Source organism: Corylus avellana, chromosome 9 (genome assembly GCF_965113065.1).
Source record: "Corylus avellana chromosome 9, dhCorAvel1.hap1.2, whole genome shotgun sequence".
NCBI lineage: Eukaryota > Viridiplantae > Streptophyta > Magnoliopsida > Fagales > Betulaceae > Corylus > Corylus avellana.
The window spans coordinates 7,767,544-7,838,484 of NC_142498.1; the positions used below are offsets into that span (position 1 = coordinate 7,767,544).

At 35.4% G+C, this 70,941-nt stretch overlaps 8 protein-coding genes across 11 annotated transcripts in view; 6 read left to right on the plus strand and 2 right to left on the minus strand.

Annotated features, from left to right (window-relative positions):
• The first annotated feature begins 6,390 nt into the window (after positions 1–6,390).
• LOC132189688 (tRNA (guanine-N-7) methyltransferase) lies at positions 6,391–11,099 on the plus strand. 4 transcript variants are annotated; one of them, XR_009441054.2, is made up of 4 exons: positions 6,391–6,480; positions 9,366–9,412; positions 9,850–10,687; positions 10,829–11,099. XR_009441054.2 is itself a non-coding variant. In XM_059604457.2 (4 exons), exon 3 carries the CDS (start codon positions 9,867–9,869, stop codon positions 10,623–10,625), a length of 759 nt encoding a protein of 252 aa, XP_059460440.2. In that variant the 5' UTR covers positions 6,391–6,480; positions 9,366–9,412; positions 9,850–9,866; the 3' UTR covers positions 10,626–10,670; positions 10,829–11,099. The 4 variants fall into 4 exon arrangements, 3 of the variants coding, with proteins under 3 accessions (XP_059460440.2, XP_088366666.1, XP_059460438.2); XM_059604457.2 differs by having other exon boundaries at positions 9,850–10,670; XM_088510540.1 differs by having other exon boundaries at positions 9,850–11,099.
• A 1,476-nt stretch (positions 11,100–12,575) lies between these two features.
• On the minus strand, positions 12,576–13,205 carry LOC132190862 (transcription repressor OFP13-like). The gene has a single exon (XM_059605894.2). The coding sequence runs from the start codon at positions 13,203–13,205 to the stop codon at positions 12,576–12,578; it is 630 nt and encodes a 209-aa protein (XP_059461877.2).
• A 1,847-nt stretch (positions 13,206–15,052) lies between these two features.
• On the plus strand, positions 15,053–23,340 carry LOC132189033 (WAT1-related protein At5g64700-like). The gene is made up of 6 exons (XM_088510705.1): positions 15,053–15,252; positions 15,379–15,441; positions 16,137–16,467; positions 17,884–18,045; positions 22,001–22,152; positions 23,217–23,340. The coding sequence occupies exons 1-6, from the start codon at positions 15,053–15,055 to the stop codon at positions 23,338–23,340; spliced, it is 1,032 nt and encodes a 343-aa protein (XP_088366831.1).
• A 1,783-nt stretch (positions 23,341–25,123) lies between these two features.
• Positions 25,124–30,446, plus strand: LOC148583658 (WAT1-related protein At5g64700-like). Its single transcript, XM_088510679.1, has 6 exons — positions 25,124–25,317; positions 27,689–27,751; positions 27,848–28,181; positions 28,594–28,755; positions 29,480–29,631; positions 30,252–30,446. The coding sequence occupies exons 1-6, from the start codon at positions 25,124–25,126 to the stop codon at positions 30,373–30,375; spliced, it is 1,029 nt and encodes a 342-aa protein (XP_088366805.1). The 3' UTR covers positions 30,376–30,446.
• An 11,600-nt stretch (positions 30,447–42,046) lies between these two features.
• LOC132190630 (WAT1-related protein At5g64700-like) lies at positions 42,047–46,537 on the plus strand. The gene is made up of 6 exons (XM_088510674.1): positions 42,047–42,300; positions 43,816–43,878; positions 43,974–44,307; positions 44,721–44,882; positions 45,636–45,787; positions 46,414–46,537. Exons 1-6 carry the CDS (start codon positions 42,107–42,109, stop codon positions 46,535–46,537), a joined length of 1,029 nt encoding a protein of 342 aa, XP_088366800.1. The 5' UTR covers positions 42,047–42,106.
• An 18,986-nt stretch (positions 46,538–65,523) lies between these two features.
• LOC132189840 (uncharacterized) lies at positions 65,524–67,946 on the plus strand. Its single transcript, XM_059604651.2, has 2 exons — positions 65,524–65,970; positions 67,127–67,946. Exons 1-2 carry the CDS (start codon positions 65,769–65,771, stop codon positions 67,819–67,821), a joined length of 897 nt encoding a protein of 298 aa, XP_059460634.2. The 5' UTR covers positions 65,524–65,768; the 3' UTR covers positions 67,822–67,946.
• Positions 67,947–68,905: 959 nt separating this feature from the next.
• Positions 68,906–70,576, minus strand: MEF21 (mitochondrial editing factor 21). The gene has a single exon (XM_059604486.2). It carries the CDS (start codon positions 70,574–70,576, stop codon positions 68,906–68,908), a length of 1,671 nt encoding a protein of 556 aa, XP_059460469.2.
• Positions 70,577–70,693: 117 nt separating this feature from the next.
• LOC132189709 (Tetratricopeptide repeat (TPR)-like superfamily protein) overlaps positions 70,694–70,941 on the plus strand; it is a 2,276-nt gene continuing 2,028 nt past the window's right edge. The window contains exon 1 of the mRNA XM_059604485.2: positions 70,694–70,941. This exon is cut by the window's right edge and continues 2,028 nt beyond it. Within this exon, the coding sequence (XP_059460468.2) occupies positions 70,718–70,941 (224 nt within the window). The 5' untranslated portion in view covers positions 70,694–70,717.

Genomic DNA, 70,941 nt, shown 5'->3' on the forward strand with positions numbered 1-70,941 from the left:
CACCTAATTATTTTTCCTCCCTCATGAGGGCAAATCTAGAGAGAAGAAACCTATGGTGGAAGATGAACGGACACATAGCGGAGATGCCGAAGTTGCTGATATGGTTGGAGAACACCTACAAACATAAAGAAAAAAGAAAAAACTAGAAGGGGAGAGGGAGGGTAGGAGCAGGGAGTAGAAGGGGAATGGGAGAGGAGGAGGGAGCAGATCTCCTCCCTCTTCCTTTCAAAACTGTTTTCTAACTTCAGCTTATGCTTTAATGGACTCACTTCTCTACCTTTTAAGCCTCACTAATAGTTTGTAATGCAAATCATAGCCTTCAATAAAATTCTTTATTAATAAAAACAAGACCTATAAATTAAATTCCATCAATCAAAATATATTCTGATAAATATCCACATTCTTAAGACACCTCCAAGATTATTATTCTATCTAGCTATAAAATATTCTTAAAATTACTTCTTTAATCATAGATTAAAAATTTGGATCATTAGTCCCCAAGAGGTAGCTTAATCGGCTGGGACCACGCCTAATAAAGCGGAGGTCACTAGTTCGAATCCCCTCCCCCTCTTGTGTGTACATGTCAAAACAAAAAAAAAAAAAAAAAAAAAAGAAAAAAAAAAAGAAGAGAAATTCGGGTCATTACAAAATTGGACGACAGTACTCAGTTAGCAGCTTTCTTTGCCATTTTGTTTCTCTATTCTTACACGTCTTCACATCACACCTACTTAATTACAAAGAAAAGAGTTTTCACATCTGCTTCGTGAGTGATCTTTTCTTGCACTTGAAAACTAAAATAAACACTCTTGGAGAGGAGAAATTGAAATTGAACATAACTCACTAAAAAGAATATAGAAGAGATCTAGTATATATATACATGGGTAATTAGGTAAACAGCATTCACTGAGTCAATAAACAAAAGGTGCAAATTGAAGGTAATTCAATCTGCATTCTTGCCATTGTTGTAAGGTAATTCAGGAAGAGAAAGAAAGTTACCAACAATGGCAAGAAAATGGAATCAAAACAAGTATTCTACCAAAAAATCTAGTGAAATCCAAAGATAAAATCCTTCATAAATTATTCATGGAAATATTATCTAAAATGGCCAAAAAAAAAATAAAACAGAGAAGGAATTAAAACACTGACTTGGAAGGGAAAACAAACCTCACTGTTGTTCACAATTACCTACCTAAATTAATAGGCAAATAATTGGATGTTTTACCCGCAAGTGCACGAGGTCAACATAGTAGTATAGAGTGCAAATACGGGGTCATTTCCATGAGAATTGCTGAATTTTTGTTTAAAATTAATTCCAAAAGTAAAATAAAACAAAGATTGGATTTGAGTTGATAATGATAAAAAGGTAAGGTTTTGATATCCATCACTAATTATATTTAGCTAATATATCAATATGCCAATGTTTTGATTATGTTATGAATATCTAATGTTTATCAACCTAAGGGCATTGGTGTCTACTCCTTAAGCTATTGATTTCTCTAAGCAACGAATTAGGCATGTGTGTCTACTCTAATTATTTTCTTTCTTAAAGGATTTAGCATAGGTGTCTACTAAGTTGTTCTTTACGAAAGCATAGAACTGTGGAAATCGACAAACATATGAGGCTAGGGCATGGGTGTTTACTCCCGGTTCCCCATATTGATTAACCCAAGAATCCGATGTGGATATCTTTTGTTATTTATGTTAAACCCATGACTCGGTCATTCAAATTGATTTAACTAGCTAGTCCATACCATATGTATATGTTGATCAGGCACACATATGAGGAATTCACGAAAACATGAATTAATTAATTTAGATATCACAACAAGATCATTACAAGGGCGCCAATATTGAATATCAACTAAACATAACTAGGGCTTCAATCTAGCCCTACTAAATAAATTAGTTACACATGAAGTTGATGTTAAACATCTTCATAAAATAAAATAAAATAAAGAAAAAGAATAAACCCGAAACTTGAACTTGAAGAGCTCCAATTCTTCTCCTTTGAAAGTATATCTATTCTAGAGGCTTAAGGGTCTATTTATAAGCCTTTAGGAATACTCTAGAAACCCTAAAAATCGTAGGATTTGAGCCCTAGTTCGCACTAAGCTACAAAACCCTAAAAGTTGCTTTTTCCTTATTAAGGTTGGCGGCTGACTTGGCCATCACGCATGGGTACGCTTGATCGCAGCTCGTGTGCGATCGATCGTAGGTTTGCGATCGATCCTCCTTGTGCTTGCGCTCGATCGTGGTTGCCTTGCTTGTTGCAGTCCTCGCCTGTAGTGCGCTCGATCGCAGCTCCCCTGCGATCGATCACTTTACCAGAGCCTTCCAAAATCCAAAATAGCTCTTTTTAAGTCCAAAACTTCTGAGATTGTTTCTTTTTCTTTTAATGACCTACAAAATAAAGGAAAACACAATAAAGAGCTAAAATGACATAATTAACTAAAACTAAATGATTAAAACATGTAAGTTAAGGGCTAAAAATATGAATATTTTAATACTTAACACTCACTAGGGCTGTGTTTGTTAAACTACACGGAACTGTTCATGGACCACGGCACTGTTCATGAATAAAAAGAAGAAAAAAATAATAATAATTGGTATGGGAAAATGAAAAAGTGGTATTGGGAAGTAAGAAATTTTGTTTTGTAGTGATTTTTTTATTTGAATAGTAATAAAAAGTAAATGATGTGATATAAAAAGTGAATAATTTGATATAATAGTAAGAATGTTTTTTTGAGAAAAAAATGAAGTGAATAGTGTGGTGGATGTGGGGGAATGTGAGGGGGTTTAACAAACACCCCCTAAGTTATGAACGGTGGCCTCGATCTGCTCATTTTATTGTATAGTACTACACTATTAATTAAGCATCATTTGTGACTCTGCATCAAGTATTTATGAATGCTAAATTTGTTCTTATTTGTAAATTGTTAAAGCCACATCACATGACATGTCAAATGATCCTCATGACATGTCATGTGCTTCACAAGATAGCATAGCTGGCCCTCAATCCCAGCTATGCTAAACCTCTAGCCAGAGACGGAGGGAGCAGGGGACCGGGGTAGGCCATGGTCCCCCCCAAAATAAGGAAAAAAAAAAAAAAAAAAAAAGTAAAGTAATATTTTAATTTTAGTCATTTGGCCCCCCTCAAAAAAAAAAAAAAAAAAAAATTGGCCCTATTTTTAGATTTTTTGGCCATATCCAATAAAAAATTTTGGCGCTATTCTTAATTTTTTTGGGCCATACCCATTAAGTTTTTTTATTTTTGGTTCTTACTTTCAAATGTCCGTTTTTTTGCCCTTACTTTCAAATGGTCACTTTTTTTTTTGCCCTTACGGTAGTCTTTAGTTCATAAAAAACAACCAAAATAATTTTTTTTAATAAAAAAATTCAAAAGAACCGAAAAAAAAAATTTTGGTTGGCTCTGTCCCTAGCTCTATCTCAGTCTCTTTTCCTGGTTTCCTGCTGCTGGGTGTGCTCCTGGTTTCCTGCAGCACCTACATGGCTGCTACGGCTGCGTCTCAGCCTAAGTTAGAAGTCCCACACTTTCCTATCTTAGTTTGTTCTCTAATATATGTATATTTTATACTGCTTTTGTTCATAGCTCTTGACCTTCTCCTTGTACACCTTCATTTCTGATTTCCTTTGTAAATCCTTCATTATAAATAAGATGTTCGTGCCTCTGTTTTGGTTAAGTAACCAAAACAGTTTTCCTCCAAACTTACATAAATGTTAAACATTATATATATCCAGATTACATATTAACTGAACACTTTGTAATCAATATGCTTACACAATCTACATTTCTAAGATATTCCTCCGAACTTACGAATATCTTAATGTAGATTGTGTAAGCATACTGGTCACAAAGTGTTCAGTTAATATGTAATCTGGATATATATTTTTTTATTTTTTGTTATAAGCCTCATTGATCCTACGGTTGATTTTCACCGCCACATCATCATAGTTGTATGACGGAAGTATGAGAGTCTACAATATATCATTTCTCACGTGCAATATTGTTTCCTCCCTATGATGTATCCGAGTTGCCTCATTATAATATCTTTGTATATTCTAGCAGTGTCGGCAGTGCTGATTGGTAACATGAACCAATTCTTCCATTTTTTTTATTGTTTAGTTTCTAAATCAATCACATATCATCATCTTCATCGTTTCAATCAAGTTGCAACATTGAAGTTTGTCAGTAAAGATGATCAATAGGGGTCTCTCTGAGAAACGGTAAGAATAATAATATGATATTTGAAGTGTTCAACAAGGAAAAACGAAAGATTGTGATCCATCGATGGCTACTAATTATGCTTTTGTTTATATTTTCGTTACACCTATTCTTCAATAATTCGTTTCCAAACCTCTCAACTCTTTCCAAAATCATAACTAACCTACGTTCCAAAAAGATTAACAAAACCCGAAAGACAACGATTAGGGCAAAATTTTCCTACAAATTTACTTGAAGAATACGTAAAGTGGCTTGTATATATGCATGACCTAGACACAAAAGTAGTTATTAAGCATATTAATCTTCTTAATTTGTTTTGCCTTTAGCTGATGATCCTGCAGTGAGAAATTATAATTTAATAAACCACACACATCTGTGTTGATCAGTCTTTTCACGTAGATTGATGCAAGGTCCTTCTATGGCATAAGCCTTGTGAAACTGCTCATGAAGAAAACACATGCAGAATATATATATATATATATATAACTATTGCTGAAAAGCAGGAAAATATGATATTGTCTCTGGATGCATCATCATGAACATGATTAATTATGTAGTTTATGTAAGTGTCTTTATTCAAGGAATAATATGAATCAGAAGATAAAGTCTATATATATGTTGAAGGCTAATTAATTGCCACACGTCACTTTAAGCCTTGTTTGATAAGTTTTTCATTGGATACCTAACAAAGAGAAATATGTCCAACAAGTGGTATTTTGAACAGCTTTTTATATATATGATCCAATGAGAGCTGTTTCCAGATTCCTAATTTTTCTCAGTACTTCATCGTCCAATTATTTCCTACAACCAAGTCAAAAGGATTCATAACATATATTGTTAATCACTTCCATGCCCAGCCCGTCTTCATCTCCATAATACCACCCACTACAATAAAAAACACAGCTCACACCTTTAAAGACGCGTGAATAGTGTCAAGTTAACCACGTCACTCATTGTTGAAATGACGCCACTTAAGTGGCATCCTTTCAACTGCAATGACACAATCTGTAGTGTCGTTGCACTGTTCAAATTGCACCACTTATAAAGTGGTATCATTTGAACATTTAAAGGATATAGTCTTTAATTCTGTTATAAGGAGAAGTGTCTTCCTCTTTTGATAATGATTCAATAAGCCTTCTATTTTACATTACAGTAGCCTATTTATAGAAGAGAAATACTGGTTTAGAAGGTAATCATAATCATAGTAATAATAATAAACCTAATCCTAATAAAGAAATAAAATAATTAAAGCAAATCTAATCTTATTAAGGAAATAAAATAAAGTCATAATAAAATAAAATCTTCTACAAATAAAATCCTAATATAAAGTTGATAATCAACAGGAATCATGACAATTTTTTATTTTTTATTTTTTATTTTTTATGTACTTACACTGTTTGAGAACGAGTAAAATTGTGATCAAACGGCGCTGCTCCAAGCCTCCAATATTATTTTTGATAATTTTATTATTTTCGTTTTCACCGAAAATATTGGTAAATGTTTTCCTACATCAATTTTATACCATTATATTTAGACAAACATGACGTCGTACAGGTATGAAGGCTTGCATTTAACTAAAAGGTAAAAATTGAAAATCAATCCCTATGGTTTACCTGATTTGCAAGTAATTTCATGTGATATCAAAATGAACTAAAAATTCACTGAGGCATGTCGAAAAAACAAGTTAGTCTCTAGAGTTAAATTCTGTTTACTAGCTTAACAGATTCTGATAGCGTAAAACATTAGAGTTAATAAAATTGTGATACCTGTCCTATTTAAATCAGTATCACACTAATATAATCTGTTAAATTAGTGAATGAAATTTGACTGTAGGGACTAAATTATTTTTTTAGTACTCACGGACCTTTGAATTCATTTTAATACCACAATGACCTCAATAAACCACAACTATTAATTTTACACTTTTCCCTAACCAACTGTCTCATACAGTCATACTCTTTACCCATGCAGTTTTTCTTTTGTCAAAGCGTTGAGATATTATACAAACAAAAGCTCAGCCCTTCCAAGGGGCCCGTATGAGTGACGTTACCCAACCGTAAATGGACCAGATTTGGGTCCAGCAAGCAGATGGGCTCAACTATGAAGCAAGCCCATATTCAAATCTCTTTCAATCGCCCTATTATTAAATTTATCTTCCAAAAACTTTCTTCGTCTGTCAGAGCAACCATCTGAAGGGGGCTTCATTCTTCTTCCGTCCGTCCGTCCACCTCCATCAGGCATGCCTTTCTTTTTTCTCTCTTTTTATTTATTTATTTATTTTGATAATAATGTTGAAAATATCAGAAAAGCTCTGTCATTGATGGCTATGCTCACTGGTTTTTAGTAGGTTAAGCCGCTTGTGTTTGTGTATATTTTTGTTCTTCGTCTTCTTCTTTTCCCTTTTATGTTTTCTGAAAAGAGAGTAGGGCTAGATAGGCATGAATTTACAGTATATTTTCTGCTTGTTGTTTTCATTAATACTCTCTCAGGTGGGTCGCCGTAATCTCTTAGGAATTTTTTGTTTCAAAAAAGAAAAAAAAAAAAAATTGAAACGTAATGATTAATACTGTTTGGGCTTCTGGTTGTACAACATTGAACTTCAAAAGAGTTGGCCGGGTTCTTCTTGGAATGTTTTTGCAAAAATTTTGGATTGGTAAGGTGATTTTTGTACCAGCTTTAAAAAGTAATTTTACAAGGCAGATGACTTACTTTCTTTGTTAGCTTAAAATTGTAATGTAGTTCCTTGTGTTGGTATGCAAATAAGGTCATACTAAATAGCCTTGTTGGAATGTGGTTGGCTAGTTATAAAGGCATTGTTTATAGGTTTTATTTTCATAGTGGAAGGGGGCAGTGTATGGCGGAGGCTGCCATGGACATTCTAAGGGTAGGAAATGATGATATCTGGTGATTATTGTGAGGTCAATGTGCAGATGTAATTGATGTGGATAAAATATCAAAATCTGATGCACCCTATGTAGGGTTGTAATCAAACTAAGTCGAGTCGAATACTTATTGTTTAGACTCAGCTTGACAAAAGTATGTACAGGCTCAAGCACTGCTGGAGCTTGAGTCAAGCTCCTGAAGAATGTTTGAACTTGGCTCAACCAGAATCAGCCAAGTCTGAACTCGAATAAACCAGACAAGGCGAGCTCAAGCTCAAGCTCGACTCAAATTTCCGTTTAGATAGACAAAGAAACACTCATATCTGTGGCATTGAAACAAAATTCCTAAAGAAAACAAACCGATCTCACAAAGGCAGAGGTCCTTGGGATCTGTGATGGAGCTAAATACAACAAAAGTAGAGGAAGAGGAGCTTCTAGGTCACATGGTCCTTGGAGGAAAGAGCATAGCATAGCAGATGATAGTGATGAAGATTTTTATGGCTTCTTTGATCTTGTTGGTCGAAGAGGGAGTCAAAGAGAGAAGATTTTGGAGAAAGCTTATCTCGTTGGTCAAAGAGAGAGAAGATATGGTGAAAAGCGTATCTAATGGTTGTTGAAGCCTGTGGTTATGGAGAGAGAATAATTACTTTGTAGTTTTTTGATAAGCACATTTACTTATTCTCTTGTCAAAAAATCAAAAGAATTTTTTTGCCACGGTGGAAGAATTTATATCTTCCATTGTGCTATCTATAAAGAAAAAGGTAAGCCAACTAGATATTCTCGGCTGTAGTGGTGGTTAAACTTGTTGCTTTGATGTCAATTTTTGAGTAATTGAAAAAGGAAGGTGCACCCCCCTAGCATAGCAGATGATAGTGATGAAGATTTTTATGGCTTCTTTGATCTTGTTGGTCGAAGAGGGAGTCAAAGAGAGAAGATTTTGGAGAAAGCTTATCTCGGTTGGTCAAAGAGAGAGAAGATATGGTGAAAAGCGTATCTAATGGTTGTTGAAGCCTGTGGTTATGGAGAGAGAGAATAATTACTTTGTAGTTTTTTGATAAACACATTTACTTATTCTCTTGTCCAAAAATCAAAAGAATTTTTTGCCACGGTGGAAGAATTTATATCTTCCATTGTGCTATCTATAAAGAAAAAGGTAAGCCAACTAGATATTCTCCGCTGTAGTGGTGGTTAAACTTGTTGCTTTGATGATGTCAATTTTTGAGTAATTGAAAAGGAAGGTGCAACCCCCCCCCCCCCCCCCCCCCCCCCCCGCGGCCAATAAACAGGCACACGCAAGAAGAAAACAAGAGAAAGAAATCCTTCAATTATGTTATTTAAGCTTTTGAATTTTATTATTATATGGTGGGGAAGAGGATAATATATTTCTGCAGATAAAAAAGATAAAATAGTACAGAAAGGGCCATAATACATTATTAGCTCAAATCTCCACCCCTTTGCAATCTAGGAGTTAAAATTTGACTAAACACTATTTGTTGACAAAATATCAAACACTACCTTGAGTTTTAGGTCAGTATCAGACCACTTCATGAGTTTCTAAGTTTTGCAATCAGTTCATGTGTTTTACTTAGCTTTTAAATAGATTATTTCATCTATTTTTCCGTCAATTTTCTGACAGAACCCATATGAATATACAAATATACCTCAGAGAAAATATTTGTCCAATTCTTTTTTTTTTTTTAAGAAAAAAAAAAATTGGATTGCTGGAAGTTGGGGTGGACCTTCCAGCAGGCCACCCCACCCTACTTCCTCCCTGGGGTCGCCCCACCCCCCAACATACGGCTAGGGTAGCCTCACCCTCGAGTGGAGAAGGGTGGGTGGGGTGCCACCAATCCTCCATTCATGGAGGATGGATAACCACATCTCTCCTCCACGAGATGGGTGGCTATCCGTCCTTCTCCTGTTTAGGAAGGAGGGTTGGGTTGCCCCCACATTTTTTTTTTGGCAATTATTTTAGAAAAAAAAAAAATTCTTCAAGGGTTAGTTCTGTTAGAAAATGGAAAGAATGATCTATTTGCAAAACGAGTAAAACCCATAGAGCTTATTACAAAAATTAAATACCCAAATGGTGATTTGATGCTGATCTAAAACTCATGGTAATGATTTATATTTTCTATTATTAATATTTGGACTCCCACACGTATCTTCTCATTTATTCATTTTGTTTATATATTTACTTTAAGGATGACCCTTATTTAACCATTTCAGTTGTGGGTGTGCAGCATTTTGGGCTCCTGTCGGCCATTTTTTCACTGAGGGAGAGGATTTGGTAAGTGATGGAGCATTTTTAAGGTTTGGATTATATATAGTATTAGACATATTGGATTTTAACTAGTTTTAAATGCAAAACAAGCCGAATCAAGTTCATACATGAGCAGTCCACAAACCTAAATCGATTCAAGTCGCTCTTGGCTTGTTTAATAATTAAGTCAAAATTCTTGTTCAGACTTCTGAACTCGGGTTGAGCTTATACAAACCTTACTCGAGCTGTATATGAACAGCTTTAATCTTATATTATTACAATTCCTTGCACTTAATTTCTGAATTTTATAATATTGAGGGCTTTTGTGCTTAGCAGTTAGCATACATCTTCTGAAGAAGACTTTGATTAATAATTAAGAAAAGCACATTATTTGGTACTGCATTTTAATCTCCCTAAGTATGGGCAGAGGTGTCTTGAAAATCTCACTGGCTATCATGATACAGCTTTGCAGAAAAGAACCATGTTGGAAAACAAAGCAAACCCAACTATCAGCAAGTCAACAGGCCTGCCTCGGAAGCGTTTCTACAGAGCGCGAGCACACAGCAACCCGTTAAGTGATTCTCACTTCCCAATACCAATCTCTCCTTGTCAAGTTGACTACTCACTTCATTATCCTCAGTTATTTCCTTCATCTGATAAGATTGATGGTGCCAAGAAGATCCAGTTTGCAGATGTTGGTTGTGGTTTCGGAGGACTGCTAATTAGTCTTTCGACCCTTTTCCCTGAGACCCTAATGATTGGGATGGAGCTTAGGGATAAGGTAACAGAGTATGTCAAGGAGCGAATTTTAGCACTGAGGGTGGGAAATCCAGGTCAATACCAAAATATTTCAGTGGTTCGGACAAATTCCATGAAATATATACCAAATTACTTTGAGAAAGGACAGCTTTCAAAGATGTTCTTCTTGTTTCCAGATCCTCACTTCAAAGAGAAGAATCATCGTCGTCGAGTGATAAGTACACACCTTTTAGATGAGTATGCTTATTGTCTTGGGGTTGGTGGGATTATATACACGATCACAGATGTGGAAGAGCTTGGAGAGTGGATGAAGGCTTGTTTAGAGAGTCACCCCCTGTTTGAAGCCCTCACAAAGGAAGAGCTTGAAGCGGATCCGGTTGTAAAGCTCTTGACTTCTGCAACAGAGGAAGGACAGAAGGTTGCTAGGAATGGTGGACAGACTTTCCAAGCAGTTTACAGACGCGTTATGCCATCACTATAATACATTGGAGAAACTCAGACTGTCCAAGCTTAGTTGTCTTAATGGGTGATTAGCTTGCTATGGTAGCATATTGTTGCTCAGTTAGTCTTCATTAGGATCATTTAGTCTTCGAAATCTCTGATGTGCAATTTATTGTGTTATTGAGATTACAAACAATAAAAGTGTGCGATAGTTATAATTTGACTTGTTCTTACTTTTGTCAGGTCTTCGGACAATGGGCTTAGGCTTGATGCAGCAATATCACATCTTCAGTGAAGAAGGGTAATGCCCCACGGCATGAATCTTTCTCCTGATTTTCTGTTGCTTGTTTCATTGAGATAGTGAATTGTATGTCAACAGCTTACTGTGCACATGGATGGATTAGCATCAGATGCATTTGCTTCACATTTGTGTGCTACATTTCTTGATGTACAAAATATATGCTGCAGCTGATTATAAAGCTTTTTGGGCTGAAACTTGAGGCCTTTCCTTTCATTATGCCTGTGGTATTTGGAAAATAGTTCTATTGTTAATCGGAAGCCATTTAAAATTCTCATGAAATAAGTGTAATAAATGTGTTAGGGTAGCATTATGCTTTCGAAAAGAGATACTATACATCTTCACCTGATTCTTCTTTCATTCTTCATCTTTTCAAAATCACTATTGCATTTGTAGGGCTCATGTGTAGGATCCATATGGCCCCATAGATCTAATGGTAATTTAAAAAAAATTGGGAGGATAGGAGACGAACCAAGGGAGGAAATAAAGCATTTTTCTTTTCCTTTTGCCTTTTCGGAATAAAGATCATTTCAACAAAATTATGTGCTCCAATCGGACAAAGTTTCTTATGTGACACAATAAATCATATTTAATAGCCCAACTATGAAAGAAAATCTATGCTCCAATTTAAATCATATTTAATAGCATTTCTCATTTAGTTATCTCCCTTAGGATCCTTTCCATATCAAATAATTATGGTCTTAATTTAAAATTAATGCATCTAAATGTGTATATGAAGGAATTAGGTTCATTTCCAATCAATTTGAACTGAATAATATTCAGTTAGTTATAGTGAAGGGATATTTTTGTCCCATCAAAAAGTGAAAAGGCAAAAATACACATTTACTATAACTAATTGGATATTATCCAGTTCAAATGAACTGGAGATAATCATGTTCTGTATATGAAGTAAATGTTGACACATTTTTTTTAAAAAAAATTAATTAATGTGAAATTATGTATATCATTAAATGCACCAACTTTAAATCCTGACAATAAAATAAATGGAAAAAGATCTTCTCCATTTCAAATCCCCTTCATTTCTTCCAATTAGTGCATTTAGAAGGGTAGTGTTGTCCAAAAAAATTAACTTAAAAAACATTTGGACATTTTGCCCTTCTAAATGTATTAACCAGAGGAAATTGAAGGAATTTGAAATGGAAATGATTATTTTCCGAAATAAATACTCCCAATTTTATTTGAAGTGAAATATTTTTATTTTCAAATAAAATAAAGCGAAAAATGCAAAATTAGTCATTGTTATTTACAATTAGCTCCATGTGTTATCAAAATAAACTAAAAGATCTTTAAGGAATGCCAAAAAAATAATTTAGTCCATACAGTCAAATTTCGTCCACTAATTTAACAGATTCCATTAGTGTGACACTGACTTCAATATGACAAGTATCATAATTTTATTGGTTCTAACGTTTTACGTTATCAGAATTTGTTAAATGAGGAAATGAAAAAAAAATTTGGCATACCTCAATGATATTTGAGTTTATTTTAAAACCACAAAAAATTAATTGCAAATAAGGAAAACCACGAGAATCGATTTTACATTTTTTCTTAAAATAAAAAAGGAGCCTTGTCCCTCCCAAACCCCCTTAATTGGAAGGGTGAAATAATTTTTCAGTTTTTTCTTGTGTGTGTGTGAGAGAGAGAGACAGAGACACAGATTGTGAGCATCCTTCATCCAAGCAACTCTACAAGTACATGAAAAAATGCGCTTAATATGTACTCTTGGCACTTGTTCTCGTTAAGCTCCAAGTAACAAAGCACAAGCTCTTCCAAGTAATCCCAATCTACGGTTAGATTACGCTCTAATCTAGACCCCACCATCTCCATCATGGACCGTCGGAACTCCGTGTGCGGCTCCAGCGTGTACATTACAACGGTGAGGGAGGCCCCGGGGAGTTTGACGCCTTCTCCGCTGACACTTGTCGGCTGGCGATGGGTCCCACGGAGTTGAACATCCTCTGCTTCTCTTCCACGTTCCTTGTCGATGTTTCCGGGTTCGCACGCGCTTATTCGAGCGTCTTCGGCGAGTGATCTCAACGCGCCCGTTTGAACGAAGAACCTCGAGGTCCCATGGAGGTTTTTTGGTGTTTCCGTGCATCTGGGTGATTCTATGAGAAACTCCTTCGACGATTCTGCTTGACCCATGATATCATTGTGGCCGTTGGGTGGGTTCTGATTGACGGTGTTGGATGATGAGGTTTCGGTGAGCAAGCAAGCAGGCAATATCCAAGAAGCTTCAAAGCTGGATTTTGGTTTTTTGAACTTTGAAGAGTAATAATATTGAAGACTTTTTGACTCCATGGTTTCTAGTGAAAACTATGAAGAAGGGTTGGATTTGTAGGCAAATGCAATGAAGGGAGAAAGATTTGTAAAAGTGGATGAACAGATTTTGATTTCTAAGATTGCCGAATTTTAAAGAAAACACCCAAGCAAGTTTAAATGAATTTGCTAGCTTTTCCTTCTGAGATTTTGACCGTTGTAAAATCTGATGAATTTAATAATTAAGCTGCTATTTTAGCAGGTTTGTGGGGGATCCGGCTTGTATACATGCTGTTAAAAAAAATTGGAGGAGGAGAATTTAACTAAAGTAATTGAAGAACGCACATCAGTCATAATAAATACTAATTTTCTCTTTCATCCATTACTTCATGTTTTCATCTATTTATTAGTATTTATTATGATAGATCTGAACCCTTCAATTACTTTAATTAAATCCTCACCCTTCAATTTTCGTACAAGCTGGATCCGTTTGGGGTATTACAATAGATTTGAAGATATTTATGTGGAAAAAGTCTTGACCAAAATATTCAAAATAATTTTGTTTAAAACTAGAATCAAAGTTAATGTTGTCTAGGACTAATTGTTATCCGCCCCCTTTTTCTTGGAAAATGATCTTCTAATGAAATTGAGAGTGTCCATTTAGTGTATTTAGGAGGATAAACTTATCCAAAAAATTTACACCCCCCCTCAAAAAAAAAAAATTAAAATTATATTATCCTCCTAAATGCATTAAATTGATACTCTCTAGTTCCCTTTTTCTTTGCGGTGCACTACTTTGACATTTGGTTATTTTGCAAGAATTTCGAATCGAAGATTAGGTGTGCGTGATCATTGCATTAACACTTTAAAATTAAATGATAAAGATTTTGTCATCTTAACATTTATCACATTTATTAACTCAATATTTCTTATATTAATCATTTTACTATTTATTACTACTTAAAAATATGATAAAAATAGTAATTCCCAAGTGATCAAATCTGAAATATTTAAATTGAAAATTATAATTGAGATCTCAAAAACTAGGAAAAAGTCCACGTACTTTTCTCAAACTACTACCTTATTAACTGTGTTCTCTCCAAACTTTTAATTGGGACAGTGTCCCCGGGCCCCAATGCCAGAAAAAAGGACAAAAATGACCATTTTTTTTTATAAGATAAAAATATTCCAATAAATTCGAAAACAAACAAAATTTAATTTTTTTTTTAAAATTTCTACACATTGGTTTTTATTATTATTAGTTTTACTTTTTAATTTATATTTTTATAACTTTATTTTCGTTATTGAGAGAACATTGACAATTTTTGGTAATTTGAAGAGGACATTACCTCAATTGAAAGTCTTTTTTTTTTTTTTGTGGACATTGTCAATTGGTTAGTCATGCAATAATCAAACCTTCATGCCATTATGTGGAGATTTATTGATTTTAGGATAGAAATTTCCATCAAACCGGTTTGGAGTAAATTTCCTTCAACTTACTCTAATAAGTGACAAAGGCCAACTCTCACATGTTTTTTTTTAATATTTTAACAGTCATTTATTGTTATTTTACTAAATAGAAACTCAAACATTAATTTTTTAAAAACTCAAAAATGTTGAACGACACTTATCACTTATTAGAATAGGTTGGAGAAAATTTTCCCTCAAAATTTGTGAGGAAAATTGTGTCCTTGATTTTAATACCTGTCCTATGTTGCACTCAACAACTGCAGTCAACCAAACATTTAAGGAGGCATTCAAGTCTTGAAGTGACCATCTCAACTTTCCTTACCCCTCTTCAAAAATGCAGCCCATGATCTCTGTTCATCATGAATGGTGAAACAAAAGGTTTAAGAAAATAAGAAGAAAAGCTTGTTGGATAGCAGGAAATGGACATGACGAGGTTGTTGTCGGTGTCAGAGGAATGCACGCCATACCTGTTCCTGACATTAAACGAACTCTGCCTCGCAATTTTCATGATTTTGGTAGAATCAGTTATCTCCACTGGCATCAGTGCTCTTGTTATTGTTGTCTACGAGCATGTCATTGCCACCATTCTCTTGTCCCTTCTCGCTTTCTTCCTCGAGAAGTAAGTGCTTTCATCTTCACCCATATATATATATATATATTAGAGAATATTTGTATCTTTTTTTAAAAAAATTTCTTCTCGAAAACTATGATTTATGTTTAAGGATTGAGTTGTCTTTGGTGGCAGGAACAAGAGGCCTCCGCTGTCCTTGAAGATACTATGCTATGCATTCCTTTTGGGACTCTTGCAGTTAAGTGCAAACCTTTTTCTTCTTGTACAAATTGAAAAATTTATTTCTCAGATATTTAAACTAGTTCGGGGTGTTAGGAAATTTATCCTATTTCTCAAAGACCAATGAAATGTGAAAAATAAAAAGAAAGCAAAAAACATTCATTCATGACACCAAGATTTAAATAATTCGACTTAACAAGCAAAAAGATAAGAAAATATTTTAATTTGGCCCTTTTTTGGTGTTTTGACCTTAGTCGCTTTTGTAGTAGGGTTTCATGTGACTATATATATCTCTGTGCGTTTAATGGTTAACCACGTAAATCTATATGTTTTGTGATTGTTTGTATTTACCTTCTTTTTTATTTATTTTTTTTTGTATTTCATTGATTCTAGGAAATTTGCAAGGGTGGAACCAACGTCGTCCCAAAAAAATTAATATTTTTTTAAAAAAACATATATATATATATATATATATATATATATATATATATATATATAATTGACCTTTGAAAATTCATCCACCAAATATATATATATATATATATATATATATATATATATATATATATATATTTTAAGTAGTTTCACCCACAAACTATAATTAAGTTCTAGCTCCACCCCGGAAATATGATTAATTTCGTGACACATGGCTGTGACTCGTAAGCAATTTGTTTAAATATTATTTTATATATATAATATGCATTGTTTTGTAGGATAACTCTTTGTCAGATGCTATTGATAACGTCCCTGCAATATTTAGCATCGACCTATCAAAGCGTTGGACTGAACTTGGTACCCTCTATAGTATTTATAATGGCCCTCATCTTCGGACAAGAAAATCTCAGATGGTGGAACATCAACGGACAGGCGAAGATATGGGGTCTACTCCTCTCGGCTGCCGGAGCGTTGGCTTTAGTTTTGTTGAAGGGGCCAGTTTTGCTAACCTCTATGTTGTTTAACGTTAAAGGGACAAGTGATAGCGTCCTTGGCAGCGTCATGATCGTTGTTGCGGTGCTTGCGACAAGCTTTTGGAATATTTTAGTGGTAAGAAATAGATATCTCATATCTGCATTGTTGATCATGTAGCCTAACATTATTATTATTATTATTATTATTTGGGAAACTTCACTTACCCCCCTCAAACTTTTGCGCTTTTTGCAGACACCTCCATTGTTCAAAAACTCTCACTTTGATGTATCAAACTTTCGTTTCCTTTTACTTTTCCCTTTCCGTTAGGATTTTCTGTGAAATCCTAACTGAGGAGTGTGAAATTCCAATCTTACTCTTATTTTTTATTATTATTGTTATTATTATTATTTAATCTTGACTGGTGGGTTTACCGGTGGATCTAATCCACCCGTATTGTGATCCACAGGTCATATTATTATTATTATTAGATATTAAAAATAAATAAATAAATAGTGACGGTGTGTGACTCACCAGGGGTCACTTGTCACCCACTGTTGGGTCAAAAGTGACCCACCGGCGGGTCACAAGTGACCCCTGGTGGGTCTTGTGACCCCCGTTGGGACACAAGTGACCCCCGGTGGGTCACTTTTTTATCATTTTTTATTATTTTTTTAATATAATAATTGTAATAATAATTTTTTATTTATAAATAAGGGTAAATTTGAAATTTTAAAAAAATTTAGGGATATAAAGGACTTTTGCTTATTTGACGGTTTGATTTAACTACAAAATCTTAACGAAAGGAGTAAAGTGAAAGAAAATAAAAATTTGATAATCAAAGTGAGAGTTTTTAAACAATTGGGGAGTGTCTGCAAAAACCGTGAAAGTTTAGGGGGTAAGTGAAGTTTCCCCTTATTATTTTTATTATCATATAAATTAAATGATTAAATTCATTTCTTTCAAGCATTAGCTTAGGTTTTTGAAATAAGTGGTAATTTAATGTGGTATTAGAAAAAATGTCTTGAATTCGAACTTTATTTCATGAGAAAAGTTTGAAACTATTGTCTAGTGAGAAAAGTCAAAGCCTTTTTAAGGCATTACATCACAATGCACGCTCTAAGAGCCGTACACGTGAGTAAAATAGCATTGTTGTACCTAAACAATTCCTTTCTTAACATGACAATCCCACGACTTGAACCCATGACCTTAGATATGATATTATTTGTTAGATCAAACCTTTGACCCATATGAAAATCAATTAATGTCTAGTGAAGTAAGTTAGTCTTTTTATGGCATTTGAAAATTCACACCCTTCAATGCATGTTTTACAAATCGTCCACATAAGTAGAGTGACACTACTATTGCACCTTAATAGAGACCAAACTTGAGTTTTAATAATTAAATTCAACTATTCATATTAGCTTAAACTTTTAGGACAAATGATGATTTAACAATTAGTACAAATTTGGCTCAAGTTATATAAAAAAAGTAGAGCATATGTGCCTGGCCCATTTTTATCTTGAGCCAAACATAATCATGTAAGTTTTGCAGGGGCGTGTCAATCAGTTTTACCCAGCAGAATTGTCCCTAACAGCGATGATGAGCTTATTTGGCACAATCCAAACTGCCATAGTCTCTGCATTTGTGATATCATGGTCATCTTGGAAACTAAAGTGGGAAGGGGGGCTTGTCTTGTTCACCATATTACTTGGAGTAAGCCAAATATCTATACATACATGTTAGGGTTGGTATCTTAAATCTAATTATGAATTTTACATTATTTAATATGTTTTTATTTAAATAATCACAATATTTTGTTGAGCTAATTATAATTCATGAGATGAATTGAAGTTGGTAAACTGTAATCAATGCATGTGATTTAGGTATATTAAGTGTGACTCATGTATGAAATGTAACACTCCGACTTATAAACATGTCGAAAGTAAAAATTAAATGTCAGAATTTTTTATCTAACACTACTACATACACCATCATCGATATCAGAAGTACTCTTGTAGCGAGAATAATTATGAACAAATTTTTTCTTTATTTTTTGTTGACATCATAAACTCATCTCAAATGAAACATACCAAAGCTTCTAAATAACTTCAACTTATATAAATATTCATATTGCTATTACAGACATAATATACGTATCTAAAGATTAATATTGTTTCTTAAAAGGTGCCACAAGCGGCACATCAAAACACTACAAAACTGACTATTGTAAGTCAACGAGTCTTGAAAATATGAAAATTTACATGTGAATGTGTGAGTCTATGGGTTAGCAAGTTTAAGTATACTAACCATTTTATAATATGAGCACCCATTTTAAGAACACTTCTAACCAATGTTTATAATAACAGCTAATAGTACAGTGATAACCACTATTAGCTAATAATAACAGCTAATAGTATTCCAAATAGAGTTTGCCACCAAAATGTCATAGTTGTTAAAAATAACCACTTGAATAGAGAAGTTTGTATATATAATCATATTTCTTTTTCCATCTTCTTAATTATATAAATATAACTACCAATCTCATAATATTGATCATAAAAACAAATTCATAATATGACAATGGAAACAACGGTTAAAACATAACTATACATATCATCTACGTTAACTTTTTCATACAATATCTTTTACATATTCATACTTTCACATACTTTTCCGTTTCTTATTAACAAGAGTATCCATACTCCCACTTAACAAACTTAGTTTGTTAAGTGTATTCTCCCCACTCAACTGCTAGGTTGCTACAATTTATCTATCTTATAGCTTTGAGTTGTTAAGCAACTTTATTTTCCCCTTCCTTACATTAGGGTGTTAGGCTTATAATCCCCATAATTGTTTGACTTTTACATGCATTCTTCACATACATTATCATTCTTTTCACATGCAATATTGTAGCTTTTCGTAAAACTTGTTTTCCTTTCAAAATTCATCCTTTTCATAAACATTTTTTTTGAAAACCATATTTTCTTTTAAAACACATATGAAATATTTCAAATAACATTTATATTCATAATAAAATAATAAAGCTCAACAAAATTAGGGAAATGTTAGGTGTTCTTCTAGTTTTCTCTTGGTGTCCTCCCAACTATAATGTGATTTTTAAAATTATCGTTGAATTTGAGATTATTATTATTGACTTTTAATCTATTGATGATTTTAAAAGCCACATCACAATTGAGAGGACACCAAGAGAATACTAGAAGAACACCTAGCATTTCCCACAAGATTATATATAACATGCTTTCGTAAAATAATGCAGTGCTAGTAAGTTTATGCTTACAACTTTGGCTTAATCTGTTAAAACAACTCTTGGTAAACAACCTCTATATTTTCTATGCATTTTTTTTTTTTTAATAATGTATCTATTGATTAAACTCAAATCTCTATTTCGAAACCCTAAACCTTAGTCAAACCCTAGGGTCCTTTGATGCCTCAAGAAACCCTAATACCTTTATCGTGATAGATATCGATCGATCAGGGATCAACTGAAGATCAGTTGAGGGTCACTCAAACACTTCTAAGCTTTATGCAAAAGCTTGGTCTACCGAGGTATCTTCCGAGAAAGCCTAATGTTTCTATGATCAGTTCGGCCGATCAAAGTATTGAGCTTGGTCGACTGAGATACCCATACAACAACAACAATTTTTCAAACTGTCCTGAAATCTGAACCTTCAACCACTTCTTATGTTTAACATTTCCGTAGTCATTCTATATAACTTATATACAACAGAACTACCGATTGCAATAGTTGAAAAATGTCTATTTTTTTAAACCTTAGACAAACTAGGGTTTTATAAGAACATAATTTACATGCTTCTTTTTTATTATAAAAATACTTGGACAACATAACAATGTGTTTACGTGCGTAAACTGATCGCATGCATAACCATGTTTACGTGACTTTATAAAAATAACTTCAAAACTTTCTGTTATGAAACTTCCTAATATAACATGACCACATTCATGTTTATTTATAATTCGTGCAGTATTTTTATAATATAAACATATTAACTCGTAACAACATTAGAGCAATTTTAGTATGGTCACATATAAATTAAATTTATACAGGCATTACTACGCAGTCCTAACATATCTAACTATTGCGCATTTTGAAACTCGAGAATAAACACAGCATTATAACATCAGATTTAAAACTCTAACTAGCTAAATAATCAAAAGTTAGAGTTTTAGAAATTATACCTAGAAAACTCTACTTTTGAACATTTCAAACTTCTAGATCGAGCAGCCAATTTATAGCACTTCAACCCTCAAAAGCTCTTATGCACCCTCTTAGAAACACATCAAATGAAATGGGAGAGAGAGATATATGAAAATTGGTGTTTCAAAAATCGAATGGAAACAAGACTATATATAAAAGTAGGCAATAGAATCTCGGTTGATCGAGATGCTGAGCTTAGTCAACTGAGCCAGTAAACGTGTTGGGCAAATCATTTTTCACCAAGTGTTGTTGTTCACTAACATGTGGCTATTGTTTGCTGGAGTTAAACTTATCCATCAGACAGTTGCTATGCCACATGGCATAAAACTTCGGCTCTATGTTTTTTACATGTGTCCTAGCTCCCCACATGCACACTATGCACTTTTGGGTGACCAAGAACCCTAGCTAGATCGACCGATCTCTTGCTTAACCAAAACCCTAGTTTCAGTTCTCAATCTATTTTGTGCCTGTTTGCTCCTATTTTCTAAGTTATTCATGTAGCTCACATTCAATCATTTTAATAAGATTTTTAAATCAAGTTTATTGATAATAATAAAAGTGGGTGCTTTATTTGAAAACACTATGACATATTAACAATTATGTGATAGAATGATTTATCTTAATCATTGTAATGGAAACTTTTAGTTAATTCTATATTAGTGCATTTGAATGAAAGATCTTGCATGGTTAATACCTCAATATTTTTGGGTGATGGACATTGATCAGGATTGTTGGAACAATTGTTCTTAATATGGGATTCATAATCTCAACAAGGAATCTGATATCTCCTTAAAGTAATTTATGGAATTGATCATCTATGTGTAGGTTTAGTAATTTACGTCTTTTAGGTATCTTCCCTAAATCTATAATTAACACATTATTTCAGACTTAGTTCACAATTTTTTTCTTTACCACATGAGAAAGAGAGAGAGAAAGAAAAAGAGAGCACGCCATCTCTTACCTGCCCACTAAATAGCCATATGGGGAATAGAGAAAATGATCAAAATGTGTGCGTTGGGAGCAACTACAACAAATTTTTAATCTTCTTATTGTTTTCCGGAATAAAAAGAAAATATTCTTTGTGTTTTAAAATTTTTCTTTCCTGTCTTTTATTTTTTCTTCTAAGAAATATTAGCAAACAAATCAAATACAAACACTCTTGAAAATACAAAATTAATGTTCACATTTATATTATATTAAAACACTTTTCAAGAAAAAAAAAAAAAAAATCCAAAACACATGCACAAACAATGCTTTAGTTTTTCTCTAGCTCGATTAATTTAGTTTTTGATTGAGGAAGAAAATGACAAAAAGACAAGTGGGAATTTTTTTATTTTTTATTTTTTTGTAATGCATGGTTTGCTTTTTCAAACATCATCCTAACAAGTATATATATATATTTTATGTACTTTTGGGTTTGGTGAATTGTAGGGAGTTGTGGTGACAGGGTTATCATATTATGGGATGACGTGGTTAATTAAGAAGAGGGGGCCCGTGTTCGCAACGGCATTTAACCCACTTCTTATCGTTTTCTCATTTCTTCTACAGACATTTTTACTAGGAAATTCTGCATATTTGGGCAGGTATGTCTATATTAATATGTGCATTTCTAATTTTATTTTTTAATTTTCTTCCTCTATATATGGCCCAAAATGCTATTGCAAGAATAAGGGCTACAATGGGTTTTTCATATTTTGAGCCACAGCACAAGCACAAGTTCAATTTTTGTTTTTACTTTAGAGTTTTTAGACTATTTTTTGCTTTCACATCTTTCAAGCAATCAATTTTTTTTTTAACATTCTTGCCAATTGCACAATGATAACTATGAATCACTGATATCATTTTGTTGGGGGAAGATTGACACTTTAGAGTGCTAGAATGAGATTTGATATGCAATTTGGTACTCTACCTTGTAGCTAGCCAATCTGAATTTTACATCTATCATTAATTGTAGATTTCAAGGTACCAAATTCACTTTTAATGTTACATTATGAATTATGAGTTTCTATCTAACCAAATACAGTAAATAGTAGCAGCCCAAGCAAGTCTACTCACTCTAGTCTTGAAGTTCTTGCCTTTCAACAAGCTCACTGCCTAGTTGAGCTCATCAAGCAATACGCTCGTTTGCTTAGAAAAACATACTCTTAACACTTTACAAAATCTCCTTTTGAAAGAATATTTAAATACAAATAATCTCTGCTTTGATATCATGTGGAATACGACTTATTTCAAAAGTTTAAATTGATAGATATAGTTAAATTTCATTATTTAATTAATACTTTAATACTCAATCTTAGGTATAGAACCATAAACATATGAAATATTTTAAAATAAATGGTGGATAAATTGTAGAGTCAATGTTAAAACTCAAGGCTTTTGTTGTGGTAACTTGTTAAACTATCACTTGTCTCAAAAGCTTTAGCTAATAAAAAAAATAGTAAATTTAATCATTTAATTAATATTTTAACAATTACTGCAAATTTACGTTAGTGGTTACATGCTTCTAGTTCTTCCACTTTTTATTTATTTATTTTGTTGTAAAGAATATAATTGATCTATCTGCACATTAGAGTTGACTAAGAAACTAAGGTGTAGAGAGTCAATTAAGTTTAAATTTATTTTGCTTATTCCTTATAATATTGTGTAGCATCATAGGAGGAGTTTTGGTTATATTGGGCCTTTACCTAATTCTATGGGCAAAAGCCAATGACATGGAGAAGGAAAGGACTGTGGCGAACAATTCTGTTTATTCTCCCTTGGTTCAAGCATGAAAGAGGAAGGTGAGAGTTCAACAAGAAGCTGAAATTCTTGAGATACAAGATCTATGCATACACATTTCTTTGGCTCAAATGATTTGGTTAAATGGCCAAAAGCAGAAATTATTCAATTATTTGACTCTAAATTCTAATAGTCAATGCATGATATTTTACCCTAAACATGCTAAATTTAGATTTTGTTATGATTTTTCTATTTAAAAATTGGCTGAGAAATTGTGGTAGATAAATTTTTGATGTCAAGGGATGGACAGTATTGTATTATCATGATTTTTGAGGTTGATTTCTAGTTATCAACTTACTTCCTCTTACTTAAAAAATTTTAAATTTTTTTTAAAAAAAACTTAATTTCCTCTTGTGAAATGTATTTATCTTTTGCAGGCAAGATACAATAGACATATTTCACAAAAGCTAGATTAACACAAAAAAAGAAAAAAAAAATGCGGAAGCGATTGAAAGAAAAGATAAAGAGAAACAAAGCTCCCCTCATACTTTCATGCATTTTGAAATTATTCTCTCAAAGTACAAAAACTCTCAATTTAAGGTATTGAACTTTTAATTTTTTTCAATGTCTCAATCCGTTAGGGTTTTCTATTAAATCAATTTAAAATTCCCAAAATACCCCTGTTTTAATTAAAAATGATAAAAAAAAATATTGCAAAGATTGAGACATATGTATTTTTTGAAATTTTCGTTAAATCGTAACCAATGCATGTATCTTTAGAAATTTTTATTTTATTTTTTATAATAAAAATAGGGGTATTTGGAGAATTTTGACAAAATTTAATGAAAAAACTGAACGGAGAAGAGACATTGCAAAAAATTAAAATTTCAATACCCTAAGAAAAATAATTTCAAAACGTGTGGAAGTTGAAGAGGTTAAGTAAATTTTTCCAAAAATGAATATAATGTTCCAAAACACTTTGCTTAATCCAGGAATCATTGTTTACCCTTTCATCCTTCTCAAAAAAGGAGACAATCTTACCCTCCATACATTACAAGCGAACCTCACCTTAGTAATTCACTAAATCTTTAGTTAGGAATGTTCAAAGCTGCTCAATAAATCTGTAGATTGGGATGCTCAGAAATGGGCTCATGTCCTTCTCACAATGGTAAAAAACACCCGTCACACCACGCTCAATACTTTAGTGCCATCGGACTAGGATAGACATTCAAGTGCAACGATTAAATATTTAGGGGTAAAAAGACGGTTACGGTTAATGATTATTGACTAAGAACCGCTAACCATAACCTCTTAAACAGTTAGTAAAATTTACTAATTACCTCCACTAATTACCTAGACGGTAAACCGGTAGTTAGCAGTTAATAATCATAATAACCCTTCTAACTGTTTCTTAAAAGAAAATTTAAAAAAAAAAAAATTAAAAATTAAAAAAAAAAAAAAAAGAAAACCAAAACGACATAGTTTACGACTCCCCTATGTATATCGGTCAGGCATCCAATACTCAAAAACTTTGATGTCATTATGTTGTGGAGATGGATTTTGATATTTTAATGCTTGTTCTACGTTGTACCGAACCCCCAACACGTGCGGTGGGGTAGCTGTAAGTTCTGGTGGTCAACCGAACATTCAATGAGGCCTCCAAATCATATCCTCTATATATATATATATATATATATATATATATATATATATATATATATATATATATATTACCATCTCAACATCAGCCCATCTGTTGAGTGAATGGTGAAACAAAAGGAGTAAGAAGAAGAAGAAGAAGAAGAAAAGCTTAATGTTAGAGAGCAGGAAGTGGACATGACCAGGTTGTTGTCGGTGTTGGAGGAAAGCTCGCCATATTTGTTCCTGACGTTGAACGAACTCTGCCTTGCAGTTTTCATGATTTTGGTAGAATCAGTTACCTCCACCGGCATTAGTGCTCTTGTCATTGTTGTGTACGAGCATGTCATCGCCACCATTGTCTTGTCGTTTCTCGCTTTCTTCCTTGAGAAGTGAGTGCTTTCATCTTTACCTATGTATATATAGCTTGTCGTTTAGTACTGTTAATAATTTAGTGGTGAAACTACTCTGTGGGATGAAACAGAGTAGTATGTTCATCCAACCACTGCTAGCAAAAAGGAGAAAAAGAAAAAAGGAAAAAAAGAATATATTTTCCCTCGTATGAGTGCATGAATTTGAGCTATCTATAGATATAAGTTCACCTCGAATGACTTGGAGGATCTATGTTGTAGTTTAAGCAACAGTCAAAATTAAATCTCTCAAAATCTTTATTTATTTTCTTTCTCCTATTAAAAGCTTCTTAAAGTAAGTCAACTTTGAGATTCAATTTTAACCGTTACTTACACTTCAGCATACATTCTATTATTAAAATAATTGCATGTAAACCAAATCCTGACTTTTAATGTCAATCAGATTTCTATAGGACTTTTTTAGACCAAAAAAGGAAAAGAAAAGTAAGAAAATGTATTAGAATCTAAGGCTTGCAGAGGTTGTGTCCAACTCTCTTGGTAACTTTGGTCTTGATTGTTTCCTTCAGATTATTATCATGAAGCCGATATTGACAGCTTTTCTTGTGTTTGGATGGGTGGAAGTGGAGATATCTGAATTGGGATTCTTTTCCCCTCTATCCACCATTTCCTTTCTTCCCAGTTTGGGAGGAAAAGGGAGGGAGAATTTTCAAAGAAGGGAAAATTCTCTAGTGCTGATACTTGGGAGTAGCTTAGATCAAGAAAACCAGTAGTTGATCGGTGGGAAGTCTTTTCTCTTGCTTTGGAGTGTGGTTAGCTGTGCATAATAGCCTTCCAATCGGGGACAGATTACTAAAATGGGGTTATAAACTTATAAGGGTGAAGTGCATTGTGTGTTTTCAAATGTGGCTTTTGTGTCAGAATTTGGATGGAGGGGATGAGAAGATGTAATGTGTGTGATCCTCCCTTAGATTGGGATGCTGTTGTGAGTCTGGGGAAGCAAGAATGGAAGAGAAAATCTCTAATGGCCCGCTGATATTTGTAAATTGGCTTTCAGTGCTTCAATCTATAATATTTGGTGGAACCCAGTATGGGAGCCATCCAAAAACAGAGGACCAGATGATGGAGAGAATTTCTAGGGAAATTTGAACTAGAATTCTGGGGAAAGGACAGTTTAAGAGGACTCTTGAAAATGAAGCAATTTGTAGAAACTGGAATATCAAATTGGAAGTGCTGAATTAGTAGCATTCTGTTAGCTTCTGCAGTCCTTGTTGCAGATTGTTTGTAGCTGAAAAATGGCCTTGTTTTCTTGTTTGTTGAGTTTCTGCAGAAATTTGTTCTACAGATTGTTGGGGGGGGGGGCCTTGTTTAGTGGTTTTGAGTTTCTGTAGTGCTTCTGCACAAATATTTTCTGATCATCTCATTTGAAAATCAATCAATTTCAGTGAAAAAAGTAATATCCTTTTATGGCTTTCAAAATCGAACCTCATAAAACATATTCTAAAGTCATCCACATGAGCAGAGAGGCACTGTTGCACCTCAACGTGATGCTCCCGTGACTCGAACGCATGATTTGGCTCTAATACTATTTGTTGGATCATGCTTGTAATTATCTCATTTAAAAATTAATTGGTTTGTGTGTTTGTTGTTAATAGAAATTTTATTTATGGGTAAAGTCCACATACCCCCCTCAAACTACCACCTAATTGACAATGTCCCCCAAAGATTAGCAATAAGACAAAAATACCCCTATAGATTTCTCAATAAGACAAAAATACTCCTATAAATTCAAAAAAAAAAAAAAATTGATTTTTTTAAAAAACGAAAATTTTTAATTTAAAGATAATATTTTTTAAAAAAATTTTAAAACAAAAATTTTTAATTTTTTTTTTAAAACGGAAATTTTTATTTTAAAAAAAAACTATTTTTTTATTTAGTTTTTTTTTAAAAAATTTCATTTTATTAAATGAAAATTTTATTTTTTTAAACGTAAATCTTTATTTAAATAAAATTATAAAACAAAAATTTTTGAAAAAAAAAAACGAAAATTTTCAATTTTTTTTTTTTAAAAAAAAATTGTCCATCGTTTGGAGATTTGTTTTTTTGTTAGTTTTTTTTCTTTTTTTTTTTTTTTTTTTTTTTTAAGGGTAATTTCGTCATTGGGGGGGGAAACATTGTCACAATTGAAAGTTTGGGGAGGACATTGTCAATTGAGTGGTAGTTTGAGGGGGTTATGTAGACTTTCCCCTTAATTTATTCATTTAACAAAAAAAAAAAAAAAAGGAAAATGAGAGAGAAAAGAGGAATTAGACAATGTTCAATTTATTTATTTATTTATTTATTTTCCTTGAAAACTATGATTTATGTTTAAGAATTGAGTTGTCCTTGGTGGCAGGAACAAGAGGCCTCCCCTCTCCTTGAAGATACTATGCTATGCATTCCTTTTGGGACTCTTGCAGTTATGTGTAAAGCTTTTTCTTCTTGCAGAAATTGGAAAATATATTTCTCAGATGAATTATTATTAACTTATATATATACATTAATTGTTTTGTAGGATTACTCTTTGTCAGATGTTATTGACAATGTCCCTGCAATTTGTAACATCGACGACCTATCAATGCGTTGGCCTGAACTTGGTCCCCTCGATAGTGCTTATATTGGCCCTCATATTCCGACAAGAAAATCTCAGATGGTGGAACATCAATGGACAGGCGAAGATATGGAGTCTGCTCCTCTCGGCTGCCGGAGCTCTGGCTTTAGTGTTGTGGAAGGGGCCAGTTGTACTAACCTCCATGTTGTTCAACATTCAAGCAACAAGTGATGGTGTCCTCGGCAGCATCATGATCATTGTTGGGATCCTTGCGACAAGCTTTTGGATTATTTTAGTGGTAAGAAAAAGATTTTCCCTAGTTGATCTACCCTAATATTATAATTAGGGGTGCCAATTCGCGTGTTGAGTTTGGAACGTAATGAGATATGGATAAAAGACTATATAGGTCAATATTAACTCAATCTATAATTAAACGGGTCAGACTCTTCAACCTTAATCTACGGTTTTCATGTCGGGTTTGCGGGTCATGTCAAAAATTGTCAGCCTTAAATGTCGTATGTCGAGATTAGTCATGTCGTAGTATGGGTATAAGATAAACTCTAACCTAAACCATTTAGTTAAACAGGTCAAACCCTATAACCTTAACCAACTGATTTCTCGTTGAGTTCATATCAAATTGTGAGTGGTGTCAAAAATGCATTTCGCCCCTTTTTATTTTAGTGGTTAACATGGTAATGAAATTCTTGCAGGGACATGTCATTCAGTTTTACCCAGCGGAACTGTCCTTAACGGCGATGATGAGCTTATTTGGCACAATCCAAACTGCCATAGTCTCTATATTTTTTATATCATGGTCATCTTGGAAGCTAGAGTGGGAAGGAGGGCTTGTCTTGGTCACCATATTACTTGGAGTAAGTTAGGGTTGGTATCCTAAAAGCTAATTATGAATTTGATATTATTTAATTTTTTTATTTAAATAATCATAATATTTTGTTGAGCTAATTATAATTGATTAGCTGAATTGGTTTTTTTCTCTTTTATGTATGCATTGCATGTGATTTAGGTGTAAGTATGACTCATGTATAGAAGATCTAAATTACAACTTCCTAACAGCTCTTTTAAATTGAGTTTATTGATAATAAGAAAAGTGGGTGCTTTATTTGAGAACACTATGACATATTAACTACTATGTGATTGAATGATTTATCTTACTCACCATATTAATAGCTTAAGCGATATATGTTACTTTTAGAAACTACCTCTTTCAAACTAGTTTATAAGAAATTTCTGTCCAATAGAAAAAATGATCAAAAGGATGTTGTGAGCAACTAAATCAATGTTTTAAAAAAGAGAAAATCTTCGTGTTTTAAAATTTTTATTTTATTTAATTTTTTTACTTTTTCTTTCCAAAACGAAAACATTAACAAACCATTCTAATACTAAACATTACAAAACAAAAAAAAAAAAAAAAAAAAAAAAAATTACCTTTATACCACGTCAAAATACTTTTTTAAACCCAAAACACATTAACATTAACAAACAATCTCCATTGATTTAGCTTTTCAAACATCACCCTAACAAATATATATAGTTTTCATGTACTAACCTACCAGTTTTGGGTCCGGTGAAATGCAGGGAGTTGTGGTGACAGGGTTATCATTCTATGTGATGACATGGTCCATTAAGAAGAAGGGCCCAGTGTTCACAGCAGCATTTAACCCACTTCTTGTCGTTTTCTCATTTCTTCTACAGACATTCTTATTGGGGAATTCTGCACATTTGGGCAGGTATGTCTGCACATTCTGTATTCCACTATATATGACCCAAAACGATATTCAAATAATAAGGGCTAGAATGGGTTTTTCATATTTTGTTCCTAAGATTTTAACACAAATGCAATTTTTTGTTTTTCCTATAGAATTTGTTAGACTACTTTTTCTTTTATTTTTTCTTTTTTTTCCTTCTCTATTTAAGAAAGCACTCGAGTTCTTTGAACCATTTTCTTTGAACTTCCCATTCCGTTTTTATTGTTATTGAATGAGAATTAATTGGCTATAAATGTTATACCACAACCACCAATCGATTTTTCTGACCAAGCATACTCTTGACACTTTTCAAAATCTTTATTTTGAAAGATTACTTAAATACAAATGACCTCCGCTCGGATACCATGTCAAGTTATGACTTATTCCAAAAGTTTGAATTAATAAAAATATGTGAATTTAATTATTTATTTTATTCCATAATCAAAGTCAATGCAATTTTCTTTATTGGTCATATGCTTCCAAACAAGTTTTTTTTTTTTTAAAAAAAAGAGTGATTATGTCTAAAATTTTGAGTTGACGAAGAAACTAAGGTGTAATTTCTTTTCTGATTAAATTCATTTTGTTAAATCCTTGTTGTGTAGCATCATAGGAGGAGTTCTGGTTATATTGGGTCTTTACCTGCTTTTATGGGCAAAGGCCATTGACAAGGAGAAAGAAACGACTATGGCGGATGATTCTGTTTACTCTCCCTTAGTTCAACCATGAAAGAGGGAGACAAGAATTCAACAAGAAGCTGTAATTCTTGAGATACAAGATGTATGCATAACCATTTCTTTGGCTTAAGGTTAATGACCTAAAGCATAAATTATTACATTAATTGATTCTAAATTCTAATAGTCGATGTGCAATATTTGACCCTCATTAAGCTAAGTTTAGATTTATTATTATTATTATTATTAGTTATAACAAACGAGTATCTTCATTGATATAAAATCAATTTGAATCAAAATGCTCCATTATACAATGCCAAAGATACAAGTTGAAAACTCTACGGCCCCAACACTATCTATGACATACCCAATAGCCTCTAGGGCTATTACAAAACAATACCTTAAAAATGCCATCATTACAATCAGTAGCATAAACCGATGTCTCTAGTCACTGTCTCTTTCATTAATGACAATTCTTCCATAAACTTGATAACTCGTCTGTCATCAGTCAATAGTTTACTCTCAGAAAAAACCAGAAGAAAACAAAAGACTTACCAGAAACCATTTCGTTACTCTTAAGCAAAACTTAAGAAAACAATAAATCCAAGATGTGCTGCAGCTAGAGCAACATCATATTTGTCTTATTCAAAAGCAAAATAAAAAACACAAAATAAAAAAGAAATAGTAAAAACCACCCCAATCTTAGTGGCCAGCAGAATTATGCATGAAGGCTGGCAACTAGAAGAAGGGGTGGCCTTGAGCACGGTGAGTGGTAGTATGGATGGACAGAATTGATGGAAAAAGCCAGATCTGATTCTGAAGAAAATAGATTTAAAAACTCCATCAGATCCGGTGGGATGGCGGTGCGCATGATAGGCCAGTAGAGAGTCTAGATGGTAGATCTAAGCAAAGGAAGAAAGAAGAGAAAGGGGGGGGGGGGGGGGGGGGGGGGGGGTTGTTATGGTGGGTGTTTCCCTCCTCCCCTGGAGTGTGAGTCTTGGTTGTTTTACTTGGTGATTTATCAAGTGCTAAGTTTAGATTTTTGTATTAAAAATTGGCCGAGAAATTGTGGTAGATAGTGCAATGTAGATAATATTTCTATGTCAATGGACGGACAATATGGTATGACCATGATTGCAGAAGGTTGAATTAGAGTTATCAACATACTTTCTCTTTTGATAGACATATCTCACAAAAGCTACATTAAGATTTTTTTTTTTAGAGGAAAAAAAAGAAGGCAAAGCCAATTGAAAGAAAACGATGAATGTAACGTTCCAACACATTTTGCATAATCCAGGAATCATTGTTACCCATCCTTGTTGTAAAAGAGACAATCTAACCTTTCATATGTTAGAAGCGAACCTCGCCTTAGTAATTCACAGAATCTTTAGTTAAGAAAGTCCATAGATGGTTGTGAGTGACTGGAATAAATCAAGTCAATTGTGGGTATCGTACACTATTCCCTTTTACTCTCCTATTTGTCTTGCTTCAAATAGGAGAGGAAAAGATGATCACCTATTGAATCCTTTTATAAGTTGATTTTGTACTACATTTTAACCGACTTGGGTTATTATAAAAAGACAGCACACCAACGTGAAGAGAGCACCAAGTGAAAGAGAGTTTCAGTCATTTCACTTAGTGTAACGCCCCACTGAAATCAATTAACTTGTAATTGATTCCATATTTCACCTCCTAACCTTATTCTTCTCTGAACAAGACTCAGGAATCTCATGCTCTCTGAACAATCATAGCAACTAGAGTAAAACTAAAAGCATTATAACATAGATAAGTCACCAAATATATCGATCAGAAACTAGCCATCAAATATAACACACATCATTACTAACTATTCTGAATGAACTAAGGCCTATGCTTAACCAAATAAAGTATAAAGATAATCTTGAGCATCTGTTGACGAATAGATCCCTCAGCATCTCACATTGACTTGAGCCAAACAGGGTCCAAGTGTTCAAAAATGATACGGAATTTTATTTTATTATTTTATTTTTATTATTATTATTTTATTTTTGACATGTCTCCACAAGGGAAGGGAAAGGGGAAGGAGAATTCAAACTAGTGACTTCCGCTCCATCAGGCGTGGCCTCCAATTGATTGTGCTACCCCTTGAGAACTACATTTAGCAATTTTAAACAATAACTGCTAACCATAATCAATTGTGTTGATAACAGTTTTTCGAAGAGTGATGTTGCATGGAATCTGAGGAGTCATTGATCTGTAAAAAGAGGAAAGTTAGGATAAGAGCTGTCGGGGTGTGCCAGTGGGGGATAGCTCTGATGCCTAAGTCAGTATTTGATTTGAGAGAAGGAGAGCAAGTAAACAATAAGAGAGCTTGAGATATTTGTGATTACCAGATTATGAATTGGAGCTTCCCTTTTATAGGCATCAGATAGCGGTTGTTGTTCCCCGATTCTCGGTCCCATGTTCCCGAGGATCCACTGTGCGCAATGTGTGGCAAAGTGGATCATAGGTTGTGGGCTACTCCACGATCATGAGATCATGGGTTTGGCGGGTGGCTTAGCCACACTTATGCTGGACATGGGCTTCTGAGTTATCCTCAGGTACATGTGTCTTAGTTTTGCCACTGACAGCTGGACCATGTTCTGGTGAACGTGGGGCTTCGCTTGGGTGCTGGGAATACACCACGTTTATTAGTGAACGTGGGGTTTCCTTCATTTGCTGAAGGACCATTGTACCCTAGGTGGGTTGGCCACGTTCGGTTTGAGCTGACTATATCTCGGCCTGGGCCTGTATTTAGTGGGCTTGCACATTGGACTGGGCCAAGAGGTTTGGAGGGCTTAAAGTAGCTGATCCATTACACAACAGTTACCCCCCAATTTCCTTGTTCGAGTGACTATGGAAATTTCTTGTCCTTTCAAAATGGATCAGTTACCAACCAAACCTCGATATGAGGATTTTCTTGGATCGGACTTCCAAGATTTGAATTTTTTTGAAATATATTTCCCGAGGGAAACTTTGACCGTTGAACTTCTTGAGCCAACAGTTTGGAGACTATTGACCTTCCCGAGCCAACAATCTTTGAGACCGTTGATCTTTCAGAGTGATGGACAGATTGCTTGTCAGTTTTCATTTTTCGAGGAATGTGCCACGTGACGCTATTTGTGTGGTTGTACCGATGGTTTACCATGCGTCGGTTTTTTGGTGGTTTGGAAAATCGAGGCGCGCCTTGTTGAGGAACCCCTAGGGTTTTACGTTTGGCACCGCCTCTTGCTTCTTCCCACTTGAGTATATGTTTTTTCGAATTTTGAAAAACCCTTATAAAAGGTGTCTCTCTCCCTCACATCTTCATTTCTCAAACTATCGAAGCCTCTCTCACACAGTCCTCCATTTTCGTCTTCTCTAAGCTCTGCAACTCCATTTTCTCCTACTAGCTTGCTTCCATCCTCAACACTTTACTCAACATTATTTTCTGAGGGTAGTGTTTTTCAGAGTTTCGGTCAAATCTATGCCATCTGCCGAGCCTTTTGTTGGCCCAAACAATCCAGTTCTCAACTACCTTCGATTTCTTCTTCCTCTCATCGAACCCACAGTTGACCATCTTTCATTAAGCATAACTCACCTTCTGATTCAAGGAGGCTACCCATGCATTCCTTGGTTATTAGTCCCAAGCCTTCTCTACATCATGGGTCGTAACAATGGGTCGGACTTTAACAAACTAGGCGAGGCATATTCGGCCTTGCGGAAGTCAAACATGACGAGAGCTGATCAGAAGGTCCTATTTTATTCCTTTGTCAGTCAATTTGCAATTTGATGACATGCAAAATGGAGCATTGGTGAATACCAAAGATGATAAGGTATGCCTCTACGAGACCATGTTCAGAATTGGTTTCAGGCTACCCTTCCTCAGGGTTGTTCGGGAATTGCTGAGTCACCTCAACTTGGCCCTTCATCAAATTGAACTAAATGGTTGGAGGTATCTTTTTGCCTATGTGATTCTGTGGCCACGTGTTGCCATCCTTTGTAACACCCCCAAAATTAGCCTTGGCTAACCTGGTAGGGTTATTGGCAATTACCCAAATTTAACCAACTTGTAACTAAATGAGGAATCGCCCCTCTAAGCATTATCAGAGTTAATGTATAGAAAGGTGATATAAATCTCATGAACTATTAACCATTACAGGGACAAGTATATTCCACGAAATTAAAGATATGGAACAACTAACAATAATAATAAACAAACCTGATAACAACATGTAAAACTTAAAGCAAAGTCTGTAGTTGCAGCCGTACTACTCTTGGGTTCTAGAAATATGTTCCCTATAAAAGTAATAACAGCGTAAGTCTAATGACTTAGTGTTGTGAAATTTTAATAACTTGTAAGTGCACGATTTTTTTTGCAATATCGGAATGCAAGTACGAGGTCGAACCCACATGGAATTGTATTTTTGAAAATTAAATTTATATCTAAACTAATTAAAACTTAACCTAGTTCCGAAAAATATTTGATTTTTTATTTGCAATAAAAAGAAAACATAAACTAAACAAAGTTAAATTAATCAAAAGATGAAGTACTAAGGTTGTGGAATCCACACTCACCAAATCATAGCAACATGTTCCATGTTCATCAATATTATCCAAAGTTCTCACAAAAAAATCTTAGATATGCTTCACTTTCGTATCAAAAAGTTAATCATAACCATCCCTTGTATCTATTCATTTACACAAATCACAAAAGAAATCCAATTTAAATTAAATTATCAGATGTATCTGTAAATCACAAGAGATATCCAATTTAAATCAAAACATCAATTGTATCTGTAGAATAATCACAAGGGATATCCAATTTTTTTTATGAATTAAAAACCAAGCAATCAATTCTATGAAATTATCTCAAATCATCAAATGTATCCTTGAATCACAAAAAATATCCAAGAATCATCTTAACAATTGATTTGAAGTAAAACAATTGGAATATTAAAACTCAATAAAATTGGATAATATTAACTTACATGAATACAATGTTACTCTTCATTGATGAAGTTTCATCCTCAACCTTAGTTGAGAATTTAGCTCCACATGACTATGAAAAATAAAACCTAAACCTAAGGAAAAACTAAACTGAAGGGGGAGAAAACTTGTGTAATTTTGGACTTGGTCTCCAGCCTCCATTCCTTCTCTTGAGGCGTAACGGTTATTTATAGGACTTTCTAAGGCTTAAACCCCTAAAAAGGCTGTTGATGTCAGCTTGTCAGACGAGTGCACTCGAGCGCATGACCAGTGCACTCAATCACACTCGTGCATGAGTTCTTCCTTCTATAGTATAGCGCTCGTGCACTAATGACTTGTTGGTGGGCGTGAGTGTGCTGAAGCGTAGGGTTGTGCACTCAGTCCTTTCCTTGATGGCTCTTTTTCAACTTTCTTCCAAATTTTTGCATTTTTCTCTTTAAAGGCACAGTTTTCCCTTAGTAACCTACAAAACACTAAAAACACAAAACTAACCAAAAACATTAGATTAAGACACAGCTAAAGGATTAACAGATGTAAATTAAGGGGCTTAAATATGCAATATTTGGCACTCATCAAACACTCTCAAAGTTACATTTTGCTAGTCCTTCAGCAAAACAAAACTAAAAATAAAATGAAGGCATGAAACATAAATCCTCTTTCATGGGAGAGACGATTGCATTTAGCATATGCAACAAGCTTTTTAAAACACTAGGCATTCCTAGTGGACGAGTGAACTCTCGTGAGGATTTAACAGGAATGGTACCCACAAAAATTGTAGCACTATGTTGTTGAAAAGAAGTGTAATTTCACACAAACCATGGTTCTCATTCATAAGCAAACTTGAAAAGACAAACATTATCATCACAATTATTAGGGCATCCAAAATCAAAGAACTCATAAATGGACAATTATGACATCATATGTTCCGATAGGTGCAAAGTGAAAGTAGCATACAATCATGAGGCTTCAATTTAATATGATAAGTACTTCAAAATTCGTAGTGCTAGTTCTTGTGTTGGCTTAATTCAATTCCAAAATGCAGATACTACTATTTTACTGGCTCAAACACTAATATAGAATGCTCAAAATCCAATCTCCACCATTTACAATGTAGATTTATGTGTCATGAACGTCCCTGCAAAATTTCAGCTCAATTGGACCACAAACGCCCATCGATTGGAGCTGTTGATCAAGGCTAGATAACATTTCCAAACTAAAGTTTCACCCATTGCATGCCCTGTCCAGACAGGCATTCCCCATGTCTGGACAGCAATTCAGAAATTCTGTTTCTACTCCACAAGGCCCTATTTGGATAGCCCATTAACCTGTCTGGACATCCATTAAGTTTTAGGCCCAACAACATGATTTTTAAGTGTGTTTGGTCTAGGGTTTTGTCAGGAGTATATATACATCTTTATAGATAGAGAAATGAACGAAATTCTACCATAGGTTTTGTGAGAGGCTGTATTTAGAGAGAAAATCTGTGTGAGCCTGATTATTCCTCTTAGAGGATTATTGTTAGTTTCATTGAGCTTTATTGAGAAGTCTATCAGAAGGGTCCGGTAAAGAAGAATCACATTGAAGAAGATTGTGAGTAAAGAGATGAGTTGTAGGCTTGTCGATCTTACAGAGCCAAGGTCTTGCAAAGGGTTGTATGTGTTCCTAGTGTCTGTAATTTCTAGATAATCTTTTGATTGCGATTTCATAGGTTTGGTTGCTCCGGAGAGGTTTTACTTTTAGATTGATTTCTAAAAGGCTTTCTCTTTGTCACCAAAATCCTTGTGTGTGATTGTTTATATTTTGGTGATTGTTTGCTTTGAAAAATATCTGTTAATTCCGTATAAACTATGATATTTATCTGTTTAGAATTTTTCAATTGGTATCAGAGTGGGTTCACTTTGCTTGGCTTAAATTCCCGAGTGAGATCCTTGACTCCTTTTTACTATGAATACAACTCAATATGACTCTTTTAAAACGTACTATTAATTTAGATAATATTTGGCACAACAAGTTTTTGGCGCTATTACCCGGGATTGTTTGATTTTGTTTGAAATTTTTTTTTTTCCCTTAGTTTGTTTTTGTTTTAATTTTTTTTCCAAGTTTTTTCGTAGTTACTGTTCTGCCTTCGGAGGTGCACTCGAGCGCCCTAGAATGGGCACTCGAGCGCACCAGTGCGACCGATCGCATATCCGAACAGCAGCATAGTTACTGTACTAATTATAAATCTGATTTTTTTTCCTCTTTTCTTTTCATACAGGTCAATTGAATCTACACCTTCGTAAGTTTTAATTTTAATTTTGTTTTTATTTTCCCTTTTTTGTTTTAACCTTTTGTTATTTTTGTTTTCACACATGTGGCGCAGCATTCTGACACCCCATAGACCATGTTCATGTTGCCATGACCCTTATCACCATGTTAGAAGATGTCCTACAATGAGACAAATTTCTAACAAATTTTATTGGCACCTGAACACATCATTCTCTAGATTGGGGAACGACCACTATTTTGATTCCTGTTACCCATCATGGAACCAACAGTCAAATTTCTCATGGTAAGCTCAAGCTCCTGGAATTCATGCTCCACAATCTCATGGACAGCAACATCACTCATATCAACAATTCTATGATCATGCATATTCCTCTCAATCAGCTCTGCAACAGCAATATCAGGCTGTACCATCTCCTCTTGAGTTTTCTAAGAAAACATTAGTTATGATCAGTTCAGTAATTGAGGAGATAAAGAACTCTCATTTGAAATCAGTTAAAAGGACGAAGGCCCACTGTACACAAAGAACAAATTTTCTCAAAAAGGAAGAGCCCCAAAGTCAGTTAGTTACCACTCTTCATGGACATTATATGGAGGAAGAGAGTATTTGCTATCATGAAGAAGAGTCATCTCCACAGTTTTATGATGAATCTTCTCCCATTGATTGGCTTCAACAATACCAAGAAGAACCACCTCCTCCAAAAAGGCCTACCTTAGAAGAAACAGTGTCAGCTTTTCTTAGCCATAGTAAGGCCTGTAATCAACGGTTGCAATCCACCATGACCAAGATAGAGGATCATTTCAAGCAAATATCAGATATCCTCAAAGAAGAAGAGTGTCAAGGTCAATTCATGGCAAATCCTAATGGATTATACATGGAGGAAGAGTGCACCTACTATCATGAGCAAGTTGTCACATTGAGGAGTAAAGAAGTGATGGAAAATCAAGTGGAAGAGGGGAAGGAGGAGCAAACCAAAGTTTCACAAGAGCCACATCAGGAAAAAGAAGAGAGCACTGAGATTTCTTCAACAATAGCTCTTATTCCTAAAATACCAAGAAGCCAGGAGACAAGTCTGTTAGAGCTACCACATGAGCAAATTGAGGACATCAAGATAAAAAAGTTTCTTGAGTTTTGTTCTTACTTTATTCCAGTTCATGATTTCCCACCAGACGAGAAACTGTTTGAAAAAACTCAGAGCAGTCATCCCCAATCTATAGACATTTGGAATCACCTTGCAGCAGAAAAGATTCATTCCATTTGGTGCAAGAGAATGAAAGATTGGTACTTCAAGTTTAAAGAGCCACAGTCTAGCTGAAGATGTTAAACTTAGTGCTCATGGGAGGCACCACACAACATATCCTTTTTATTTTCTTGTTTATTTATTTTTATTTTTATTTTTAGTTCTTTGTTATTTTCTGTTGTTATTTTAGTATTTTGTTTTGCGAGGACAAGTGTGCTTCAATCCCAGTGTAGGTCCTGGGCAGGTCCCGGACGAGTCCCAGTCAAGTCCCGGGTGGGTCCCGGTCAAGTCCCAGGCGGGTCCCGGTTAGGTCCAAAGCAGGTCCCGCCGGGGTCCCAGGCAAGTCCTGGGTACGTCTCAGTCAATTCTCGAGGCAGGTTTTGGGTGGGTCCCGGTCAGGTCCTGGGCGGGTCCCGGTCAAGTCCCAGGCAGGTCCCGGGTGAGTCCTGATCAGGTCTAGTGCGGGTCCTGGGCGGGTCCCGGTTAGGTCTCGAGCGGGTCCCGGGCGGGTCCTAGTCTGGTCCAGTGCAGGTCTCGGTTAGGTCCCAGGCAAGTCCCGAGCAGGTCCTGCTAGGGTCCCGGGCAAGTCCCACTGGGGTCCCGGGTAGGTTCCGGTCAAGTCCCGAGTAGGTCCTGGTCAAGCCCCGGGCAGGTCCCGTGTGGGTCCCAGTCAAGTCCCGGGAGGGTCCCGGTCAAGTCTTGGGCTGGTCCTGGGCGGATCCCGGTCAGGTCCCGTGCTAGTCCCGGGCAAGTCTTGGGCGGGTCCTGGTCAGGTCCCAGGCAGGTCCCAGGCGAGTCCCAGTCAGGTGCAGTGCGGGTCCCGATCAGGTCCCGGGCGGGTCCCGGTCAAGTCCCGAGAGAGTCCCGGTTAGGTCCCAGGCGGGTCCCAGTTAGGTCCCAGGCAAGTCTTGGGCAGGTCCTGCCGGGGTCCCGGGCAGGTCCCGATCAAGTCCCGAGCAAGTCCCGGACGGGTCCCGGTCAGGTTCCGGGCTGGTCCTGGGCAGGTCCCAGTCAAGTCCCGAGTGGGTCCCGAGCAGGTCCCAGGTGGGTCCCGGTCAAGTCTCGAGAGAGTCTCGGTCAGGTCCCGTGCTGGTCTCGGACAGGTCGTGGGCGAGTCCCGGTCAAGTCTCGGGCAGGTCCCGGTCAAGTCCCAGCGAGGTTCTGGGCGGGTCTTAGTAAAGTCCATCGATTTAAGAATGAGATGCTCATAGTTGGAAAATGGTTTACAGTTTCTAAAATCGTAAATCATTTTTCAAAAATTAAAAAAGAATTTTCGTTCAAAAGGAAAATATTTTCCATTGACTACTATTTTACGTCGAAGTAAACACCGTAAAATACGGAAATCATTTTCTGAAAATTATTTTACGTCTAAGTAAACGGAGCCTAAGTTTAAATTTATTTTGCTTATTCCTTATAATATTGTGTAGCATCGTAGGAGGAGTTTTGGTTATATTGGGCTTTACCTAATTCTATGGGCAAAAGCCAATGACATGGAGAAGGAAAGGACTGGCGAACAATTCTGTTTATTCTCCCTTGGTTCAAACATGAAAGAGGAAGGTGAGAGTTCAACAAGAAGCGGAAATTCTTGAGATACAAGATCTATGCGTACACATTTATTTGGCTCAAATGATTTGGTTAAATGGCCAAAAGCAGAAATTATTCCATTATTTGACTCTAAATTCTAATAGTCAATGCATGATATTTTACCCTAAACATGCTAAATTTAGATTTTGTTATGATTTTTCTATTTAAAAATTGGCTGAGAAATTGTGGTAGAAAAATTTTTGATGTCAAGGGATGGACAGTATGGTATTATCATGATTTTCGAGGTTGATTTCTAGTTATCAACTTACTTCCTCTTACTTAAAAATTTTTTTTAAAAAAAAAACTTAATTTCCTCTTGTGAAATGTATTTTTCTTTTGCAGGCAAGATACAATAGACATTTCCCAAAAGCTAGATGACAAAAAAAAAAAAAAAAAAGCGGAAGGGATTGAAAGAAAAGATAAAGAGAAACAAAACTCCCCTTATACTTTCACGCATTTTGAAATTTTTCTCTCAAAGTTCAAAAACTCTCAATTTAAGGTATTAAATTTTTAATTTTTTACAATGTCTCAATCCATTAGGGTTTTCTATTAAATCTATTTAAAATTCCCAAAATACCCCCTTTTTTTTAATTAAAAATGATAGAAAAAAATTTGCAAAGATTGAGGCATGTGTATTTTTTTTGAAATTTTTGCAAATTTTGTTAAATCATAACCAATGTGTGTATCTTTACAATTTTTTATTTTATTTTTTACAATAAAAATAGGGGTATTTTGGAAATTTAACAAGATTTAATGAAAAAACCTAACGGAAGAGAGATATTGTAAAAAATTAAAAGTTCAATACCCTAAATTGAGAGTTATTAAACTTCAGAAATATAATTTAAAAACGTGCGGAAGTTGAGGAGATTAAGTAAAGTTTCTCCAAAGATGAATATAATGTTCCAAAACATTTTGCTTAATCCAGGAATCATTGTTTACACTTTCATCCTTCTCAAAAAAGGAGACACTCTTACCCTCCATACATTATAAGCGAACCTCACCTTAGTAATTCATTAAATCTTTAGTTAGGAATGTTCAAAGCTGCTCAATAAATCTGTAGATTGGGATGCTCAGAAATGGGCTCATGTCCTTCTCACAATGGTAAAAAAACCCATCACACCACGCCCAATACTTTAGTGCCATTGGACTAGGATAGACATTCAAGTGCAACAATTAAATATTTAAGAGTGAAAAGTCGGTTACGATTAGTGATTATTGGCTAAGAACTGCTAACCATAACCTCTTAAACGGTTAATAAAATTCACTAATTACTTCCACTAATTATCTAGACAATTAACCAGCAGTTAGTAGTTAATAATCATAATAACCGTTAACTGATTCTTAAAAGAAATTTTTTAAAAAAAAATAAAAACTAAACGAAAAAACCAAAAGGATATAGTTTATGACTCCCCAATGTATATCGGTCAGGCATCCAATACTCAAAAACTTTGATGTCATTGTGCTGTGGAGATGGATTTTGATATTTTAATGCTTTTGTTCTACGTTGTACCGAACCCCCAACACGTGCGGTGTGGTAGTTGTAACTTCTGGTGGTCAACCTAACATTCAATGAGGCATCCAAATCATATCCTCTCTATATATATATATTACCATCTCAACATCAGCCCATCTGTTGAGTGAATGGTGAAACAAAAGGAGTAAGAAGAAGAAGAAGAAGAAAAGCTTAATGTTAGAGAGCAGGAAGTGAACATGACCAGGTTGTTGTCGGTGTTGGAGGAAAGCTCGCCATATTTGTTCCTGACATTGAACGAACTCTGCCTTGCAGTTTTCATGATTTTGGTAGAATCAGTTACCTCCACCGGCATTAGTGCTCTTGTCATTGTTGTGTACGAGCATGTCATCGCCACCATTGTCTTGTCGTTTCTCGCTTTCTTCCTTGAGAAGTGAGTGCTTTCATCTTCACCTACATATATATATATATAGCTTGTCATTTAGTACTCTTAATAATTAAGTGGTGAAACTACTCTGTGGGCTGAAACAGAGTTGTATGTTCATCCAACCACTGCTAGTGCTAGCAAAAAAGGAAAAGAAAAATAAGAAAATGTGTTAGAATCTAAGGCTTGCAGAGGTTGAGTCCAACTCTCTTGGTAACCTTGGTCTTGATTGTTTCCTTCAGATTATTATCTATTGACAGCTTTTCTTGTGTTTGGTTGGGTGGAAGTGTAGATATCTGAATTGGGAAAGGAAATAAATGGACGGAGTCTTTTTCCCTCTATCCACCATTTCCTTTCTTCCGAGTTTGGGAGGAAAAAGGAGGGAGAATTTTCAAAGAAGGAAAAAGGAGGGAGAATTTTCAAAGAAGGAAAAATTCTCTAGTGCTGATACTTGGGAGTAGCTTAGATCTAGAAAACCAGTAGTTGATTGGTGGGAAGTCATTTGTTTCCTCTTACTTTGGAGTGTGGTTAGCTGTGCATAATACCCTTCCAATCGGGGACAGATTACTAAAATGGGGTTATAAACTTATAAGGGTGAAGTGCATTGTGTGTTTTCAAATGTGGCTTTTATGTCAGAATTTGGATGGAGGGGATGAGAAGATGTAATGTGTGTGATCCTCCCTTAGATTGGGATGCTGTTGTGAGTCTGGGGAAGCAAGAATGGAAGAGAAAATCTCTAATGGCCCGCTGATATTTGTAAATTGGCTTTCAGTGCTTCAATCTATAATATTTGGTGGAACCCAGTATGGGAGCCATCCAAAAACAGAGGACCAGATGATGGAGAGAATTTCTTGGGAAATTTGAACTAGAATTGTGGGGTAGGATAGTTTAAGAGGACTCTTCAAAATGAAGCAATTTGTAGAAACTGGAATATCAAATTGGAAGTGCTGAATTAGTAGCATTCTGTTAGCTTCTGCAGTCCTTGTTGCAGATTGTTTGTAGCTGAAAAATGGCCTTGTTTTCTTGTTTGTTGAGTTTCTGCAGAAATTTGTTCTACAGATTGTTGGGGTAGGCCTTGTTTAGTGGTTTTGAGTTTCCGTAGTGCTTCTGCACAAATATTTTCTTTAGATTGTTAGTGTTGGATCATACCTTTGATCATCTCATTTGAAAATCAACTAATTTCAGTAAAAAAAATCATATTCTTTTATGACATTTAAAATAAGACATATTCTAAGAGTTATCCACATGAGCAGAGAGGCACTCTTGCACCTCAACGTGATGCTCCCGTGACTCGAACGCATGATCCTGGCTCTAATACTATGTGTTGGATTATGCTATAACCATTTCATTTGAAAATTAATTAGTTTGTGTGTTTGTTGTTAATAGAAATTTAATTCATTAAAAAAAAAAAAAAAAGAGGAGAGAGAAAAGAGGAATTAGACAATGTTTATTTATTTATTTATTTTTAATTTTTCCTTGAAAACTATGATTTATGTTTAAGAATTGAGTTGTCCTTGGTGGCAGGAACAAGAGGCCTCCCCTCTCCTTGAAGATACTATGCTATGCATTCCTTTTGGGACTCTTGCAGTATGTGCAAAGCTTTTTCTTCTTGCAGAAATTGGAAAATATATTTCTCAGATGAATTATTATTAACTTATATATATACATCAATTGTTTTGTAGGATTACTCTTTGTCAGATGCTATTGACAATGTCCCTGCAATTTGTAACATCGACGACTTATCAAAGCGTTGGTCTGAACTTGGTCCCCTCGATAGTGTTTATATTGGCCCTCATCTTCCAACAAGAAAATCTCAGATGGTGGAACATCAACGGACAGGCGAAGATATGGGGTCTGCTCCTCTCGGCTGCCGGAGCTCTGGCTTTAGTGTTGTGGAAGGGGCCAGTTGTGCTAACCTCCATGTTGTTCAACATTCAAGCAACAAGTGATGGTGTCCTCGGCAGCATCATGATCATTGTTGGGATCCTTGCGACAAGCTTTTGGATTATTTTAGTGGTAAGAAAAAGATTTTCCCTAATTGATCTACCCTAATATTATAATTAGGGGTGCCAATTCGCATGTTGAGTTTGTGACGTATTGAGATATGGATAAAAGACTATATAGGTCAACCTTACCTCAATTTATAATTAAACAGGTCAGACTCTTCAACCTTAATTTACTATTTTCATATCGGGTTTGCGAGTCATGTCAAAAATTGTTAGCCTTAATTGTCGTATGTCGAGGTTGGTCATGTCGAAGTATGGGTATAAGATAAACTCTAACCCAATCTATTTAATTAAACAGGTCAAACCCTTTAACCTTAACCAACTGATTTCTCGTTGAGTTTATATCAAATTTGCGAGTCATGTCAAAAATGCATTTCGCTCCTTTTTATTTTAGTGGTTAACATAGTAATGAAAATCTTGCAGGGACGTGTCATTCAGTTTTACCCAGCAGAACTATCCTTAACGGCGATGATGAGCTTATTTGGCACAATCCAAACTGCCTTTATCTCTATATTTGTTATATCATGGTCATCTTGGAAGCTAGAGTGGGAAGGAGGGCTTGTCTTGGTCACCATATTACTTGGAGTAAGCCAATATACACATACAAGTTAGGGTTGGTATCCTAAAAGCTAATTATGAATTTGGCATTATTTAATTTTTTCGTTTAAATAGTCATAATATTTTGTTGAGCGAATTATAATTGATTAGCTGAATTGGTTTTTTTCTCTTTTATGTATGCATTGCATGTGATTTAGGTGTAAGTATGACTCATGTATAGAAGATCTAAATTACGACTTCCTAACAGCTTTTTTAAATTGAGTTTATTGCTTACAAGAAAAGTGGGTGCTTTATTTGAGAACACTATGACATATTAACTACTATGTGATAGAATGATTTATCTTACTCACCATATTAATAGCTTAAGTGATATATGTTATTTTTAGAAATTACCTCTTACAAACTAGTTTATAAGAAATTTCTGTCCAATAAAAAAAATGATCAAAAGGATGTTGTAAGCAACTAAATCAATGTTTTAAAAAAGAGAAAATCTTCGTGTTTTAAAATTTTTATTTTATTTTATTTTATTTTTTTAACTTTTTCTTTCCAAAACGAAAACATTAACAACCCATTCTTTCTAAACATTACAAAAAAATAAATAAATAAAAATAAATAAATAAATAAAATTACCTTTAAACCACGTCAAAATACTTTTTCAAACCCAAAACACATTAACATTAACAAACAATCTCCATTGATTTACCTTTTCAAACATCACCCTAACAAATATATATAGTTTTCATGTACTAACCTACCAGTTTCGGGTCTGGTGAATTGCAGGGAGTTGTGGTGACAGGGTTATCATACTATGTGATGACGTGGTCCATTAAGAAGAAGGGCCCAGTGTTCACAGCCGCATTTAACCCACTTCTTGTTGTTTTCTCGTTTCTTCTACAAACATTCTTATTGGGGAATTCTGCACATTTGGGCAGGTATGTCTGCACATTCTGTATTCCACTATATATGACCCAAAACGATATTCAAATAATAAGGGCTAGAATGGGTTTTTCATATTTTGTTCCTAAGATTTTAACACAAATGCAATTTCTTGTTTTTCCTATAGAATTTGTTAGACTACTTTTTCTTTTATTTTTTTATTTTTTTTTTTTCCTTCTCTAGCTAAGAATGCACTCGAGTTCTTTGAACCATTTGCTTTGAACTTCCCATTCCGTTTTTATTGTTATTGAATGAGAATTAATTGGCTATAAATGTTATACCACAACCACCAATCGATTTTTCTGACCAAGCATACTCTTGACACTTTTCAAAATCTTTTTTTTTAAAGATTACTTAAATATAAATGATCTCCGCTCGGATACCATGTCAAGTTATGACTTATTCCAAAAGTTTAAATTAATAAAAATATATAAATTTAATTATTTATTTTATTCCTTAATCAAAGTCAATGCAAATTTACTTTATTGGTCATATGCTTCCTTACAAGTTTTATTTTTTTATTTTTTAAAGAGTGATTATGTCTAACATTTTGAGTTGACGAAGAACTAAGGTGTAATTTCTTTTCCGATTAAATTCATTTTGTTTAATCCTTGTTGTGTAGCATCATAGGAGGAGTTCTGGTTATATTGGGTCTTTACCTGCTTTTATGGGCGAAGGCCAATGACACGGAGAAAGAAACGACTATGGCGGATGATTCTGTTTACTCTCCCTTAGTTCAACCATGAAAGAGGGAGACAAGAATTCAACAAGAAGCTGTAATTTCTTGAGATACAAGATGTATGCATAACCATTTCTTTGGCTTAAGGTTAATGACCTAAAGCATAAATTATTATATTAATTGATTCTAAATTCTAATAGCCGATTTGCAATATTTGACCCTCATTAAGCTAAGTTTAGATTTTTCATTTTATTTTATTTTAACAAACGAGTTATTTTCAATTGTTGTGAGTGCACTTGTGAGTGTTATGTCCCACATTGAGAAAATATAAAAGAAAAGAGTACTTAATATACCTAAGTGGACCTTAGCCTGTTATTAGCTTAGGCTTTTGGGATAGAGTTGTGTTCAATTAAGTATATTAATGTACTCTTGTTAAAAACTACATAATCGATGCAGCAATTAAAAAGAAATAGTAAAAAACCACCACAATCTTAGTGTGGATGGACGGAATTGATGGAGAAAGCCAAATTAGATTCTGAAGAAAATAGATCTAGAAACTCCATCAAATCCGGTGGGATGGCAGTGCAGTATGGTATGACCATGATTGCTGAAGGTTGAATTAGAGTTATCAACATACTTTCTCTTCTGATAGACATATTTCACAAAAGCTACATTAAGAATTGCAAAAAAAAAAAAAAAAAAAAAAAATGCAAAGCCAATTGAAAGAAAACAATCAATGTAATGTTCCAACACATTTTGCATAATCCAGGAATCATTGTTACCCCTTCATCCTTGTTGTAAGCGAACCTCGCCTTAGTAATTCAGAATCTTTAGTTAAGAAAGTTCATAGATGTGTTGTGAGTGACTGGAATAAATCAAGTCAGTTGTGGGTCTCGTACACTATCCCCTTTTACTCTCCTATTTGTCTTTCTTCAAATAGGAGAGGAAAAGGTGATCACCTATTGAATCCTTTTATAAGTTGATTTTGTACTACATTTTAACCAACTTGGGTCATTATAAAAAGACAGAACACCAACGTGAAAGAGAGTTTCAGTCATTTCACTTAGTGTAACGCCTCACTGAAATTAATTAATTGGTAATTGATTTCATGTTTCACCTCCTAACCTTATTCTTCTCGAAACAAGACTCAGGAATCTCATGCTATCTGAAAAATCATAGCAACTAGAGTAAAACTAAAAGCATTATAACATAGATAAGTCACCAAATATATCGATCAGAAACTAGCCATCAAATATAATACACATCATTACTAACTATTCTGAATGAACTAAGGCTTATGCTTAACCAAATAAAGTATAAAGATAATCTCAAGCATCTGCTGACGAATAGATCCCTCAGCATCTCACATTGACTTGAGCCAAACAAGGTCCAAGTCCTCAAAAATGATATGGATCAAGTCCCTTCATAATGACCAAATGTTTCCCTGGGTCCATCTTCAACTAAGCTAGGTAAACAACGCAATTATACATAATTGATGCAAAATAATCCAAGGGTAAGTCTAACAACTTAATGAATAAAAATTCACACGACGTACATGTAATTAAATGGTGAACTCAGTTATTTATAAATCACATGCAGCATTATAAGATAACATTTTGTCATGAATGCAATATAGATATAGTATATGCTATAAATTAAGATTCAAGTCATAGTTCAAACTGTATGATCTACCCGAAATATTATCCATTCTCAGTAGGGTTGGCGCTGTCTCGATGGACCTATAATACAATCTTGGTGCCCCAGCCATTGTACCTTACCGTTTATAGCACTAGTAGCCTGACTGAGTCTAACCTCAGGTAGCCCATGCTACTAATGATATACGTTCTATAGTGATCCGCCAATCAAATATGATTGCGCCGGTTATGAAACAATCATTGGATCGAATACTCATATAACACACATATATTTGACCATAGAATTAACACGTATAGTAACCCTTGACCATTATCCCGCACGCATTGGTGTACTATGTCATACGATGCAATCAGTCTTTTCCGTCTTTTACATGAATGCTCTTTTACAAAATGATTATACGGTGTAGTTTGAGTTTTGAATAACTACAAACTGACAATCCAGTTAGCTTTTTTATTTTGGCATGTCTCCACAAGGGAAGGGAAAGGGGGAGGAGAATTCAAACTAGTGACTTCCGCTCCATTAGGCGTGGCCTCCAATTGATTGTGCTATCCCTTGAGGACTACATTTAGCAATTTTAAACAATAACTACTAACCATAATCAATTGTGTTGATAACAATTTTCCGAAGAGTGACGTTGCACGGAATCCGAAAAGTCATTGATTTGTAAAAAGAGGAAAGTTAGGATAAGAGCTATTAGGGTGTGCCGGCGAGGGATAGCTCTGATGCCTAAGTCAGTATTTGATTTGAGAGAATGAGAGCAAATAAGCAATAAGAGAGCTTGAGAGATTTGTGATTACCAAATTATGAATTGGAGCTTCCCTTTTATAGGCATCAGATAGCGATTGTCGTTCCCCGATTCTCGGTCCCACGTTCCCGAGGATCCACTGTGCGCAATGTGTAGCAAAGTGGATCGTAGGTTGTGGGCTACTCCATGATCATGAGATCGTGGGTTTGGCAGGTGGCTTGGCCACGCTTATGCTGGACATGGGCTCCCGAGTTATCCTCAGGTACATGTGTCTCAATTTTTCCATTGACAGTTGGACCACGTTTTGGTGAACGTGGGGCTTCGCTTGGGTCCTAGGAATACACCACGTTTATTAGTGAATGTGGGGTTTCCTTCGTTTGCTGAAAGACTATTGTACCCTCGGTGGGAGTATTATACCCTCGATGGGCTAGCCATGTTTGGTCTGAGCTGACTATATCTCGGCCTGCGCTTGTATTTAGTGGGCTTGCACATTGGATCGGGCCTAGAGGTCCGGAGGGCTTAAAGTGGCTGATCTATTACCCAACAATTACCACCCAATTTCCTTGTCCAAGTGACTATGGAAATTGCTTGTCCTTTCAAAATGGATCGGTTACCGACCAAACCTCGATATGAGGATTTTCTTGGATCGGACTTCCAAGATTTGAAATTTTTTCGAATATATTTCCCAAGGGAAACTTTGACCGTTGAACTTCCCGAGCCAACAATCTTTAAGATCGTTGGTCTTCCCGAGTGATGGACAGCTTGCTTGTCAATTTTCATTTTTTGAGGAATATGCCATGTGATGCTATTTGTGTGGTTGTATCGACAGTTTACCACGTGTCGGTTTTTTGGTGGTTTGGAAAATCGAGGCGCGCCTTCTCGAGGAACTATTAAGTGCCAAAATATTCATATTTTAGCCCTTAAACTTATATGTGTAATTCCTTAAGGGTTGTTAAATTATGCTATTTTAGTTCCTTTAAGTGTTTTCCATGCTTTTGTAGGCTTTTGAAAGAAAATGAAGTAAATCTAGAAAATTTGGGCTCAAAAAGAGAAATTGGGAAAAGTTGGAGTCCCTGACAGTGCGATCGAGCGCACTACCAGAGAAGACAAGCAGCGAAGCGGCCATGTGCGATCGTGTGCACAACAGAAGAGTCTCGATCGTAGACGTGCAATCGAGCGCACACGAGTTGCGATCGATCGCACCCGTGCGCAGGTGACACACCAAGAGGTGGCCAGACTATTATTCTTTCCATATTAGGGTTTTCCAAGTCCCACTTGTAATAGGAGTAAAACCCTACGAATTTCCCAGGTTTACTAATGTGTCAAGGACTTCTAAAGCCTATAAATAGACCTCTTAGCTTCTAGGAATAAGGGTGGAGACAGAGGGACAAGCTCTGGAAAGGAACTGAAGGCTAGATCAAGAGGAGTTTGAGTTTTTCTTCTCTTCCACCTTTTATTTTGTTATGCAGTTTATATTTTAATTGAGGTTAGATTAAAGCCCTAGTCATGACTATTTGTGATTTCAATATTGGCGCATTTGCTACAATTATATTTTGGTGTATTTAGCTTAATCAATTCCTATTTTCTTGTATTCCTCATATGAGTTTGCCTAATCAACATATGCATGTGCTATGGACTAGTTAATTAAATCAATTTGGATGATCGAGTCCTGGGTTTAATAAGAGTAATAAAAGAAATCCACACCGGGTTCTTGAGTTAATCAACATGGGGAACCGGGAGTATAAGCCCATGCCCTAGGCCTCATGTGTTTATCGATTTCCATAGATTTATGCTTTCTTAAAGAACAACTTAGTATACACCCATGCTAAATCCTTTAAGAAAGAAGACAATTAGAGTATACACCCATACCTAATTCGTTGCTTAGGAAAATCTATAGCTTAAGGAGTATACACCCATACCCTTAGGTTGGCAAACATTAAATATACCGGTATAATTGGCGCATTGGCATATTGTTATCTTAATTAGTCTGATTAGTGGTACATATCAAAACCTTAATCCTTTTTAGTTTTTGTTTATCTTTTATTTTATTTGTTTATATTAAATTCATGACAATTGAATTTTATATGTTTAATTAAATAGGAATTTACTTCTAAACATAATTTACCAATCCTCGTGGGAATGATTTCGTATTTGTCTGTCATACTATCGTTTGATCTTGTACACTTGCGAGTAAAACGTACTAGATATTATCTATTAATTTAGGTAGTATTTGGCACACCAGGAACCCTAAGGTTTTATGTTTGGTGCCGCGCCTTGCTTCTTTCTACTTGAGTATATGTATTTTTGAATTTTGAAAAACCCTTATAAAAGGTGTCTCTCTCCCTCACATCTTCATTTCTCAAACTATTGAAGCCGCTCTCGCACAGTCCTCCATTTTCGTCTTCTTTAAGCTCTGCAACTCCATTTTCTCCTGCTAGCTTGATTCCATCCTCAACACTTTCCTCAACATTATTTTCTAAGGGTTGTGTTTTTTCAGAGTTTCAGTCAGATCTATGTCATCTGCCGAGCCTTTCATCGGCCCAAACAATCCAGTTCTCAACTACCTCTAATTTCTTCTTCCTCTCATTGAACCCACGGTTGACCATCTTCGGTTAAGCATAACTCACCTTCTGATTCAAGGAGGCTACATGTGCATTCCTCAGTTATTCGTCCCAAGCCTTCTCTACATCATGGGTCGTAACGATGGGTCGGACTTTAATGAACTAGGTGAGGCATTTTCGGCCTTGTGGAAGTCAAACCTGACGAAAGCTGATCAGAAGGTCCTATTTTATTCCTGTATCAGTCAATTTTCGCTTTGATGATGTGCAAAATGGAGCTGTGGTGAATACCGAAGAGGAGGAGCTATGCCTCTACGAGACCATGTTCAGAACTGGTTTCAGGCTGCCTTTCCTCAGGGTTGTTTGGGAATTGCTGAGTCACCTCAACCTGGCTCTTCATCAAATTGAGCCAAACGGTTGGAGGTATCTTTTTGCCTACATGGTTCTGTGGCCACGTGTTCCCAAGGAGGAGCATCCTTTGTAATGCCCTCAAAATTAGCCTTGGCTAACCTAGTAGGGTTATTGGCAATTACCCCACTTTAACCAACTTGTGACTAAATGAGGAATCACCCCTCTAAGCATTATCAGAGTTAATGCATAGGAAGGTGATATAAATCTCATAAACTATTAAACATTACAGGAACAAGTATATTCCACGAAATTAAAGACATGGAACAACTAACAATAATACTAAACAAACCTGATAACAACATGTAAAACTTAAAGCAAAGTCTGTAGTGGCAACCGTACCACTCTTGGATTCTAGAAACATGCTCCCTATAAGAGTAATAACAGCGTAAGTCTAACGACTTAATGTTGTGAAATTTTAATAACTCGTAAGTGCATGAATTTTTTTGCAATATAGGAATGCAAGTGCGAGGTCGAACCCACAGGGAATTGTGTTTTCGAAAATTAAATTTATATCTAAACTAATTAAACCTTAACCTAGTTCCGAAAAATATTTGATTTTTTATTTGCAATAAAAAGAAAACATAAACTAAACAAAGCTAAATTAATCAAAAGATAAAGTACTAAGGTTGTGAAATCCACACTCACCAAATCATAGCAACATGTTCCATGTTCATCAATATTATCTAAAGTTCTCACAATAAAATCTTAGGTATGTTTTACTTTCGCATCAAAGAGTTAATCAAAACCATCCCATGTATCTATTATTTTACACAAATCACAAAAGAAATCCAATTTAAATCAAATCATCAGATGTACCTGTAAATCACAAGAGATATCCAATTTAAATCAAAACACCAATTGTATCCGTAGAATAAATCACAAGGGATATCCAATTTTTTTATGAATTAAAAACCAAGCAATTAATTGTATGAAATTATCTCAAATCATCAAATGTATCCTTGAATCACAAAAGATATCCAAGAATCATCTTAACAATTGATTTGAAGTAAAACAATTGGAATATTAAAACTCAATAAAATCGGATAATATTAACTTACATGAATACAATGTTACTCTTCATTGATAAAGCTTCATCTTCAACCTTAGTTGAGAATTTAGCTCCACTTGACTATGAAAAATAAAACCTAAACCTAAGGAAAAACTAAACTAAAGGGGGAGAAAACTTGTGTAATTTTGGACTTGGTCTCCAGCCTCCTTTTCTTGAGGCTTAGCAGTCTATTTATAAGAGTTTCTAAGGCTTAAACCCCTAAAAAGGGTGTTGGTGCCAGCTTCTCAGACGAGTGCGCTCGAGCGCATGGCTAGTGCACTCGATCACACTCGTGCATGCGTTCTTCCTTCTGCGGCATAGCGCTCGCACACTAATGACTTGTTGGTGGGCGTGGGTGCGCTCAATCCTTTCCTTGATAGCTCTTTTTAAATTTTCTTCCAAACTTTTGCATTTTTCTCTTTAAATGCGCAGTTTTCCCTTATTAACATATAAAACACTAAAAACACAAAACTAACCCAAAACATTAGATTAAGACACAGCTAAAGGATTAATAGATGTAAATTAAAGGGCTCAAATATGTAATATTTGGCACTCATCAAATACCCTCAAACTTACATTTTGCTAGTCCCTTAGCAAAACAAAACTAAAAATAAAATGAAAGCATGAAACATAAATCCTCTTTTGTGGGAGAGACGATTGCATTTAGCATATGCAACAAGCCTTTTAAAACACTAGGCATCCCTAGTGGACGAGTGAAGTCTCATGGGGGTTTAACAGGAATGGTATCCACAAACATTGTAGCACTATGTTGTTGAAAAGAATGTAATTTCACACAAACCATGGTTCTCATTCATAAGCAAACTTGAAAAGACAAACACCATCATCACAGTCATTAGGGCATCCAAAATCAAAGAACTCATAAATGGACAATTGAGACATCATATGTTCCGATAGGTGCAAAGTGACAGTAGCATACAATCATGAGGCTTCAATTTAATATGATAAGTACTTCAAAATTCGTAGAAATCCCTATCAAATGAAATAACCAAGGCAAGATATGCAAATGTTTTATTTTTTTTGCCTTTTTTTTTTTTTTTTTGCCCTTTTTTTTTTTTTTTGTAGGCTTTGCAATGCTTAGCTCCCTTAAGCTTTTTAATTGACCCATGTAACCAGTGTTAAGCCAATGACTCCCAAGTCAGATGACTTTAGGGCACTAGATGTAGAAACATCCCTAAGGGCTTACTAACTCAAGTCCAAAAGGCTACGAAGCCAACTAGCCATACCATCAATCAACTTACACTTCACACCTTTTGACGCGAACACTCAGTGCTTAATGAGGCAGAAGGTCCGGTTACTCAGTGAAAAAACTCAAAATGATCTTCTCTTTTCTTTTCTTTTTTTTCTTTCTCTTTTTTTTTTTTTTTTTTTTAATCTTGCAAGCTAGGATTATTCATCAGTAGGTCATCCAACAAACCTCAAAATAAACATGATTAATCTCAAATATCATACCTCACAGAATATGTGCTAATGTGCTCATCATAATTCAACTCAAAACAAGTGAAGTCTCTTTTGCCCAAAAATAAGTCAAATGACTCCAATTCCTAATGACATAAAGATGTGTTAAAAACTTTAAGCGAGCCAATGAAATGCAAACCACAGTTACAACTTAAATCATGCTTAACAACAATATAACACAAATTTTTATTTTTTATTTTTAGAATAAACAGACAGATAAAAACAAACAAACAAATAAAAACAAACAAAAAGACAGTGTATTTTTTCATATTTCCAAACTTGAATTACATATTGTCCTCAATGTGTAGTATAGAAATACATTATCAGAAGTAAGGAAAAATCTGAGTGAGAACAAGGCCAGGGCATCCCCTAAACTTAAAATACCAAAACACCTGTCAAAAACTTACAATAATATTTTCTCACAGAAATAAGCATCATAAGATTAATAGCTGTTAGAAACAAAAATAAAATGACAAGAAATAAAATGAAAAAGGAAGGAAAGAAAATATGCAGAAAATAAAATGGAAAAGAAAGTTTACCATACTTTCCTCGATCATTCGGATGTCCAACCAATCTCTTCCACCATTTCTTCTTTAAAATTTGATAGCACTTTGGAAGGATGTTTCGCCATCTTAGGTTGCCAACTTGCTTGCTTCGAAAGATCTTCTTAGGAAGATGGTTCCTAGATTTGCGCACTTGTGTTCATAAGTCCTTGAGTATCTTGACATAAGATAGATCTTTGAGACATTGAGAAGCTGAAGCTTTGGGTTCATGATGTGTCTCAAGAGGGACAATGCTAAAAGAATGAGCTTCATTACTCACTTCCTTGTCATTGGACAGATTTCAATTTTATGGGGACTCAATTTTCTCTGTGTGCTCAACTTGCTCCTCTTCTTCCTTTTTGTGGTTATCAATGATGAATGTCAAATATTGTATATTTCGGCCCCTTAATTTGTATTTGTTAATTCTTTAGCCTTATTATTTTATGATGTTTGTGTTAGTTTTGGTGTTCTAGTGTTTTGCAGGTTGCTAAGGGAAAACTACGGATTTAAGCTGAAAATTGCAAGAAACTGGAAGCAAGTGCATTTTTGGAAGTAGGATCGAGTGCACACTTCTAAGCTCAAGCACATATGCGCTTGATCGCAGAAGTCTTGCCCTTGAGCGCATACACACCCACAGCAATCCAGAAGTGCGCAAGCGCTGCATCACATCACAGGATGAGTGATACATGCTCAAGTGCGATAGAGCACAGCAAGTGTGTGCTCGAGCGCACTCGTCCGACTTAGCAGCTCTGAAACCCTAATTAAAATTATAAATATCATTCTTTTCATTGTAAACGCACCAAGGGGGCGCCATTCAGTGTATTTTTCGTCTTGTTGACATTTTGCAGTTCTGAAACGATTTCCCTTTGTAAGTTTCTTTGTTTCCATGAATTCAATTAGTATTTTTATTCTTTTTGTAGTCATGAAAGGCCAGAATCTTCAACTAAGATTGAAGATGAAGCATCAGCATTGATTAGTTTCATATTTCTCATGTATGTTCGTACAACATATATATATGATGTTCTATTTCAATTCAGTTATTAGATTAAACCATTTTAATTGATTGTTTAATTATTTGTTTGATTAAATGTTGAATATTCATTATATTTCATCCAACAGATACGCTGAATCTTTGGACTGAAACTGGATATCCATCGTTTTTCATAATTCAAACCAATACATTAGACGTTTTGGTCTCAGTTGGATATTCATTGTGATTTGTAATTAGGATGAATTCATTGAATGTTTCAATAGATTAATTTTATAAAAACAATAGAATATGCATATGGTTTAATTGGTTGTCGAGTGTATGACAAACACATGAGAATGTATGCTTTAATTTGGTGAAGTGGATTCTGAAAACCTTAGTCCTTTTTATCATTTGGCTTTAATCAATTTAATTTTGTTTATCTTTTTGCACAACAAATTCGAAACTAGGTTAAAATAGGATTAATTTAGAAAGAAATTGAATTTCACGACACAATTCCCTGTTGATCGACCTCGCACTTGCATAATCTATATTGCACACGACTCGTGCACTTGCGAGTATCCTTTTAAAACTCACAAAAGGTTTTGGGGGCCGTTGCAGGGTGTTAGTTCTTGTGTTGGCTAAATTCAGTTTCAAAATGCAGAGGTTACTGTCCATGGACTCAAACACTGATATAAAATGCTCAAAATCAAATCTCCACCGTTGATAATGTAGATTCATGTGTCATGAATGTTTTTGCAAAATTTCAGCTCAATCGGATTACAAACGCCCATCAATCGGAGCTGTTGATTAAGGGTGGATAGCATTTTCAAAATGTTGTTTTCTCCCCACTGCAAGCCATGTCTGAACAGGGTGCTAGGCTATCTGGACAGACTTTCCAGCAATCATATTTTTGCTCCGTAAGGCCCTGTCCGGACAGACCATTAACCTGTCTGGGCACCCTGTACCAATTATGCCCAAAAAAGTGTTTTTAGTGGGTCTAAGTCTAAGGTTTGATGTACTAATATATATATACATCATTATAGAAGAGAGAGAGGCACGAATTTTCGCCCCCAAAGAGTTCATCGGAGGATGTGATAAGAGAGATCATATGTGGTGAGCGTTAAATTGAATCTCTTAGAGTTTTAGTTATTCATTTGATAAATCTACGGTTGAGAAGTCTATCGAAAGGGTCAGGTAAAGGAAAATCACGTTGAAAAAGATTGTGAGTAAGGAGACAAGTTGTAGGCTTGTCGATCTTACAGAGCCAAGGTCATGCAAAGGGTTATAAGTGTTTATAGTGTCTGTAATCTCCGAATAATCTTTTGATAGTGATTTCCAAAGTTTGGCTTTCCCGGAGAGGTTTTACTTTTAGATCGGTTTCTAAAAAGTTTCCTCTTCGTAACCAAAATATTTGTGTCTGCCTCTTTATTGCTTTATATATTTTGGGTGAATAAATTGTTTGTTACTTTATAGTATTAATTCCGCATAAATTGTGATAAACAAGTTTTTGGAGTCGGCATAGCGTTTTTCAATTGGTATCAGAGCGGGTTCACTCTGTTTGGATTAAATTCCAAAGTAAGATCTGTTGACTCCTGTTTGCTATGAATACTTCTCAATGGGAATATGATCTTATAAACTCCTTCAACAATTTGTTGGAAAAATTCACTCTTTTGAGACATCAATACACAAATCGTTTGGAGGACTTTCAAGATCTTGAACATGTGAAAGAATCTATTGTTACTAAATTGTCTGAATCACATACTTTAATTGATTCTTTAAAATTTGAAAATCTTGTTTCAGGTTCAAAAGTTGATTTGTTACAGAATAAATTAAAAGAGTCAGAAACTCAACTATAAAAATTCTCTAGCAATTCCCTTGAGAATATGTTGCATACTCAAAATTCTGATTGTGATATATTTGAGTTAAGTTTTGATTGTCATGTTGCTTTGTCTTCTAACAATGATTCTACTTCCGAGATAATATTTGTTGAATTAGAAAAATTAGAAGACTTTTTGGTTAAAAAAAAAAACAGCAGTTGCCTCGACCTCACAAGGTAAGAAAGTTAAGAAAATTCATATTGAACCTTTGTGTATCTTACCCCAAGTATAGAGTCGTCCATCCTCCTAGGAATCTACCTCTTAAAATGTTTATCCCTACTTGTCTTCATTATGGTAAAGTTGGTCACATTCGACCCAACTGTTTTAAATTGAAACCTCATGTTCATAAAAATAAAAATTCTGTTTCTAGGAAATAACCTTTGGGGTTATGCACAATGATGATGGGAGGTTTGTCTAGATTAGACAAGATTGAAAATGTTCCCGTCTCTACACCTTCTTTCAAGAAGGTTTGGGTTAGGAAGGATTATACCATTTACCCATTGAGGGGGAGTGGTAGTGATCTCACCTAAATTTAGGTGAGTAAATAACATGTTTAGGAATGGTTGTTTTGCTTATTTTTGAAAATCCTAGAACATGTTGTTTTTCTTTGCTTTGCATTTTTTTGTTTTTGTTTTTGCTTTCTAGTTTATGCATTGCAATTTTTTTTTTTTTTTTTTGTTATACTTTTTGTGTGAAGACTGTATACATGTTTGTTTTGAGATTCTTGTTATAAGGCATATTATAAAGAACTTTTCAAGGAATTCATAAGTTATGATCTTTGAAAGACTTATAGATGAGATGTTATGTGCGGACCACCAAGATTTTTGTCTGCTTGCTAATCAAGTGTTCATGAATGTGTAATGTTTTGTGAAGACCTGGAAGTAGTTATTAAACCAAATCATTATTTTGTAGTGGGACCTATAAGATGTGATAAAAGTTTAATGCTAAAGAACATTCATTTATTGCCTATTGTAATCTACATTCAAACATGTTGTTCTTTGTTGCCTTTCTTGGTGGTTTATTTGTGTTAATAAATTTTTGAAAAAGGAATCGATGTTGTAAAGATGTTTGATATGTTAAGATGGATATATGCTTTAAATGCTCTTTAATTGCTTAATTGGAAATCCTCTTAATTTATGTACCTATGGAATACACTTATCAAGCTTGAGTTGATTATCTTTATAATGAATTGTCATTGATCCATTCAAGTATGTGTTATTGTGGTACATTTCATTTATGCTATCTCTATGCACTTAAGCTTCAAGAAGGAATGTCAATCCATGACAAATTTGTTGTGTTGAACAAACCATATGCATAGGATGGATTTTTTTTGTGGGTTAAAATTGACCAAATGCTGGTTGAACCTAAAACCTATAAATTCCAGTTCAAACCCTTATGTCTTGTACTTTAATTTTTATGAAAGACACGTTCTCAAATAGAAAATCTAAAGTGAAATGTGTAAAATGCCAAAATATTCCAAAAAGAGAATTTTCACTGTGTCAATTTTTTGTGATTAGCTCATCCATAATTAAAATTCCTGATGTAGTTATGAGCCTTGTGATAAGACTAAGGGGGAGAATATTGGATGAGGGTGACTAGGCCTTAGTAAGGTTTGACTTCTAGCCTAACAAGATATGAATTTCTTTCATATGGCTAGGAAGTTTTAATGTGCCTTCTTTGTCAATATATGTTTGTCTATTGCTTGACTCTTGACTGTGGCTTATCAAACACAACACATATAGCATAAATAGTGATGGTACATAATTGCATGACATGAGGTGCAACAAAGATTTTGTTTATTCATCTTTTGATATTCTTGCATGCTTTGAGGTTTTTTTTTTTTTTGGCACATTCAACAAGAGTTTCTCCTAAATTGCAATTTTTGATCATTTATTGGATATACTTTTCTTATGAATACTCCTGCTTGAAACATTTTTCCCTTGTTGATATTGAGTCACACATTGAGGGAGAGTTTTTGCTGATGTTTCTTCATGATCTTACATTACTTCATGCATGTTCTGCTATCTGTGATCATGAGTTTTATTTCTATATTCCTGTTCCTTATATGCCTTGATGTATTTTGTGAAGTGTTTCAGGAAACATGAAGACCTTTTGTCATTATGTGACAAAAAGATGGAGTAAATATGGGGAGATGATGGGATTGGCTCGGCATTTTGGTTTTGTCACTGAATTGCCAAAGGGGGAGTTTGTTAGCTTTTCTGTTGGCTTAATTCAGTTCCAAAATGCAGAGGTTACTATCCACAAGCTCAAACACTAATATAGAATGCTCAAAATCAAATCTCCACCGTTCATAATGTAGATTCATGTGTCATGAACGCTCTTACAAAATTTCAGCTCAATCGGACCACAAACGTCCATCGATCGGAGTTGTTCATCAAGACTGGATAGCATTTCCAAAATGTTGTTTTCTCCCCACTACACGCCATGTCCGGACAGGGTGCTAGGCTATCCGGACAGGCTGTCCAGCAAGCATATTTTTGCTCCGCAAGGCCCTGTCCAGACAAACCATTACCCTGTCTGGACACCCCATACCTATTATGCCCAAAAATGTGTTTTTAGTGGGCCTAGGTCTAGGGTTTGATGTACTGATATATATATACATCAATATAGAAGAGAGAGGCACGAATTTTCGCCCCTAGAGAGTTTGTCGGAGGCTGTGCTAAGAAAGATCATATGTGGTGAGCGTTAAATTGAATCTCTTAGAGTTTTAGTTATTCATTTGATAAATCTACGGTTGAAATGTCTATCGGAAGGGTCCAGTAAAGGATAATCAAGTTGAAGAAGATTTTGAGCAAGGAGATGAGTTGTAGGCTTGTCGATCTTATAGAGCCAAGGTCATGCAAAGGGTTGTAAGTGTTCTTAATGTCTATAATCTCCGGATAATCTTCTGATAGTGATTTCCTGGGTTTGGCTGCCCCGGAAAAGTTTTACTTTTAGATCAATTTCTAAAAGGTGTCCTCTTCGTAACCAAAATATCTCTGTCTGCCTTTTTAATGCTTTATATATTTTGGGTGATTGAATTGTTTATTACTTTATAGTATTAATTCCGCATAAATTGTGACAAACAAGTTTTTGGAGTCGGCATAGCGTTTTTCACCGGGGAATTGTTTTTGTTTGTGAAATTTAATTTTTTGTCTCAATTGATTTTATTTTTCTACTAATTATTTTCTTTTTGCAATTTTATTTTGTTTTTGTATGCAAAACTAATTTTTTTTTTTTTTTTTAAAAAAAAAAAAAAAAAAAAAAAGATAAAGTGTATTTGGTTGTTTTAGTTTCTATTGCAGGTCTTGGACAAACATACCAGGCGAAGTACGCTCGAGCACACCTCACTCACGCTCAATCGAACTCAAGCATAAGGGTAGCAACTGAGCCGCGTCTATGCTCGACACTTCTACGCCTACATTCAAGCGCACTGCACACGCACGCTCGAGGTGCACACCATTGCTGCTCGAGCGTACCGGTGCAGCAGCAGCATACCAACATGTGCCTGCGCTTGATCAGCCTTCACCTGTGCTCGAGCGCACCTCTGCAGACAGCCTCAGCAGACCAGCAGCAGTTAAGTAGAAAAGTTTTTCAAATTCTTTTTGGTCTATTTTGTAAGCAATTTATTTTCTATTTTTCTTTTTCTTTTCTGTTTTTGCTTTTCCCACTTTTGTGAATATTTTATTTTTGTTAGTTATATTATTTTAGCATTTTTGTTTGGTGTATGCTTGGTCAAAGATCTTTGAACTTAGAGTTGACATCTGTAGACCTCGAAATATAAAGAACTCTTAGGAGAAATCAAAGAGCATCTGTTGAGAGAGAGACCCTAGAGATGGGAAAATCAACCTGAAAATGTGGACTTCACCAGATCTCTTAGGGATTTGTTCGCACCAATTACGACAAATGCTCCTTCGTGTATCGTATTGCCTCCAACCAATGCCACCCACTTTGATCTAAAACCTCACGTCATCCAACTCCTACCCTCATTTCATGGCTTAGAACTTGAAAAACTTTACAGTCATGTGTAGAAGTTCAAGGACATCTATGCCACATTCAAATTTCAGAATTTTTCTAAAGAGTCTGTCCACCTTAGACTTTTCCCTTTCTCTTTTCATGATAAAGCTAGGGCATGGTTGGACTCCAACACACCCGGATCCATTACATCTTGGGAAATCTTGTTGAGCAAGCTTTACAACAAGTTTTTCCCAATGTCGAAAGTCAATGAATGCAGAAAGGATATTAGCCCCTTCACTCAAGAGGAGGATGAGAAATTAAGGGGTGGCTGGTCTGGGGTGGCTTCGGGCCAAACTGGGGTGGCCGACCACCTCTTAATTTTAATTTTTTTTTCTACTTGGGATGGAGGTATTTTGAAAAAAATAAATAAATAAATAAGAAAAGTAAAAAAGTCAGAATGGTCGAATTGCAACAATTTAGAAGTTTGGGAGGTAAAGTGTCACTTTTTAAGCATCAGGGTTAAAAATGTAAATGGGTGGATAGTTTAGGGAGGTAAAATGTATTTTTTCCCAATAAACTAAGTAAATCAATAGATAAAGGCACTAAGAATGCAGAATCTACACTCACCAAATCATAACAACATACTTTATTTTCATCAATATTAATCCGAAGTTCTCAAAATTTAAATCTTATATATGTTAGAGAATTAATAAAAAACATCTCATGTATCCATTCATTGAACAAATCACAAGAGGAATCCAAATTTAGTTGAAACACTAGATGTATCCGAACAAATCACAAGGGATATCTAATTTTTAGACATATAAAACCAAGCAATCAATCATGTGAAATTATTCTAAATCATCGAGTGTATCATTGAATCACAACAAGATATCCAAGATTCATTCAATACGATTGAAAAGAAGTAAAACAATTGAAATAATAAACTCAATAAAATCGAAATAATAGAAACTTACATAAAAGTAACGTTGTTCTTTATCAATGAGGCTTCATCCCCAATCTTAGTTGAGAATTTAGCTCCGCATGACTATGAAACTAAAACTTAAACTAAAACCTAAACCTAAACCTAAACCTAAAGAAAAACTAAACTAAAAAGAAAAGCTGTGGATTACATTCTGTCTCCAAAATTGTCTCCCAAAACTAGTCTCTGGAATTGTATCTATTTTCTTGAATGCAAAGAGGTCTATTTATAAGCTTAGGAAAGTCCTAGAAGCCATATTAAACCTAGATAATTCGGAGGTCTGTCTCCTAGTCCAAATAGAAGTCTGAAATCGGAATAGGATTTGTTCAGATTTGTGTCCATTTATTGCGGGGCGATTTTGGCATAGTAACTGTCCAAATTAGGAAAACACTATTTCATAACGCATTGTAGTATTTTCAGTTAGCTTTCCAATACTACTATAATCATCTCAATCTGATATTTGAGCGAAACGTTATGGTCAAAATACTGAGACGTGTACAGAATCTGATTTTGAATCCAATCCGATTTTGACTCCGATTAGAGAAATTTTGATTTAATACTCTCCTTGATTGGGTTAAACTTAATCACATCATCTAGGTCTTTTCAAAGTGTGATTTCTTCCAAACTTTGCATTTTTCCCTTTAAAGCTGCAGTTTTTCTTCAACAACCTACAAAACACTAAAAATACAAAACTAACACAACACATTAAATAACGACACAGCTAAAGGATTAACTAATGTAAATAAAGGGGTCCAAATATGCAATATTTGGCACTCATCAAACACCCCCAAACTTTCATTTTGCTAGTCCCTTAGCAAAACAAATATTCATCAAAACATCAATTGTATCCAGAGAATAAATCAAGGGAAATCCAATTTTTAACAAAGAAAACCAAGCAATCAATTGTATTGAATTATCTCAAATCATGAGATGTATCCTTGAATCACAAAAGATATCCAAGAATCATTCAAACAATTGATTTGAAGTAAAACAATAGGGAAATCAAATCATTAAATTGGAAAGTACTACATACATGAAACAACATTACTAATCATAAGTGAAGCTTCATCCTCAACCTTAGTTGAGAATTTCGCCTCTCATGGTATTGAAAGGCAAAAGGAAATTAATTGAATGCATGAAAATTGAGTACTTGCAAGTTCAAAACCTCAAAATTGAGATCTAAAAGCCAAGAAACCCTAAAACTCTTTTCTTTCTCCTCTGAAATTTCGTAATTCGTAGCCTCCCTAAACTAATATGATATTCTTCTATTTATAGGCTTAAAAACTAGGGCTTATAAAGGAATTAGAGTAAAAAATGGGGCCAAGTGAGACAAGTGCGCTCAATCGCACACTTGCTACGCTCGAGCGCACTCAAGCATATAGATTCCTCCAGTTGTGTAGGCATGCTTGCGCACTAGGGCTTGACTTAGGTGTGCTGCGCTCGATCACACATGTGCTGGGCTCGAGTGTAGAAGCGGTCGATCCCACGTTTGTTGGCAGCTTTTCTCCAAATTATGCAACTTTCACATAAAACCCGCAATTTTCCCTTAGCAACCTACAAAACTAACACAGAACATCATATTATAACACAGCTAAAGGATTAACAGATGTAAATTAAGGAGTCCAAATATGCAATACTTGACACACATCATCGTGTGTGTGTGTGTCAACTAAGAAAACACATTATCGTGCAACATAAAGAATCAAGAAGGTACTTTAAGGTACTTTAAGGTCTTTTCAAAACATTTCTTGGTTTTGTAAGGAAATGAGTAAAAAGTTTGACATAGTGTCTTTTAAAAACTTACAACATCATAACAGCAATAAGAATAACATCAAGAGTATAAAAATGGGCAAGGGGTTTGGTTACCTTGGGTAATGGCCAACTCCCCCAATCTCTTCCTCTCTTCACAAAAACAATCCACACACACTAGGTTTAGGGTGTGTCTTGAGTGTAGGGGAGGCTAGGGTTGAATGGGGGGTATTTATAGGAGCTTGGGGCGTCGTATGCTCTGAAAAGTTGGAGAATGGGTTAAAACTACTTTTCAGGATGTTAGCGTACATACTATACTATGGGGCGTATGTACTCACTAAAGACAGGAGCGTACATACGGGTGGTCTCCTGTTAAGAACTGATGAAAATCAAAGGTCCCACAAATGGCGCCAAACTGTTGATGACAGTTTTCCAAGGAGTGACACTGCACAAAATCCGAGGAGTCGTTGATCTATAAAAAGAGGAAAGTTAGGATAAGAACTGCCAAGGTGTGCCGGTGGGGGATAGCTCCGATGCCTAAGTCAGTATTTGATTTGAGAGAGGGAGAGCAAGTAAGCAATAAGAGAGCTCGAGAGATTTGTGATTACCAAATTATAAATTGGAGCTTCCCTTTTATAGCCATTAGGTAGCGGTTGTCGTTCCCCGATTCTTGGCCCCACGTTCCCGAGGATCCACTGTTCGCTATGTGTGGCGAAGTGGATCAAGGGTTATGGGCTACTCCACGATTATGAGATCGTGGGTTTGGCGGGTGGCTTAACTACGCTTATGCTGGACATGGGCTCCCGAGTTATCCTCGGCTACACGTGTCTCAGTTTGGCGCTGACAGCTGGACCATGTTTTGGTGAACGTGGGACTTTGCTTGGGAGCTGGGAATGCACCACGTTTATTAGTGAACATGGGGTTTCCTACATTTGCTGAAGGACCATTGTACTCTCGGTGAAAGGACTATTATACTATCGGTGGGCTAGCCATGGTTCGGTCTGGGCCGACTATATCTCGGTCTGGTCGTGTCTTTAGTGGACTTGCACATTGGACCACGTCTAGAGGTCTGGTGGGCTTAAAGTTGCCGATCAATTACCCAACAAATTGTAAACCATAAATTCGGGCCATTCAGCGAGACTTTCCCTACACCTACACGGAATCGAATGGGAGCGAGGCATAATAGGGAACGTAAATATCTAGAAATTGTAAGTCCATACAAGGCAACCTGCAAAATATCCGACCCAAATCGAACAAGAGGGTAAAAGTTTACGCGATCTACCATGTATTCCAGTCTCACATGAGCTGAGAACCAAGGTTTAAGGATATGGCGACCACCGTTAGAGAAGCCCGAAGGAGAAAGATCATGGAGCGAGGAGCCGACCGTTTAGCCCTCATATCGGGTCGGATCCAAACACTCCCTCCTTCTCTTGACGAGAATACAACAAACGCAGCCTCAGACCCATCATCCCAGCCTTTGCTTTCCAATGATCAGGATCTCCAACCTCAGGTCTCCAATCAAACCACTGGTACGCCCTCTCTCTTTCTCTCTATACTTTGTTTGTTTTGGATGAAAACTTTTCTTGGTAAAACGTTTTCTCGGGAAAGCAGATTGATTGTATTCTGCAAGTTTAGTAAAAGGGCATTGGAATGATGAGTTCATCCAGAAAGAGGAGTTCATCAAAAAGTTTTATGGGATTTGTTGTTCTTGGTATATGTTATGTAATTATGATGTCGTAATTGACTTGTATGCTGTCCTACGCACTGTTAATTACTTGATTGATAGGCTCACATTGGATACCCGCGTGAAAGATTTGGATTGATTTTTTAATGGCTATTTATGGCATTTTAAGTGCACGAATTATAGCTTGTGTATGATATGATAATTTTACCCAAAATTCTCTACATAAGTACTTCATCAAGTTCCCATTTTAAAGAATTTATTCAAAATTGAAGAAAGGTTATGTCATAAATAGGATGTTTAGTATGGGTGGGCTGTTTTACTGGATGGATGTTTGATATGGTGGACTTTGGGTTTTTCTTCATGTTGGCATGTCCACATTGGAAACCTAATGATTTACATGTGATGTTAATGTGGGGTGCATCTGAAGGATTTTTATGGTTGTTTGGAGTTCTATTCACATATAAAGTTATGGCAGTTAGGGGTGGGTAATATATAAATAGGCTTCTAGTTAGGTTACAAATTCATACTTAAGTGAATGAGCCGTGGGAAACAAGGATCAAAGGACACAAATTTAGTGTATTAGTCAATAAGCTTGCCTAGAGCTCTAATCGGACTAAATTTGCGGCAGCACTTTTGGATATGGTATCAAGTTACAAATGACTCGGTTCTTGGAAACAGCGTAACAGTATGCGAGTTTGTATGTGTCCCAAATCTTGCCAAATAAAATATAATGAACCAAGTACACAAATTAAGATGTCATGCTTTTACTTCTGTGACATTCATAGTTTTCATCAGTAAATTATCGCTAAGTTTCATCATGGAAACCTGAAGGGTTAACTCTATTGTCTCAGCTTCACCTAACTGGATCAACCCAAAGAGCCATGGTGCAGTGGACTCTCTTCTGTGACTTGTTTGTTTTTATGAAGTTCTGCTATTCTGTGTAAATGGAATTTGAAAAATTATATTTATCACTCCATGCTCATGGGTCCCATGTTCTGCAGTTTCTCCTCAAGGAAAGGATGAAGCACCTGGTTCTTTGTTGCTGGAACGTGATCCCATCTCTAATGCCAGTCAGACTAATGCTTATGACGGTGGAAGCGATCTGCCACCTTCCTTAAACGAATCTGAGACGTGCATTGAAGCCTTAAGAGCCCCTGCTGCCCCTGCTGCAGAAGTCAATGGCAAAGTGCAGCCAACTCTGGTCCCATCAATCGATCAAAATTCATCTGCTTCTACTTTGGCCTCAGAACAACATCTACAGCAACAAATACAGCGACATAGATTTTTCACTCCAAAGCAAATAACTTCTGCCATTGCAGCATCAGAGAATGTCCGCCTTTTGTCTTCTGTAACTGTAGCCCTTATAGTTGTATTATCATATCTAGGATTTCCGTTGCTAGGTACCTACATCATAAAGAGCATAATAAGCTTTAGGCCGCTCTATCTGCTTTTGCTAACCAATGTGACGGTTGTGCTTGCACAACTTCTTTTTGGCAAACAAAGAGGTTTTCAAAGGCTTGCCATAGATGAAAATGAAACTACTCAACTAAATGGATATGGTTGGGCTGAACAAGTTAGCCGGACTTTGGAGACAGGTCTGGTGATGCAGAAGGCATTTGATGCAGTGTTCATGGATTGCAGTGTCTATGCAGTAACTGTAATATGTGGCCTCTCCCTCGCACATTTGTTCAGCTAATCAGCTGGTATATTTTTGTTTGTTTACTTTCGTTTCGACCAGTTCATATCTTGTATGAATTCATCCTGGATGAAATTGGCCAACCTTTCCTAGAACAATTTATCCTTTGTGCACAACTTTCATTCTGTTTACTTGCCATTGCGATTCTGTATTAATGCATCTTTAAAGAGTGAAGATATAGGTTGGCATACTGTTTTTAGGACAGTGGATTATACGTGGTAAATTTGATGCTGGGGTTATTGTGGCCTTTAAAAACTGAAAAAGTATTTTGCATGCTGATCTGCTGTTCATTTATGGGCATTAGGAAATCATACATGTATGAAATCACAGTTTTCTTAAGAACTGAATTGTGGTGCACTTGATATTAGAGTATCATCTTTAACTGGTAATTGGAATGTTTCCTTACAGTTTAGTTTGAAAGTTGCTTTCATAGAGCTGGAGAACATAACTCGCCTATGGGTGAGACAACAGCAACCTAGCCCTTTGATTGCATAAGCTAATAGCAAAATCGCCTATCAGGTTTACTGGATGAGTATTTTCATACATCATATAGTTTGCTAATTTTGGTAATTTGGTTCAGAGTGTTCCATCTGGTTGGTATTTGAAAGCTGTGCATACTTTCTCTTCATTAGATTAAATGGTCAGAGCAAAATTCCATCTGAAAGGGAGTAAAGGCAAAGGAAGGAACTGTGTAGGCTTTTGTATTTCCCACAAGTTCAACCGGATTGATCCCACTTTCGGTTTGGTTCATTCTTTTGAACTGCTGTCAATTGAGTTCAACTGAATTGGGTAGAATGGGTAGAATGGGTCAGTTTACTGGTTGGATCGATTTAATTTTATCAAATTAATCTTTTTTAAAAATAAAAAATAAAAAATTATATTTCACATTTCATAATTTTTTTAAATACCCAATTAATCATTTATTTCTTGTATCAAAATATAAGATTTGCAATATTTAATTCATACATCACATTGGCTTGTATATTCATAGTATCTTCTCCTATATCTAATATGAAAAAATGTATTTCTGATCAAACTGGGTGAACCATCAATTTAGCCTCATCAACCACAAACAAAAACCAGATCATTTTGATTGAGGCACAGCAAATAAGATACTTGAATTACACAAATGTTGACTTATATCCTCCACTGCAACTTCTAGCATACCCTCGGTTCTGTCATGATGCAAAGCTAGCAGCTCTAGCATCCAAAAGATATCTTTTGAAAATGGTTTTGAATCATCGCCTGATACAAATTCTTGAACCACATTGTTAACCTCAATCAAGCTGCATCCTGGCGTTTTCTTCATCTTCTTGCTTCTTATGAGTTTCCTCATCCTTGACACGCCCTCCCACTTCCCAAGATCTGCATAAATATTAGAAAGCAACACATAGTTCCCTGTGTCATCTGGTTCATACTCCAGAAGGTGCTCCATAGCAATAACAGCGATCTCAAGATTGCAATGATTCCTGCAAGAACTTAACAAAGAGCCCCATATCTTCGAATCTGGCTTCATTGGCATCTTCTTTATTGTGTCGAGAGCCGGAACAAGGCGCCCTGAGCGACCAAGAATATCGACTAAACAACCATAGTGTTCAATTTCCGGCTCTATATGATAGTCTTTTCTCATGGAGTCAAAGTACTTCAGTCCCTCATCCCACAAACCAGCGTGGGTGCAGGCTGATAAAATACCAAGAAAAGTAATTCCATTGGGTTGAACCTTCGCTCTCTGCATATCTTGGAAGAGTTTAATTGCTTCGCGAGCTTTCCCATGATTTGCTAGCCCTCCAATCATGGTACTCCAAGATATCACGTCCCTGTCAACCATTTTATCAAACAACTGCCATGCTTGATTAATACAACCACATTTGGCGTACATCTCAATCAGGGCATTACAAATGTTAGTCTTGCACGATAAGCCATTTTTGTCTGCGTACATGTGAATCCATTTCCCAACCTCAAGAGCTCCAAGCTGTGCACATGCCGGCAAAACTGACACAATACTAATCTCATCAGGCTCAATTCCTACCACTTGCATTTGGTGAAAAACATCCAAAGCATCCGCATAGCACCCGATTCTAGCACACCCCGAAATCATCGTTGTCCAAGAGACAATAGTCTTGTTTGGCATATCCTCAAACATTGCTCTTGCCTTTCTCATCTGTCCCAACCTAACATGCCCAGAAAGCATACTATTCCAAGAAATTGCATTTCTTTCAGTCATGTCCTCAAACACTTTGTGTGCGTCTGTCAAATTGTCACATTTGGTATACATGTCTATTAGTGCATTCTCTATTATCAAATGCGACTTCGGCCCAAACTTACACAACTGGGCATGAACCTGCTGGCCCAGAAAGTGACACAAAAGCCCTGCACAGCACTTTATCACAAATGGGAAGGTGAATTTATCAGGAAAAATGGGATTTTCAGCTTGCGGATGTCTTAGCATTTTCTTGTACAAGACGACTGCTACACTAAATTTATGGTTGTGTGTGTAAGCTCTGATCATAGCATTGTACAAAAACCCATTTGGCTCAACCACTTGATTGAAGAGCAAACTTGCATACTCCATATTCCCACTGCTGTCACACACATCCACCATTTTTGTCAACAAGAAGTTGCTCTGTGACAGTGACAACTTCACAATGGGGGCATGGATTTTCTTCAATCCTTCCATGTTTACGCAGTTTCGCAACACAGGCACGAAAAGATCTTCCAATTCTCTAATGACAAAGGCGCTGGTTCTTGTTCCCATTAATGACTTTTGTTAAAGATCTTTGCAATAGTTACTACTAAGCAACTGAGTTGGAAAAATGCTATCCTATTTAATTTCGTGATATAGATGCGAACTTCGTGGCGCGGGGTACGAGCAGAAGTTCCAGCTCTATAATAAATAATGAGTGAGCGACAGAGATTCGCGAATCTGCTGAGGAACTGTTCGAAGAATTTGTTACTTGAGCAGGGATTGCAAGGCCATGGGGCTGTAGTAAAAATGGGGCTTGGGCTTGATTTGATGTTAAACAATGATCTTATAGATATGTATGGAAAATGTGGCAGAATAGACCTCGCTTGTGCTGTGTTCGATAGAATGCTTGAAAGAAATGTTGTTTCTTGGACATC

What these genes read in the sequence shown, in the direction of transcription:
- LOC132189688 (XM_088510540.1), top strand. Translation starts at nt 9,867, where the DNA reads ATGTTGGAAAACAAAGCAAACCCAACTATCAGCAAGTCAACAGGCCTG.
- LOC132190862 (XM_059605894.2), bottom strand. Translation starts at nt 13,205, where the DNA reads ATGGAGTCAAAAAGTCTTCAATATTATTACTCTTCAAAGTTCAAAAAA.
- LOC132189033 (XM_088510705.1), top strand. Translation starts at nt 15,053, where the DNA reads ATGGACATGACGAGGTTGTTGTCGGTGTCAGAGGAATGCACGCCATAC. An exon ending in GCTTTTGGAATATTTTAGTG is followed by an intron (nt 16,468 to 17,883) that starts GTAAGAAATAGA and finishes TAAGTTTTGCAG; the next exon opens with GGGCGTGTCAATCAGTTTTA. An exon ending in AATTCTGCATATTTGGGCAG is followed by an intron (nt 22,153 to 23,216) that starts GTATGTCTATAT and finishes AATATTGTGTAG; the next exon opens with CATCATAGGAGGAGTTTTGG.
- LOC148583658 (XM_088510679.1), top strand. Translation starts at nt 25,124, where the DNA reads ATGACCAGGTTGTTGTCGGTGTTGGAGGAAAGCTCGCCATATTTGTTC. An exon ending in CTCGCTTTCTTCCTTGAGAA is followed by an intron (nt 25,318 to 27,688) that starts GTGAGTGCTTTC and finishes CCTTGGTGGCAG; the next exon opens with GAACAAGAGGCCTCCCCTCT. An exon ending in GCTTTTGGATTATTTTAGTG is followed by an intron (nt 28,182 to 28,593) that starts GTAAGAAAAAGA and finishes AAATTCTTGCAG; the next exon opens with GGACATGTCATTCAGTTTTA.
- LOC132190630 (XM_088510674.1), top strand. Translation starts at nt 42,107, where the DNA reads ATGACCAGGTTGTTGTCGGTGTTGGAGGAAAGCTCGCCATATTTGTTC. An exon ending in GCTTTTGGATTATTTTAGTG is followed by an intron (nt 44,308 to 44,720) that starts GTAAGAAAAAGA and finishes AAAATCTTGCAG; the next exon opens with GGACGTGTCATTCAGTTTTA. An exon ending in AATTCTGCACATTTGGGCAG is followed by an intron (nt 45,788 to 46,413) that starts GTATGTCTGCAC and finishes CTTGTTGTGTAG; the next exon opens with CATCATAGGAGGAGTTCTGG.
- LOC132189840 (XM_059604651.2), top strand. Translation starts at nt 65,769, where the DNA reads ATGGCGACCACCGTTAGAGAAGCCCGAAGGAGAAAGATCATGGAGCGA. An exon ending in GGTCTCCAATCAAACCACTG is followed by an intron (nt 65,971 to 67,126) that starts GTACGCCCTCTC and finishes CATGTTCTGCAG; the next exon opens with TTTCTCCTCAAGGAAAGGAT.
- MEF21 (XM_059604486.2), bottom strand. Translation starts at nt 70,576, where the DNA reads ATGGGAACAAGAACCAGCGCCTTTGTCATTAGAGAATTGGAAGATCTT.